Below are 72089 nucleotides of genomic sequence, written 5' to 3'. Positions count from 1 at the left end.
AATATAGAAAGCAAAAATTAGGAGAAATAAAAAGAGAAAGAATAAAAAGGGTAATCATAAAGGATATTTTAATATTTAATTTAAAGGGGAACTCAAGAGGATATTTTAATATACTTCTCTCAACAAATCGCCTATGATTTGGTCTAGCTGACCAAAAATGTCAGTAAAGATACAGACGATTTAAAAAATATGATTAACTGACTTGACCTAATCGGCATATAAAGAATATATAGAGAGCTAACAATTCTAAAATACATTCTTTTCAAGTATATAGAGAACATGTGTCAAAACTGACCATATGTTGACTTAAAATACACAAAAATTTCAAAGGATCAAAATAATAGAAAGGATATTCTCTGAGCAGAGAATTAAGCCAGAAATCAATAACACAAAGATAACTTGAAATTCTTTGCATATTTGAAAATTAAGCAATACATTCCTAAATAAGCTATAAATCAAAGAAGATATCAGAATGCTTTAAATCCTATAATGATGTGAAAGAAAACTAAGCTCTCAAATATTTTTATAACTAACAGTTTACCAAAATCCTGGGTATTCTTTCTTTAGAAGACTTTTATGCCATCCTTCTCTTTCTATTCCTATTCTACTACCAGCACATCTCACATTTATTAGTTATTGAGATATTGCTATGTGCTAAACACTGTGTTATTTCATTTTACCTTCACTACAGATCTATGAGGGAAGTAATATTATTCATCCCTGTTTTGAAAATGATGAAACAGGCTCAGAGAGATTAAATAACTTCCCCAAGGTGTTAAGTCCAAAAGCATCAAAGCTTGAATTTGAACCTACTGTCAGACCCAAAGCCTATAGCTGCATGCAGGTAGGATCTATGTCTGTATTGCTCACTACTGAATCTCCAGTACTTAGTTCAATGTCTTAAATGCAGCAAATACTTGCCTCAGAATGATTTTGACTGCAAGTAATAGGATACCTTACAATAAGTGTTTATGATCTCACATTACATTTCCAGAGGTAGGCGACTTCAAGATGGTTTTAGTGGTTTAACATTCTCACCAAGAACTAGAAAGAAACTACCTATCATTCTGCCTCAGTGTCCTCAGCACATATCTCTCATAAGGTTGCATGATCTGAAGCATCACATTCTCACACAACTTCATTTGAAGACTAGACAAATTTTGGGTGAAATCTTTCCCATTTGTTTTCCTTCTTCTTCTTTTTCTTTCTCTTTATATCATGGAAAAAATATTTTCCCCAATCTCCCCAGCAGTCTTCCCTTGTATTTCATTGACCAAATTCAACCTTATGGCCTCCCCTAAACCAAACACTGGCAAAAGGGAATGGAATTATAATTATTGGCTTTGTCTAAGCTACTTTCCCTGGGGGCTATTTTCACTCAACATCTGAACAAAACAGGGGTTCTCTTAGCAAGGAGGAAGAGGACACAGCTGTTGGATAGCCATCTAGAGTGTCTATCATGGTGCTCAATAAATTCTTACTGAACAGGCATAGAAGTCTTCACCACTGAGCTACACTGCATTCTGGAATAACAGAAAGGATATCTGGCCTGGTCTCCCTGACACACCAGGGCTTATACAGCAATAGGCCAGCCCAGGCCAGAAAGAATTCCAATAGAAAGTTCAGCTTAGCAGAACTGCACCTGGCAGATGTCTTAATTCAGTGGTCAAATCCAGACAAGGGTAGAAGGGTGCATGCTGTGCTCCATTCTCAGAAAACAGCTTATCATCTGTAGACTGCCTCATTCTCTTTCATGGCTTTGCCCAGAATGTCTGTATCCCTTCCGCTCATATTGTCCATTTGACAAATTCTTGTTTTTTTAAAAGATACAGTTCAAAAGTCACCTCCCCTAAGAAGCCTTTCTTGATAGTGGAAATCCTCTCTGTTCTCTGTGGTACTCTGTAGTTCAGCACTTATCACATTATAGTGTACATGCTCCTTTTGCCTTGAGTTCACAAGGCAAATAAAAAAACTATTGAGCCCTATAATCAGAGTAGGAAAGAGTATGAAAATATGAACCTATTATCTTTAACTAAATTTTTAAATTACAATAGAAATAGTGAGTTTACTGTAAATAAAATTAAGTAAGGGTAAGTAAAATAGGAATTTCATCCTCTCCAGTTTCATTCCCCAGCAGTAATTGCTGATAATAATTTGGAGTATATTCTACTGAAGACAAAGATATAAATAAGCACATCATTTTTTGGGAAAAAAAAAGATTGAACTCAGTAAAAATTCTACCCTAGGTTTTTATCCCAAATGGGGAAAAATACTCATTAAGAAATAAATACCTTGCAAACACACACACACACACACACACACACACACAAACACACATTCTTGTTCATGTTGGTGTTCCTCTTGGAATTAGTCCTACATATTTTTCTCCCCCTTGATATAAAGAGATTTAAAATTCCCTCGCATTTGGCTACCACGCATAGGAAAGCCTATGGTTAAGCTAGGAAGTATTGTTGGTAACTGACTTCCTACTTAGTCCTCTCCGGTGCTCCTTTTATATATTAGTTTTGTGTGGCTGCTGTAAAAAATTACCACAAACCTAGTGGCTTAAAACAACAGAAACTTATTGTCTCACAATTCTCAGGGCCCAGAAGATCAAAATTGGGTTGTTGGCAGGGCTGTGCTCCCTCCATAGGCTCTAGGGGAGATTCTGTTTTTGCCTCTTTCAGCTTTGGGAGTGGTTAGTATGACTTGGTGTTTCTTGGCCTGTGGCTTCCAGTCTCTGTCTCTCTGGTCACACTGCCTCCTCCTCTTCTGTCTGTTAGATCTCTGGGGTGTGTCTCTTACAAGGATACTTATCATTTAATTTAGCACCCTCACCCTACCACAATCCAGGATGATTTTATCTCAAGATTGTTAACTTAATTACATCTGCAAAGACCCTTTTTCCAAATAAGATAACAGTCACAGGTTCCAGGAATTAGGATGTGGACATGTCTTCTTGGGGAACACCGTTAAATACACTACATTTTAGTAATCAGGTAAGGAAAATGAAACAGAATTTTTAATAAACTGACAAAGAAATACGCATTGGTTAGGATGCTTTTAGTGACAAGCAAACTTAAAGTTGAAGCTTCCACTTAAGTACATAAGCAATAAAGCAATTTATCATCTCACATTAAAAGAATTCCAGAGGTGCGGCGGCGCTCAGGCTGGTTAATTTTGTGGCTCAACAATGTCATGAGAAGATCCAAGAATGTCACACCTTTTCTTCAGACTAGGTCCCTGTAAGTCATCTTAGAATATCACATCCTAACGACAATATCCAGAAGCAGAAAAAGGAACCCATTTCTTCCCATTGCCTCCTTTTTAACAGTGAGAAAACCTTTCCCAGAGCTCCGCCACTCATTCCAGTAGACTCCCTTCTCATATCATTGGCCTGACAAGATCCTATGACCTGCCTAACCAGTGACTAGCGAGGAGGATGGGGTCTTCATTATGAGTCAGACCAATTCCTATTGAGGGGATGAGGACCACCTCTCCTGAAGCAGATGGCTGCACAAGATCAGAGTTCTATCTGATAAAAGGAAGGAGGAAATGGCGGTTGGGCAGGCACTCAACAATGCCTGCTTCAGAATGAATAAGATTATGAAAGGAATATCGAATAGACATTTGCTATTATTACAAACAAGGCATCTGTGTAGATATGAATAGGTGCACCTTATACTTCTCTCTCTTCTTTAACACCATCCATGTAATTATAGGTTATATATAATGTTTGGCGAAGAACTTTTTGTTAGTGTCTGTTTTGTCTTACCATATCTCTATCTATAATTTTTAAAACAGTACATGATAAATTTTAAGATCACCTGGAAGCCTAGTATTTTGGGGGATAGAGGCGGGTGGATTGCTTGAGCCCCAGAGTTCGAGTCCAGCCTAGGCAACATGGTGAAACCTCAACTCTACAAAATATAAAAAATTTAGCCAGGCATGGTGGTGTACCTGTATTCTACTCAGGAGGCTGCAGTGGGAGAATTGCTTGAGCCTTGGAGGGAGGCTGCAGTGAGCCCAGATTGTGCCACTGTACTCCAGCATGCCTCAAAAAAAAAAGTCATATTTTGTTTATTTAAAGGAGTACAAATTTAGTGGTTTTATATTTATATTTATCATCTACTAGATGCAGGAGATTTAAATTTGCTCTAATTCATTTAATATATCAATGCTTGCAAAAGAAAAAGAATTTGTTTTCTGGTGAAGACAGTAATTTTTTAAAATCCAAAATATTAACAATAAGTAAGAAAATAGAAGCAACCAAGCTTCCTGAATAACCTTAGATAGAGCCACCTATCCACTCTGGACCACTTGAACATCTCTGGACTATATTGTAAGGAAGAAAGAAAAGTTTATCTTGTTTGAGCCACTGTATTTTAGAGCCTATTATAATGGCTTTTGGGGAAGGAGGTACAATTAGGGGGTCTGATTTTGTGATGAGACCCTGAAATTCAGAATTTTATATAAAATCTATAAGTCTTTAAAAGTATTCATTGTTAATTGAATATTATTTGAAGCTCTGTTTAGGTTAAAACAATATGTCAGTGGATTACCACCGTCCCTGTGGCATTGTCTCTTGTCTCTAACATTTCTTGGCTGTGTGATTAGATGATTCTATGTTTGTGCCTTCTGTTTCCCTCTACTACAGGTGCAGTACTATTTTCAGGGAGGGAGAGAAAGAATCCCTGGCTAATATTTGAAAGGAGGGATGGAAGGTAAGATGCAGACTCTATGTCACTTATTTAGTACCTTGTAGAAAAACTAATTTATCAGATGAAACCACTACAAAGCACCCAGCTCCTGAAGGCAAGGTTATGGTAGATCATGGCATCTAGAAATATATCCACCAGTTAAAAGTCCACTGAGTGAATTAAATGAGTTAATACATGTAAGATCTTCACATTGCCTGGCAAATAGCAAATACACATTTAAGGTAGGATATTAGTATTATGGTGCTTGTCCAACATCACAGCTAGTTAGTGGAGTGACAGAGAGGCTTCCTAAAACTGACCTTCTGTGCTTCAACTTCAACTTGTTCACCCATTTTTCTTTGTCTTTTTGTTCTATATTCTTTGAGATTTCATTGATTCTTCTATGTGACTAATTCTACCTTAGTCATATTCATCATTGGATTCAGCTTTTTAAAGACTTTTTTTGTTTTGGCAATCTTATTTTTAATTTTCAAGAATTTTTCTAGTGCTCTGATAGCTCATTTTTTATGGCAGTGTATTCTTACATTATGGATGCAATATTCTATCTTTTTATGAGGACATTAATTAAAATTTTTTTAAAGTTCTCTTCAGTTTCTTGTGTTATTTTTATGTTTTCCAGGGTCATCTGTTCTGTTTGCTCACTCTGGTCCTTTTCCTTTCCGCTATTAGTTTTCCTCAAATATTCTGCATTGGTCATTCATATTTATGGGTAAAAATCTAGTTTGATTAGTATAGGGAGTTAGCGTGATCTTCCTCTGCAGCTACATGGGTCTTTTTCCCCAGCAGGCTTTTCTTAAGGGTTTCCTAAGCTTTGTGTAAGCACACTGGTTGTGTTGACAAACTTGACTTTTGGGTTTATGGATAGAGAACAGATAGGCAGGCTGAAGACCTTCTCCAATTATTTTTTTCTCTCCTCATCCCTCCCCATGGGGAAGGGGGAAAAGAGAGGCCTTAGGGCACTCTGGCTCTCCTCTTTCTAGTTCCTCTTTAACAAACTTTCCCAGGCAGGTAACTCACATTCTTAATAAATAATTGTCAGGATTTATCCTACAGATAAACATGACTGTTTCACAGACATTTCTTTCATTAATATGCAATCATATGCATACTTATTGGCTCTGATCCTTTTCTTTTACTAGTTTATTCCACTGTTATTGTTCAGATCCTATCTCTTTTTTACTTCTAGTAAGTCCTTTTAATGATCCAATGATGGCAGATACTTAATGATAACTTTCTAAGGTATGTTCATCTATATTTTTTATCTCTCTGTATGACTTTTTATGTCATTTAAATGTACTTGGAAGTGTATGCTTAGCCTATTTTGATTAGTGTTTCCAATGAGTAATTTAAAAATATCTTTTCTCTATTGCCTTATTAAAACTTCTATTTAAGATTCAATTTCTCTTTTTAGTTTTATTTTAAGTGACACAGGATATTGTATACATTGTATAATGATACCCAGGGTCATCTGTTTTGTTTGCTTATCCTGATATTAAAAACATTTTTTAATTTGAAAAGCTGACAATGAAGAAGTATATGTTTGCTGATGTAGCTTCAGTAATTTGTAATACATATAGAAAGGAAACTGAAGAAGCGACATTAGTTTTGTCTAATTGTGCCAATAACACTTAATTATAGGTTTCAGAGGTCCTGGGAGAGCTTAGGCTCTATTTGAGGAGCAATTTAAAGGGTTATAAGTGGAGGGTTGATTCTTTCTTGATTTATTCACCACCACTTTCATACTAAATCTTTTGTACCCTCTCTCCCAAATTATTATGTTGAAATCCTAATCTCCAATGTGATAGTATTAGGAGGCAATCCTTTGGGGAGGCCATTTAGGCCGTAATAGGTGGAGCCCTCATAAATGGGGTTTGGCCAGCACAGGGGACTTCAAGAGGTTCTCTCACCTTCTCTGCCATGTAGGGAATATTAGAAGATAGCAGTGTGCCAGTCGAGGAGAGGTCTTCACCAGGAACCACAGTCATACTTTCGTGCCTTGGTTGCACTTCCCAGCCTCCATGGCTGAAATAAATTTCTGTTGTTTATAAGTCACCTTGTCTATTTTAATCTTCTATAGCAGCCTAAATTGGGTAAGACACAACCCAAACTGGACTACTAAAGCCATGAAAAGGACCCTTCCAGCTTCTCCAAGCTCAGTCTCTCTGGGTCTTCAATGAGCAATGAGGGAGGACTTTGATGGCCATGCTACTGATACAACTGTTCAAGGAGCTTTCTTACGGTCCTAGGATTTCCCACCTGCAGCTCATTAGATACTGTTGTTGTTTGAAGCCAAAGATCAACATCTAAGCCACAACACCTGATCTTCCACGCCAGTTGCAAATGCCAGGAAGAGAAAAGGAGTGTGTGTGTGTGTGCGCGCGCGTGTGTGTGTGTGTGTGCGCGCGCGTGCGCACTCATATACAGTATCTATGGGCTAGGATGCAAGTAGTTTTAGTTCAACAGTAAGAAGTTAGGGAATCTAAAGCGCTCATAGCCATGTTTTTCTTCAATGGCCCATCATGGAGCTGAATTTGGATTAAAAACTCTCTTCCACCCTTGAAAAGGCAACTTGTTAAACACTAAATCTTTTGTACCCTCTCTCCCAAATTATTATGTTGAAATCCTAATCTCCAATGTGATAGTATTAGGAGGCAATCCTTTGGGAGGTAATTAGGCCATGTGGGTGAAGTCCTCATAAATGGGGTTTGTGTCTTTAAAAAAGGGACTTCAGAGAGTTCTCTCACCTTCTCTGCCATGTGAGAATATTAGAAGATAGCAGTGTGCAGTCCGGAAGGTCTTCACCAGAACCTGATCATACTCCTGCCTTGATTTTGCACTTCCCAGCCTCCATAGCTGTAAGAAAGAAATTTCTGTTGTTTATAAGTCACCTTGTCTATTTTAATCTTCTATAGGAGCCTAAACTGGGTAGGACACAACCCAATTTTATTTTAGAAGTAGAACTGATAAAGTACTAATAAAATTAGAATAAGGATGTAGAAAAGAACAGCTATACAGTTGAGAAGGAAGAAGTAAAATGACTGTTTGCTTTTCTTTAAATGAGTGCATCATCCTCCCATAAGGTCCAGCCTTCTTCCTCTGTCATAGAGGTCTCTGAACTTGATGGTCATGCACCCCTGTCAACAACAAACGCTTGAGAATATACCCCAATGTGGGTTTGTTTGTTTGTATGTTTATAAATCATATTCATGTAGTAGTGCCACACTAATACATTATGAATGTTAACATTTCAAAAGATTTTTGTGTGTGCATTGTATATTGTAAAAACTAAAAGAAAAAAAGAGTATCTGTACACATTCTGATATATCTAGCACATTGTTCCTTGTACCCTTTCAATCAGATTCATTAAGAGTAATTATAGTGCTTTATCACAAAAATTGTAAAAATATGCAAAAGTAGACATGAAAGCATTATAAATCCTCATGCACTCATGATTCAGTTTTAATAACTGTTTATGGCCAATCTTTTTTTTTATTTTTTATTATTATTATACTTTAAGTTCTAGGGTACATGTGCATAACGTGCAGGTTTGTTACATATGTATACTTGTGCCATGTTGCTGTGCTGCACCCATCAACTCGTCAGCACCCATCAACTCGTCATTTACATCAGGTATAACTCTCAATGCAATTCCTCCCGCCTCCCGCCTTCCCATGATAGGCCCCGGTGTGTGATGTTCCCCTTCCCGAGTCCAAGTGATCTCATTGTTCGGTTCCCATCTGTGAGTGAGAACATGCGGTGTTTGGTTTTCTGTTCTTGTGATAGTTTGCTGAGAATGATGGTTTCCAGCTGCATCCATGTCCCTACAAAGGACACAAACTCATCCTTTTTTATGGCTGCATAGTATTCCATGGTGTATATGTGCCACATTTTCTTAATCCAGTCTGTCACTGATGGACATTTGGGTTGATTCCAAGTCTTTGCTATTGTGAATAGTGCCGCAATAAACATACATGTGCATGTGTCTTTATAGCAGCATGATTTATAATCCTTTGGGTATATACCCAGTAATGGGATGGCTGGGTCATATGGTACATCTAGTTCTAGGTCCTTGAGGAATCGCCATACTGTTTTCCATAATGGTTGAACTAGTTTACAATCCCACCAACAGTGTAAAAGTGTTCCTATTTCTCCACATCCTCTCCAGCACCTGTTGTTTCCTGACTTTTTAATGATCGCCATTCTAACTGGTGTGAGATGGTATCTCATTGTGGTTTTGATTTGCATTTCTCTGATGGCCAGTGATGATGAGCATTTTTTCATATGTCTGTTGGCTGTATGAATGTCTTCTTTTGATAACTGTCTGTTCATATCCTTTGCCCACTTTTTGATGGGGTTGTTTTTTTTTTTTTTCTTGTAAATTTGTTTGAGTTCTTTGTAGGTTCTGGATATTAGCCCTTTGTCAGATGAGTAGATTGCAAAAATTTTCTCCCATTCTGTAGGTTGCCTGTTCACTCTGATGGTAGTTTCTTTTGCTGTGCAGAAGCTCTTTAGTTTAATTAGATCCCATTTGTCAATTTTGGCTTTTGCTGCCGTTGCTTTTGGTGTTTTAGACATGAAGTCTTTGCCCATGCCTATGTCCTGAATGGTACTACCTAGGTTTTCCTCTAGGGTTTTTATGGTATTAGGTCTAACATTTAAGTCTCTAATCCATCTTGAATTAATTTTTGTATAAGGAGTAAGGAAAGGATCCAGGATACAAAATTAATGTGCAAAAATCACAAGCATTCTTAGACACCAGTAACAGACAAACAGAGAGCCAAATCATGAATGAACTTCCATTCACAATTGCTTCAAAGAGAATCAAATACCTAGGAATCCAACTTACAAGGGATGTAAAGGACCTCTTCAAGGAGAACTACAAACCACTGCTCAGTGAAATAAAAGAGGACACAAACAAATGGAAGAACATACCATGCTCATGGATAGGAAGAATCAGTATCGTGAAAATGGCCATACTGCCCAAGGTTATTTATAGATTCAATGCCATCCCCATCAAGCTACCAATGAGTTTCTTCACAGAATTGGAAAAAACTGCTTTAAAGTTCATATGGAACCAAAAAAGAGCCCGCATCTCCAAGACAATCCTAAGTCAAAAGAACAAAGCTGGAAGCATCACGCTACCTGACTTCAAACTATACTACAAGGCTACAGTAACCAAAACAGCATGGTACTGGTACTAAAACAGAGATATAGACCAATGGAACATAACTATTTATGGCCAATCTTATTTCATCTCTACCTCCCCAAATCTCACTCTCCTATGTTATTTTGAAGCAAATCTCAGATATAGAATAATTTTATTTTTAATACATCAAAATTACGTTATAGTCCACCTAATTAACATAAAAGAAAATGAGTGAAAGAAAAAAATGCAAAGAAAAGGGGAAAGAAGGAAAGAAGAAAAGAAAGAGGCAAATAACCAATAAACCAACTAAAAAGGAAAGAAGAAATCATGAGGGAGTGAGAAACATAGTTTGCTATAATTTTATTCCTGTATATGCCAATTTAAATGAAGTAGCAAAATTTTGATTTGGTGCAAGCTAATTTGCTTTATTTGGAAACTGATCCCAGTTAGTACATATTTACCTTCAAAGAGTTAAGTTGTGCTGCAAACTCGTTGATTCCAATGCCTATGGGCTTCAAACACTTCTAGATGGAATTCAGACTCTGGGATCATTTGGTCTTACCTGGAGCGTGGTCATTATAGAACCAAAACCACCTTATTTTGGGTTTCCTTGTCACTAAAACAAACAAATAAAATAAAATCTGGCATTTTTCTGACCTATGGTTTTATTTTGTTTTGTTTTTCACTGTAGCTAAAAGACTTCAATAATGATAGAAAAATGTAAAACTTCAGAAGATTAAATACCAGCACATAGCAGTGATCACATTTCACTTATAGGAGGATAATCAAATAACTTTCCTCCAACCTCAGATACAGACAATCATCTTCTAAGCTCACAAATACCGGACTCATTCTTGTGGGCGCTGGATGAAAAGACAGGTTTATCTTGTCCCAAGGCCAAGGCTATTTTAATATTAACTGACCTCGGACTCTACCAACCTCCAGAGGGAGCCCTGTGGCAGCCAAATCTAAGGCTCAGCAGCAAAAGGGCCCAAATTAGTTTGAAGTGCCAATGCAATGTTTATGTAGTGAGGCAATATTTACGATAAACACCACCCAAATGTTGGTGTTCAATGGGTTAAAGATCAATTGTAGCAATTTCAGGCTAGAGAGCACCTTTGATAAGTAAGCAGTTTGCTGCTATGACAGTGTAGTCTCTTGAATCCACGGACAGGAGCAAGTAATCAAGTGAAACGATCTCTACCATTATTTGTATTTCCTATGTTTTTACAGATGGCAATTATGGGAATCCAGCCAACTGTGCCACCTGGGAAACTCTATGAGCTAAACACTGTAGTACATTGGGGTAGTAACATGGCTCTGAATAGCCACAAAAGCCTACCTTTGTGGAGGCTTTACAATATACACCATACGTAAGCCACTGTGAGATCATGAAACTCAACATTCTCATCTACAATATCTCTGATTGTGTATTAAGGAAGAGTAATCTGGAAAAAAAAAAAACAACCACTGCTTGATATAAAGGAGGAAGGGATCTTTTTTTTTTAAAACCAACAGAAAATCTAAAATCTTAACACTAATTCATCAGCCTTCAACTATAATGATCATTTAAAAATTCCTGTAGTACTTTGGGGATCATAGTGAGGCTAATCCCAGGGGCTCACAGTTTTCATGTTTGCATTCTGTTAGGGGTCTTTAAACTTATTCTCTAAGAATGAGAGTGATAAATTCAGTAATATTGCTTTTTATTTATATAACATCTATCATTCCAAGCAGTCTAAAGGCGTTCAAAAAATGGATATACTTGCAGACTAGACATCATAAATGCTTTTGAAACATGGCAGGTTATTAACTAAACAAGTAACTCACTTGTGGACTAATTTTAAATGCATGTGTCCCTGCTTTTTGAATATGGTTCAATTGAGAAAAGAAAACCCTCCTGTAAACCTAATACCATTTAGCGTATTCAACCACACACTATGCTTTTTAAGGTACAAATTCTGACAATAAAATATCAATTTTTTTGAAGTATCCACCCCCAAAGTGCCAGCTGATATGATTGATTATCTGTGATGCACCATTTCACTCTACTCTTCCAGAAGTACAAAGACATAGGTTAAGCAGAGAAGATATGGCAGATGAGGAAAAACCCAGGAAAAGGAAACCAGTGCTGTCCTTTTGGGGGGATCACAGAGACTTGATAAGGGAAGAAGTTTGGCCTTTATAGGATTCAAATTCATTTTTAATCAGTTGTAAGTAAAAATGCCAAAGATGACGCACCTGTTTCTTGACTCAGCCGGACTTCTGCAATCTGATTTCTTGTTTTCATTTACAAGCAAAAAAAAAAAAAAAAAAAAAAAAGAGGTACAATATGCCCATTGTGAAATAATTTGGTGATGTTTCTGGAAAGTAAGTGGGGAAAGGGGGAAGCAAAGTAGTCCCCCATCCCACTTCAGCTGATACAACTGAGGTTTTCTTATGTACTCCTGTAACAGGCTGCTTTCCACCATGCTGGATGACTTCCAGTGGAAACTGGTAAATCAACCCAGAGACTCCTTCAAGAACAGCACTGGAACTTAACAAGCAGTGTAAGAACTCAGGATTCCCTTGATTCGGCTAATCCATCACAAGGCCACTACCCAGGACTGCCTTGTTGATGCACAAAAGAGGAACTAGTAGCAGTCCTTTGTATCCTCCCTGTCCCTTTACGTTGTGGCACTTGATGTGACTGTTTAAGGAGTGTTTGGTTTCTTTGGCCCTTAAGAAAGATACAATGAATGAAATAGTGGAACAAACCAGCTCTGTTTAAGCAGGTAATGCTTGTTTATTTAGACTAGAGGACTTATAAAAATATATAGATCCCAGATTCCACCTTAGACATCAGACTGTGCAGTTGGGGCTCAGGAATCTACATCTTTACAACATTGCCCAGGTAATTATGATTCTTAGCTAAGTTTGAAAACTGGGGGACTAGATTTTCAAATATACCCCTAAATCCTACCCAGATTTTAGTTTTAAATCTATTTCTTTCTCCTTAGGCTCTAATCAGAGACAAAGTAGGATACTCCTCCCTTTCCCAGGCCTTTATATCCACAGAATGAGTGTTGAATAATTTATCCCATTGCTTACCAAGCATTTGTTTCATATGCCAAATAAAGACACAAACCCAGAGATGTTAAGTGCCTGGGTTAAGGTTGCACCGTACGTGAATGAGAACACCATGGCAAGAAAGCTGGATATCTTAGCCTCCACGGCCAGATGACCACTCCTTTTCTTCTCCTTTTTTCCCAAGTAAGAAAAATGGGGGCATCTAGGGGGCTTCCTCGAAAAATGAGATATAAATTAGGGTAAGTGTAGATATTCATCTCCAGGCAACATCTCTCTGAGATGAAGATTTAAGAAACATATCAACCAAATAAAAACGTGTGGACCTTTGGGTCCCAATTTGCAAAAAATGTGAAGATAAAAAAGTTTATGAGACAATCAGGAAAATAAGAACACTGTGTGGATACTTAATGACATTAAACAATCATATTTAATTGTTATGTGCATGGCTATCTTATTATGGTTATCTATTTTTAAATCCTCACATTTTAGAAATATATACTGAAATATTTATTAATGCAATAATGTCTGGATGCTTCAGCTCCAGTGGTGTAATAAGGGGGAGAACAGCTGTGATGAAACACATAGTTTTGAGACATGATTGTCTGAGTTGATAATACTGAATCCAAGTGATGAGTATGCAGGGTTTATTGTGCTATTCTCTCCTATTCACGTATTTTTAAATTTTTTCATCATAAAACATTTTAAATGTATTTCGCAAAAGGGCTGGCTTACAGTTTTGTAGGTTATTTAACTCACATGTATAATAATATGCTTATTAGTGAGGTACATAACTTGATAAAATAACAATAACTTTACATATTCAGGAAAAATCACCTTGGCTTTCCACCATGGCTTTTGTGGAAGATGAGATGAATAGCAGACATTTAAAGTAGAAACTATGACTCTCCAATAATTTCAAGACTCTCTTTCAAGGAGCAAAACACTTCTGTCATCTGTTACACTATGATGAGCCTAAAACTGCAGTAGATAGTCTACTGAAACAATTAAAGCATTCAATAATTGTAAAAGATCAATCACCTATTTCATACAAATTTTCATAAACCAGACTATACTCGGGGAACTGTTTATTGCCTCAAAATAAAATGAGGGCAGCCACCCAGATCTGGTTAGGAGGTAAATTCATTACAGTGTTAAGTTTAACACCAATTTCCAAATGCACATAAGAAGCTGCAAAGTTCAGACTTTGAGGCTAAACAGCTCTGCCTTTCTCTTTAGTCCTGCCCACTACTTTCTTTCTGAATCTGTGAAGAGCTGTGACTCTTGAAGGGCAGGACCTACCAGCATTCTTTATGACTTCAGTCATGGCAAGCTCTCAAGTTAAATTAAAGGTGTTTGGGGTTTATGTTTTTAAACAGTAATGAAATAGCCAACAAGTAAAACTGGAAATAACTTTCTCCTATGACCTAGAAATAGCAATAGGAACTCTAAGTGGGAAACAGAAATAGGACTCTGGAAAGATAATGTTTTATGTGTTTATTTTTCTTCCAGAACTCCAAATAGTTGCCTTGGCAGGAAGGCTGCCCTCTAACTGCTCCCTTCCGAAGACTAGGAGGTGTTTACAGAAATTGAAAGTTCCAGCAGTACATTTCCATGAGCTCATTACCAGTTCCATTTATACCTTTTAGATTTCACATGTACAAATGAATGTCCTTGCAGTATAAACTCCTGCTTTCAGCTTGCATTTTAATTACAAACAAAGTAGCAGAAATCAGGTACTCAGTTACTGTAACATAATGGCAGGGCATCTTTAGAATCTGTGCTTTGGTCACTATTATTCAAAGCAGCTCCAATGCCCGTCTTGCCTGCCTCTTTATGCTAATCATCCTAGCCCACTTTGCTCCTCCTCCTTCCAGCCTCCCTTAAAGAACTGTGCACTTTCAGCTGTCACCGAGGGTAACTCAGATTAGGCTTAGAAATCAGTTAACTCAGCAGCACTTTTTTTTTCTTTGTGTATGTATTACTTTAGCAGTCTTCTTTAAATACCAGAGGCATTGGATTTCATGTCGGTAAAAGGAATTTAAAAATGCCAAAACTGTAATCTATTAGAAATAGTTAATTTGTAGAATTTTACTCTATAAGGGGGTTTAGTTTCAATTCATTTTGAAATGAAAGAATAATTAAGTTGTATTTTTAGCCAAATGAATTGGCATCTTTAGGAGAAGTAACATTGGTCATTATTTATTTCAAGAATCATGACTGGAAAAAGCTTGGAAGTTTAGTAGAGGAGTATATGTTGTACATGCAAAGACAAGATCTGCATGAATCTGTGTATTTCTGGGTGTCTGGTGAAGGCCATTTTAGGTGACTGGCCAAGAGAAGGAGTGCTCTAGTGATCCTTGAGTCACAGCCATACTGCTAGGACCATGACTACCATACCAAGAAAAGGCAGCAGACACCTGCTTGGCAGTTTGCACACCTGTCAACTGAAGCTGCAGGAGGACCGGCAACAGCAAGGTAAGTCAGTCCAGCTCATGAGTTGCATGTTCTGTGACCTTCTGTGCATTTGCATTCCCAGAAGAATGGTGGGCTGGTGAAGGACCCAGGGAAGCTCTGACATAATAGTGATGCATAAGGGTGGGTTAACTTGGATTCACTATTGATTTTTAAAGGACTATGGAAGACTGTCAAGAATGCATATTCCTTGGAGCTGTCATTCAGAAACTTATATTCTTAAACTTCTAGCTACTGTCAGTTTTTTAGAGTATGAGAGATTTTGTCTAATTCAAAACACCCATCTGGGCAAGGCTGAGTCAGCTACAAGGGGGATTCAGCTGAGAGTAGCTTTAAGTTAGCCTGGAGCTTTCTCTACCATCCTACCACTAGTGGAACACTTTTTTCACTTTGTTTAAGCCTAATTTTGTCTGAATCTCTGGCTCATTCATTGTGGGAAAAAGAAACATATTCTTGACTCTTTCCTTTTTATGGTCTAGGGACAGCTGGATACAGTCAGGGAAAAGTGTCACGTTTCACTCGCTGGGCACTCATTCAAACTAAATTATCTACCTCCCAGCCATTTTCACCATCAGTCTTTTTAAATTTTCAAATCCACTCCCCAGCCAGCTGAGTTAGTTCAAATGGTTGACATGAATAGACAAGATGATCCCTCCAATTCACTCTGACAGGGACAGCAAATGACACTTGTGGGAAAGGCTGGGTCTCTTATGGATGACATCATCACTCCACAGAGGTTAAGGATTCACCAGACACTTCTAACTTCTCTTCAATAACCTAAGATAGATCTTTTTATGTGTGGATCTAGGCAATGAGCTCTTTAATTATTTTTCTATAGACACAGTTTCAGATTTCAGTGGTGTGGAGAGTGCTGGCTAAAGGGCCAAAACTTCCCATTTCCAAGATGGAATCTGTGTGCCAACAGTCACATGAATGTGTCAGGCCACCTCTCTGTGTCGGTTCCTGGAGCTGTATAACGTGACTTCATGCTCTACAAGGCTTAGCATAGTGTGGGCAGAAAATACTTTGTGGTAAATGAAAACCATGTGAACTTTTTAGACCACGCTTTACTACTAGGGCTCAAATAAATTTTGAACCAAGTACCCTAGAATGTAAAGTCCTGGAATGTGTCAGGGATAAGGCATAGCACTGTAAAATGCTCTTGCTTCTCTGTTAGTAGACAATTCTAGTTTATCAGGGGTTTTGTTTTCTGTTGACTTTGTTTGAAATGTTCAAGTGACTTCCCCCCACTTCAACTGCTAATATAATATTTTTAATAGAAAATTTGGTGGGCGTGAGCCTAAAGAAGATGATAGGAAGTCTCCTGTAACCCCACCACCCAAAGATAATAGATATTAACATTTTAATGTGTAAACTTTTAGACTCTTCTTCTATGCACATGTATGAATTCTTCTTTTGCTTGATTTTTAAACAACATGGACTTGTTCTGGATACTTCTGTAAACGGTGTTTTGTAAACTGCTTTTTAATTTAACGACAGAGGATGAACAAATTTCCAGGTCATTAAATATTCTTCTACAACCTTATTTTTAACAGTTGCACACTGTTCCTTTATATGGATGTAGCAAAATTCCCTTAGACAATTCTCTACTGTTAGACATATTAGTTATTTCTAATATTTTAACTATTATAATTAACACTGGGCTGCACCTAAATTAACGAATAGAACTTTACACTGATATGGGATTATTTCCTTGGCATAAATTCATAGAGGTGAAATTGTGGAGTCAAAGGATTATACATTCTTAAAAATTGTTTTTGGCCAAATGACCCTCCTATCAACAGTGTTGGAGTATGTTCTCAGTAATACTACTATTTTTTAAATTTCTTCTCAATTTCATAAGTGAAAAATAATGCCCCACTGTTGTTTTAATTTAAGGCAGGCTATCCTGAAGATCTCTCCTTTACTGGCTGTATTAATCAAAGTTCTCTAGAGGGACATAACTAATAGGATATATATATGTATATATATGTGTGTATATATGTGTGTGTGTATATGTGTGTGTGTATATATATATGTGCGTGTGTGTGTATATATATAAAGGGGAGTTTATTAAGTATTAACTTACACAATCACAAGGTCCCACAATAGGCTGTCTGCAAACTGAGGAGCAAGGAGACCCAGTCCGACTCCCAAAACTGAAGAACTTGGAGTCTGATGTTCAAGGGCAAATAGCATGGGAGAAAGATGTAGGCTGGGAGGCTAGGCCAGTCACCTTTTCACGTTTTTTTGCCTGCTTTGTATTTGCTGGCAGCTGATTAGATTGTGCCCACTAGATTAAGGGTGGATCTGACTCATATGTTAATCTCTTTTGGCAACACCCTTACAGACACACCCAGGATCAATACTTTGTATCCTTCAATCCAATCAAGTTGACAGTCAGCATTAACCATCACACTGCAATATCCAGAGAAGCCTGGAAATAATCACTATGATGACATACTTCCCAAAATACCCACAAGACTGGTCTTCTTTCTCAGACTTAGCTTTTTGCCTAGAATGTTTTGAAAGCAACCATATTCTTCCACACCCGAGTCTCAAAATATCTGCCCACATAAGCCACAGTCCATAAAGTTGTGAAGCATGCTAATGCGGTCCAGACCGGCCATTGACTGCTACAAGAAATGTCATCTAGTGATTTGAGCTGACAAGTGACACTGGGTAGTATTTGCTGTGTTGCTAAATAGCATTCCAGTTACTGTCCTTGAGTTAGAGAGTGAGGTCTGGCTTTATTCATGGAATCATCCTGGGTTCATGGCTTTGGCCTTTCTCCAGCCAGCCTAAGGTTCTACCTCTATTATTGAGCATATAGACTATGATTAATTGACATTTGACACTTCTGTAGGCGTGACTAGCTTCAACACATACATGTTTTCTTTTCTTTTCTTTTTTTTTTTAAGATGGAGTCTTGCTCTGTCGCCCAGGCTGGAGTACAGTGGTGCATGATCTTGGCTCACTGCAACCTCCGCCTCCCGGGTTCAAGTGACTCTTCTGCCTCAGCCTCCTGAGTAGCTGGGACTACAGGCACACTCCACCATGCCCGGCTAATTTTTGTATTTTTAGTAGAGAGAGGGTTTCACCATATTGGCCAGGCTGGTCTCGAACTCCTGACCTTGTGATTCACCCACCTTGGCCTCCCAAAGTGTTGGGATTACAGGCATAAGCCACCACACCGGCCTCAACACATACATATTTTATTTTCTAACCCCCCATGCCATATGCTAAAATGCTTAGTGTTAACTCCCCAGTATTTAACTCCTTCCACCTAGTCACTCACAAAAGTGTAATTTTGAAGTGATTGCATAGATAAAAGTCACTTATTCTTCAGTAGTTATCTGGGCAACAACAATGTGCAAAGTGTTATGCTAGATGCTGAATATGCAAACTGAACTAAGTCAACTAAGCCATGGTTTCCTGTCCACATGGAGTTTACTATGACAACAAATGCTCTATCAGTCCAGAACACAAGTCCAGGAGGCTCATCTCCCAACTTGTTGCTATCTTCTAGCTTCTCCTGTGATATTTTGAATCCATTTATCTCTAATATTGACTCTATGACCACATTTGTAAATGTTAATTTACTTGTCTACACAGCCTCAGCAACGCTCATTACATATTACATGTACTAGGCAGACAACCATCCTTATGTGTTATGGTGCTTTAAAATTTACAAATGGTCTCATATACATTATCTCATTAATTTTTACAACAACCAGATGAAATAGTGTAGTCAAGCTTCTTCAGGGAAACAGAACCAATTGGATGTGTGTGTGCGTGTGTGTGTGTGTGTATGTGTATAGAGTTGACTCTTGAACACCACAAATTTGAACTGTTCAGATCCACTTTTATGTGGATTTTCTTCCTTTGCCACCCTTGAGACAGCAAGATCAGCCCCTCCTCTTCCTTCCCCTCCTCAGCCTACTCAACATGAAGACAATGATGAAGACCTTTATGACAATCCACTTCCACTTAATAAACAGTAAATATATTTTCTTTTCCTTATGGTTTTCTTAGTAACATTTTTCTCTAACTTATTTTATTGTAAGAATACAGTATATAACACATATACAAAATATGTATTAATTGACTGTCTTATGTTATTGATAAGGATTCTGGTCACCAGTAGGCTATTAATAATTAAGTTTGGGAAGCATCAAAACTTATATGCAAAATTTTAACGAGAGAGAATAGAGAGAGAGAAGAGAGACAGAGTGAGAGAGTGGGGGATTTATTTTAAGAAATTCACTCCCACAACTATGGAGGTTGGCAAGTTCAAACTGCAGTGTAGACTGACAGGCTGGAGACCCAAGTGAAGAGTTAATTCTGCAGTTGAGTCCATTCTTGGTTGCTCTGGGGAAGTCAGTCTTTTGTTCTATTCAGGCCTTTGACTGATTAGATGAGATTCACCCACTAATGAAGGACAATCTGCTTGAGTCAAAGTCTACTAGTTTAAGTGTAAACCTCATCCAAAAACATCCTCACAGAAACATCCAGAATGTTGACAAAATATCTGGGTATCATGGAACAGCCAAGCTGACACATAAAACTAATAATCACAGGCAAGTATTGTTATCCTCATTTATAAAGATGTGGAAACTGTGAATCTTCAAGGTCAAGATGACTTTTCCAAAGTTACACAGTTATTTAGAGCTGCTTTCAATGTACTTTCTGTCACATACAGCTGTCTCATAAAATCTATGATTTCTAGTATTACAATGTTTAATTTTTAAAATTGATCTATACTAGAGAAACCTCTCCATGGATAACCAAGACATTTTTGAATGCCTCATGATTTTGTGTCTTCTGACACCAATTCTCTGAGTGTCCTACAATTCAATTCTGACGCTACCCAGAATTAGTGAAGACCCACAAATGAAGGACTTAGTCTCACAAGACTGCCCCATTTCAGATTCCAACAATGATTTTCAGCTGTCCCCAAGCAACCTGTACTTCTGTCAGGACAATTACAAATTAAAGACTTCCCACAACCTCTCAGATTTGATAATTCACTAGAACAACTCACAGAATTGAGGAAAGCTCTGCACTTTCAATTTCCATTTTATTATAAGGGATACAAATGGTCAGCCAATTGAAGAGGTACATGTGAGGAGGACTGGAAGGGTCATGAGCACAGGAGCCTCTGCTTCCACAGAGTCAGGGTGTACCACCCTCTTAGTATCAGGAAGCTCCCCTCAGCATGGTGTCCAGGGTTTTTAATGAGGTTTCATTATGTAGGCATGATTGATTAAATAATTGGCCATATGATTGAACTTAATCTCCAGTTCTTCTCTCCTCCTAGGAGGTTAGGGGAATGGGGTGGGTTCGAAATTTCCAATCTCTAATCACATTTGGTCTTTTTGGTGTGACAGCTCCTTCCTTGGAACTATGTAAGGACTCCTTAGATAGTCCCATAATAAGCCTTCCTAATAGATTGCACTAGGAAATAATAAATAAATAAATTTAATGGTTGAAACTTCATTTTCCCACTTCACACCTAATAGGATGGCTACTATTCGTAAAACAAACAAACAAACAAAAAAAAACAAAACAGGAAATAACAAATGTTGGTGAGAATGTGGAGAAATTGAAACCTCGTGCACTGTTGGAGGAGACAAAATAGTGCAGTTGCTGTGAAAAGCACTATGGCAATGTATTAGTCTGTTCTCATGCTGCTATAAAGAATTGCCTGAAGCTGGGTAGTTTATAAAGGAAACAGGTTTAATTGACTCACAGCTCCACAGGGCTGGGAAGGCCTCAGGAAACTTACAATCATGGCAGAAGGAGGGAAGCAAACACATCCTTCTTCACATAGTGGCAGGAAGGAGAAGTGATGAGCAAAGAGGGAAAAGTCCCTTAAGCATCAGATCTCATGAGAACTCACTGACTATCATGAGAACAGCATGGAGGTAATGGCCCCCAATGATTCAGTTACCTCCCACTGGGTCCCTCCCTTGACATGTGGGGATTATGGGAACTACAATTCAAGATGAGATTTGGGTGGGGACTCAGCCAAACCATATCACGCAGTTCCTCAAAAAATTAACAAATAGAATTACCATATTATCCTGCAATTTTACTTCTGGATAAAATCCTAAGTGAAGTAAAAGCAGGGATTCAAACAGATACTTGTGCACCTATGCTCATGGTAGTATTATTCACAATAGCCAAAAGATGGAAACAAACAAATCTCCATTGACGAATGAATGGATCAACAAAATATGGTGTGTGTATATATACAGACACACACTATATACATGTATACACTATATATATACACACACACACTATACATGTATATATAATCAAATAATTTTCAGCCTTAAAAATGAAGGAAATTCTGACACACGCTACAACATGGATAAACCTGAGGACATCAAGTTAAATGAAATAAGCCAGTCACAAAAAGATAAATACTGTCTGATTCCACTTACATGAGGTATCTAAAGTAGTCAAATTTAGAGAGACAGAAAGTAGAATGGTGCTTTTAGGGTTTTGGGGTCGAAAAGATTGAGGATATGTTGTTTAAGGGTACAGAGTTTCAGTTTTGCAAGATGAAAAGAGTTCTGGAGATTGGTTATACAAACATGTGAATACAGTTCACACGACTGAACTGTACACTTACAAATGGTTAAAATGATAAATTTTGTGGTAAGTATATTTTACCACTGGAAAAAAAAGCCAGACCGGGCACAGTGGCTCATGCCTGTAATCCCAGCACTTTGGGAGGCCGAGGCAGGTGGATCATGAGGTCAGGAGATTGAGAACATCCTGGCCAACATGGTGAAACCCTGTCTCTACTAAAAATACAAAAAAAAGAAAAAAAAAAAAAAAAATAGCTGAGCATGGTGGCATGTGCCTGTAGCCTCAGCTACTCAGGAGGCTGAGGCAGGAGAATCACTTGAACCTGGGAGGCAGAGGTTTCAGTGAGCCGAGATTGTGCCCTGCACTCCAGCCTAGGCAACAGAGTGAGACTCTGTCTCAAAAAAGAAAGAAAAAATGCCATGGTTGTCCAAGGCCATCCCTAATTACACTTTTGAAGTTGGACTTAACAAAAACAAATTCCAAAAAAACCTTTATTTTTCCATTCCTAAAAACAAAGTCATGAGAAAGTAGTCTGCTCCTCCATGATTCCCCAAAGCTACTTCCCTTCAAAATATTAATAAAATTAATAAACCCCTACCTAGATTAATCAATAAAAAGAGACATGGCCGGGCGCGTTGGCTCACACCTGTAATCTCAGCATTTTGGGAGACTGAGGTGGGGGGACCACTTGAGGACAGGAGTTCAAGACCTGCCTGGCCAACATGGTGAAACCCCATCTCTACTAAAGATACAAAAATTAGCCAGGTGTGGTGGCATGCACCTGTGATCCCAGCTACTCAGGAGACTGAGGCACGAGAATTGCTTGAACCGGAGGTAAATGTAAGCGAGTCAAGATCGCGTCACTGCACTGCACATGTGCGATGGCGTGAGACTCTATGTAAAAAAAAAAAAAAGAGAGAGAGAAAGAGAGAGAAACCATCAGTATCAGGAATGATGTATAGGGTGTCACTACAGATATTAAAAGGATTATAATGGAGTGTTATGAATACCTTTGTGCCAGAAAGATGCAGAGGAACATAAAATTCAACACCAACTGATACAAAAGCTCAAGGGATTTGGAATAGAGCAACTTCCTCAACCTGATGAAAAACATTTACAAGAAACCCAGCAGCTAACACTACTCAATGTAGAAGATTGCGCATTTTCCTCCTAAGATTAGGAAAAATAAACAGAGATGTCCATTATCATTATTTCTATTCAACAGTGTACTGGAGATCCCAGCCAGAATATTACATTAAGAAAAAGAAATAAAAGGCTTACATATTGGAAACAAAGAGGTAAAACTGTCTTTTTTTTGCAGATGATTAATGGTGTTTGTGGAAAAATCCTGAGAAATCTATCAAAAAATGCTAGAACTAATAAACGCATTTACTAAGGTAATAGGCTACAAAGTCAACATACTAAAAATATTGCATTTCTATATATTAGTTGAGAACAAGTGGAAATTAAAAATATTAGAGTACTTATTTAATAGCATAAAAAGGAAATAGTTATGGATTAATTTAACAAAATATGTGCAGGACTTGTACACTTAAACATTGCAGTGTGAAGCTGAAGAAGATTGAATTATAAGAAGAGATACATCCCAAATTCCTGAATTGGAATGCTCAATATTAAGATGTCAATTTTCCTCAACTTGACCATCTCAATAAAAATTACAGCAGATTTTTTGTCTTGAAATTGCCAAACTGATTTTAAAAGTATAAGGGAATGTTAAGGACCTAGAATAACTAAGTCAATCTTGAAAAAGAGAACAAAGTTGACAACTACACTTTTGGATTTCAGGTTATAATAAATCAAGATGATATAATATCAGTGTAAGGATACAAAAATCTATTATTGGAACAGAATATAAAGTCCAGAAATTGATCTATTAGTACATTGTCAATTGGTTTTTGACAAAGGTATCAAGATAATTCAAAGGGAGAAGAGATAGTCTTCTCTGTAAGAATCCTGGAACAAATGGTGAAAAATATTTCTGAAAATGAACCACAATACCTACCTCACACAAAAATTAGTTTCAGATAGAATATGACTGAAATACAAAAGCTAAATGTATAAAGCTTCTAGAAGAAATGTAGGAAAATAACTTCACCGTCAAAAAGGCAGCTTTTTAGACAGACAAAAAAGCATTGACCATAAAAAATAGATAAGTTAGACTATCAATATTAAACATATCTGTTCTTCAAAAGATACCACTAAGAAAAGAAAAGACTGGGAGAAAAATGTCAAATATATATTTGAAAAAGAACTTTCAATCAGAATATGTTAAAAACTCTTACAACTCATGATAAACAATTTGGTTAAAAAATGGGCAAATGATCTGGCAAACACTTCAAAAAGAAAGTATATAAATGGCCAAAAGCACATCAAAAGATGTTCAATGCTATCAGTTATCAGGGAAATCCAAAATAAAACCACCATGAAATGTCACTTCACATCCACTAGAATGGCTAAAATTTTAAATGCTGATAACATGATGCTTGGAGAGGATGTGAAACAACCAGAACTCACTCATTGCTGGGAAGTGATAAAAACTACTTTGGAAAACGATTTGGCAGTTTCTTATATAATTAAACCCACAAGTACCCTGTGATCCAACAGTTCCATATTTAGGTGTTCCATAACAGTTCGGAGAAAAATAATAATATAACCACGAAAGCCTTGCACAAGAATGTTTGTAGTAGATTTTATTCATATGAACTCCAGAATGTGAATAACCCAAAACTGTATATAAGCAAGTAAATTGGTAAGCAAATTGTGGTATATTGACACACTGGAATACTACTCAGTAGTAAAAAGAAATGAATTACTGATACGTGTAACCATGTAGGTGAATCTCAGAAATGTTATAGTTAGTGAAAATAAGGCAGACACAAAAGAGTACTTACTTCTACAGGCAAAATTAGGCCATGGTGATAGAGAGCAGAACAGTTGTTGCCCAGAGAGGAGAACTGGAACAGGACACAAAGAACACACTAGGGCAATAAAAATGTTTTATATCTTGATAGGGTTTTGGTTACCTGAGCACATACATTTGTCAAAAATTCATCTGTGTATTTTATTCTATGTAATTTAGGCCTCATTTTCCAGAATGTGAGACTGCCTAGGAGGCCTCAGACTCCAAATTTTCCTCTAGGCCTCTACTAGTAATTCCATAGAATAGTGAAGAGACTGAATATCTCAATGAATTTGAATAATTTGCCGAAGAACATAACTGTGTCTTACTGGCAGAGTACCCACAGCTCAGGAAATATCACACCTTTGAGAGAAAATGTTAGTATAACCTTAGTCAGGTTTAATAATAGTGGTATTTTATTGTTGCTTTTATTCCTAAAGCTTAGAAATTCTCTGTTAATAACATAGCAAAAATTAGCTAATCAATGAAATTAGCAAAGGATAAATTGAGATATAATAAAAAGAACTATCTAATACCTAGGGCGAGACACTAACTCTTTTTGTCAAGCATCTGTCTTTCCATTATTGAACCTCCTTTAGAACCAATGATTTATCTTAATTTTCTTTAGAATTCAGTGTTGTTATTGTTTTAAAGCCATGACTGACTCATCAGTTATCATTTAATAAACACCTAAAATGGACTACTTCATGAATATTTTTTCACTCCATCTCTACTTCATCTTGTTTGCAGTTATATAGCACTTCATTTATTTTATTTAACAAATACTTAGTGGCTGCCATTTATCAGGCACTGTTCTAGACTCTAGTGAACAAAGCAAACAAAAAATCCTGCCCACAAGGAGCTTATTTTCTGAGAGGCAGAAAGGCAAACATTAAAGAAGATAAATGCGCAAAATACATAGTGCAAACAGGGGTCCATGGCCTGTTAGAAACCAGGTCACACAGCAGGAGGTAAGCAGGGCATGAGCGAGCAGTACCACCTGAGCTCCGCCTCCTGTCAGATCAATACACATTACAGTTTCACTGGAGCACGAACCCTATTGTGAACTGTGCATGTGAGCGATCTAGGTTGTGTGCTCTTTGTGAGAGTCTAATGTCTGATGATCTGAGGCGGGGCAGTTTCATCCCCAAAACATCCCTGCCCACCTTCCCACCATCTTTGGAAAAATTGTCTTCCAGTCCCTTGGGCCAAAAAGGTTGGGGATCAACAGTGTAAATGATAATAATGAAGATAGGAATTATGGAAAAAAATTAAGCAGGCAGAATAGAGTGTCATAATGGAGGTCTGATTTAAGCAGGGTGCTCAGGCAAGACCTCATCAAGAAGGTGAGTTTGAGTAAAGACCTGTAAGAGGTGAGGGAGTCAGTCGTGCCACATCTGGTGGAAGAACAGTCCAGGTAGAATAAAGAGTAAGTACAAAGACTCTGAGTTTTAGAAATTACACTTGGCCTACATTTGTTCTGTCATGGTTATTGACTCATTTCAGTTACAGCAAAAATAGTATCACAGTTATCTAGGTTAGTGATTCTCAAACTTTAGCATCACCTGCAGAATCACCTGGAGAGCTTATTAAAATGTAATTGCTGGGTCCCACTCTGATTTTCTGATTCAGAAGTTCTGAGGGGATTGGAGGGAAGGAGTCAAGAATTTTCATTTCTAACAAGTTCTCAGAGAAATGCCATCATTGCTGCAGTTGCAGCAATCACACTTTAAGGATGACTGTGTTGGAGGGACAAAAGGAGGCCACTATAATCAAGTTAGCTTAAGCAGTGAGTGTTAGGAAGTGATTGAGAGATAAGGGAGACACAAGAGGAAAGAGCAGTTAGATAGTCATGTCTGCCCTGGTAAGCTCTTTGGTTTTGACTGTGAGAGAAATGGGAAATATTACATGCCAACTTGAGTTAATTTGATCATTTACATCTTTCAGGTTCTTTTGGGGAGCGGGATGCAGTAAAAGTAAGCTATTCCTCCCAACCTCAATACCATGTTAAAATAAAGAAAATCTTAGGCTAAATTCTTTCAAATTGACAGATATTTACTAAACAAACATTAATTAGCAAACAAGCATAAAAGACTGCATATGATGTCCCAAACTTTTTGTTCCTTAGGTAATCTGATTATATCCTGCCTAAAAGGTTTGCTCAGACAAAACGACATTCTCCAGGCAGTATTCTGTGCAGTCAGCCAGTAACCAAGAATGATCCTGCTCATTAATGGACACTGGGACCTTTCAATATAAAGCTTTGGGCTCCGTTCTGAAAAGTACAGGCTACAGGTCTTGCCAGATTCTTCTGTCCAGGTTGTGTAAGACTAGCAAGCGTCCTTAAAATATTTCAGGTAATCCAAGGTCTTGAATGCCATTAATTTCACCAATGAAAATTCATTTCTGATGTTGATGATGCTAAATCTCAAAGGCTCGGATATTGATTGAGATGGAAAGATGACAACCTTGTAATGAGAAGCCTATGGATGTGGGTTTCCTGGTGCTAGCAACCACACGTGAGGTACAAATTCCCCACTAGGTCAATAGATATCACTTCAGGTGGTATAATTTAATCTAACATTCACATACAAATAATGCTATCTTTGCTGGTGTCTTCTAAAGTCAATTACAACTGTGACAACAAGAAGCAGCGCTTCTCTACACTTTTACACAATAAGGCATATGTTAAAAATGATACAGCACTTTGAGGTAAATTCAGGAGGCTGACCCTGTGGGATGAAGGGCCAAGATCCTGGCACACATGTAGCCTGTACACTAGTGTGCTCCACACATGAAGTAAGATCTGGCAAGAGCAAATATTTGAACCCTTATTGATACTCTTTGTTATGGAAGGCCATCTACTGAGGATGCTCTAAACACTTTAGATGATAAGTTCCATTAGAGGACCTACAAAATCACTTTCAAAACTGAGATACTCAGATTTGCCAAGAATTATTCTTCTGTGGTAAGGCTGCCTCGGCTGTGTTGTACAAGTTATTTGAGAGCAGAAAAATGGATTCATACCCTAGACCATACCACAGTGCTAACATGTCACTTACAAACAAATCACATTTATGAAGTGCTTGCTACATGCCAGAAACTGTTTTTCAGTACTTTTGATGTATTAGCTGACTTCTTTGTGAAAGTCCCAGGAAGTCTCACAGCTGGGGTCTTCAGCCAAGCTCCTAATCCAAGATCTGGACTCCAGAGACTGCTTTCACTCACGCTCACTGCCTCTTAAGCTGGTATAAAATAGATGTTCAGCTAAGTACCTGAGAAGGGCTTGGATGATGGCTGGCCCTTGAACTCAATTTGTGATTCAGTTGTTTAGAATAGGTTGCTATTAAATCACTGGTTAATTTAATATGAATTACCAACTACATCCAACTGTCTCCCAAAAGGGTATATTTGACTGAAAAAGAAACAGTTGTAAAAATGCTGATGTACCAGTGCACTCCTGGCAGCTCAGAGCAAGTGGCTTACTGATTAGGCTAGCAGTTTTTGCTTAACTTTAAATAGCTGCATAGCCCCTATGTCTCACACTGCATGAAGTGCGAAAGACAGCAATGTACCATTTTTGGAACCGGACTGACACAGCCTTGGAGAGCAGTTTGGGTTTTTGACAAAATAAAGAGGCAGTAGGCAAAACCTCAAATTAAAAAGGGGCTAAATAATAGTCATTATTATAATTCACTTTTTATTTAAACTGGGACTTTATTTCAAGTGTGGCTCAACTATTACATTAAATCATTAACTTGACTTAAAATTTTAATCAACATTTAGGGAAGGTAAGTTTCACACTGGAGTTGCTTTTTAATGAAGTCTGTTGGCAAATCTAGCAAAATATTCAAAAGACGGATTTAAAATGCAGTAAATACCTGTATTCATTAAAAAGCTGCATTCCTTCTACCCAGTGATCACATACCTCACACCCTGTGGATGGCAATAAACAAAAGGTCATAGGAATAAGGTCTAGACTTTTAGCAAGGGATGCTGGTGTGAAGGTATTTGATACTAACTAAAGCCACATCAAAAGAACATAAAATATATGTCTGTGAGTTGATTCGGAAGGAGAACAGGGCTTAAAATGGGAAGTGACCTACTTGGGAGGCTGAGGCAGGAGAATCACTTGAATCCGGAAGTAGAGGTTGTGGTGAGCTGAGATCGTGCCATCGCACCCCAGCCTGGGCAACAACAGTGAAACTCCATCTCAAAAAATAAAGGAAGTGAGGAGAGGGAACCCAACCTATATACTCAAACAGGAGAGATAAAGAAGAGATTTTTAAGCCTGACCTGTATCATGGCAGGACAGGCTTCAGGTCCTGAAAGAACTCAATGCTAATGAGATTCAAATTCCTTTCCCTCATCAGATTCAGAGAAATTCTCAGACTTGCAGTAACAAGTCTCAATAACATGGTCATTTCTCTGGAGTGGGGCTCCATCTAGATGTAAAAACCATATTTCAGACTTTTATAATGACCTGTTTAAGGAATTGTTCTAATAAAAGGAAGGATATTGCTATCAAAAGAATAAGAGTAAAGTGAGAAGAAAGTCTGTGAATGCTGAAAATGGATTATTTTGGTCTATGATTGACTGTATTAAACTTTACTTGTCTGCAGAGACATAAAGTGGCAGATAAAGATGTGTGTGTGTGTGTGTGTGTGTGTGTATTTTTATATACAGAGTATAGGCAAGACACATACCAGAACCACAGATTATGAGTTCTGTTTATTTAACAAGACAAACTTTTGTTATAAAAGCTTCATTTTCAAATACGGATTAAAGTTTTTTTTGTGTGTGTGTTTTTTTTTTAACGTTTTTCATTTTAAAAACTGAGTAAGGTTAAATTAATGTGCTGGGCGTGGTGGCTCATGCCTGTAATCCCAGCACTTTGGAAAGCCGAGGCGGGCGGATCACCTGAGGTCAAGAGTTCAAGACCAGCCTGGACAACATGGTAAAATCCCATCTCTACTAAAAATACAAAAATTAGCCAGGCCTGGTGGCACATGCCTGTAATCCCAGCTACTCAGGAGGCTGAGGCACGAGAATTACTTGAACTCAGGAGGCAGAGGTTGTAGTGAGCCAACTGAGCTAGCCAGGTATCCTCAGGAATACATAAATTAAAAGGATTGTTTTCAGTTTTTCTGGGAATTTTTCAAGTCATATAAATTTTAAAAGTAACAACTTTTCTCTGCTAATTTTTATTAGCCTGGTGAATAAAACGTTTCTGGTCAGTGTACAAATTACTACCTGGCCTTTACTTCCTCCAAACTAGTTCTGATATGGTGCAATAATATATATCCCTGCAGAACCATCTGCCACAGGCATCATGTTATTCCTGCTACCTTTCTATGCCTGAGGGCCAGGAGGGCAGTTCAGCCCTCAAACGCAACGAGAAGAGGAACGACGGGTCTCCTGGGGGTTCCCTAGAGGAGAATGGGGACCAGTCCCCTCCTGGGTTGGTCGGGCTTTGGATGGCAGCTCAGCTCCTTCTTCCTGACTAGACTGCCAAAGCCTTGTTTCCCATGGAATAACATCCACTTATTCCTGTGGAAATGGAGAAACAAGGAGCTTTTTCTTCTATGTGCTCAAAGGCTCAAGACAAAGAGGAATAAGTTTAAAGAAAAGAGTTTTAGAATTGGAAGAAGCTGGAATCAAGCTTCTCCATCCGGCTTGTGTCCTTGGAATCCATGAAGAAATTTAAAAATAGTATGTTTCTTCACCAAAGGGGAAGAGTTTAAATTTATCTGGACTCAATATATGAAGCTATATTTCAGCTGTATTAACTTATTAGCAGTCTTTTTGAAGAGTGATTTAGTTCTTACTGATATATTTTGTGTCAAAAGTACCTCTTTAATGTTAGCAGTAATGAAAAATCTACTAATTATTATTTAAAATTAACTTTAAGAAGATACCATTTTAGACTTGCGCATGTGCCTGCTCAATGTATATTTTCAACATCCCTTGAAACCTAGACTTTGTTCCCCATTCCCTCAGCAAAGCAGAGAGACCCATTTTTAACATATGGAAGCATTTTCACACTGCGAGTTATTCTGAGTGAAAAATATGTGATTTACAAACGCTGTCAAATTAAATATGTATTTCCAAATGGTATCAGGTTGACCAAGCACATCCTAGGACACATTCTGCAACTTTCTGAGCCCTTGGGCCTAAATAATGAAGTAGTGTAGAGAAAGAGCAAACAGTTCTTTCTGTCATTATCAATCCAGAAGTTCCACATTTGCTGCTAATAAGCATATTCAAGTAAAGATTACAAGTAACTTTGTCACAAAAGGACACAATAGTCTTATTTATAGACAAAGTAACACCTTCAAACTATGCAGAAATGGGTGTGCCCTGTCAAAAGTAACACATTCTTCTGAGTTATTGCTGCCAGTGGCCGAAAAGAAATACTTATATGGAGATTTTACATTGCTAGGATCACTATGCCATTTGCCTGCAGACATTCTTGATCAAATCTCTTTAGAGTCAGAATATGCACAAATAATGGCAAGAATAACAGAAGCATCTTGCAGTGTTTTATAGACGGCAAAATTGAAGTGCAGGAAGACTCACACAATATAGGATCATGTCCCAACCAGGTTTATACAGAACCATGGAAGGCAGGAAAGAGCCATCACAGCCCAGGCATGTCACCTTTCAGAAAAGAAGCTGTAAAATAGTCATTTAACTCACAATGGAAGCCAGGAAGGAAGCTAACTTAGCAAAGAAGATTTGGAGTCAGCTCTCATGTGTTATAGTCTCAGATATCTAAGAATTTTCTGTGTGACCTGAGACGACAGGTCCTGTAATTTTAGAGCCTTAGTTCTCTCATGAGCAAAAGGGTTCAATAACTAACTTCTTGAGGATCATATCATGTAATAACAGCACAGCTTACTGAGCATTTCTTACAAGGCAGGCACTGTGCTGAATGTTTTACATACATGACCTTGCTGAATCGTTACAACTCTGTAAGGGTAGGTCTCATGATCCCCATTTCACAGGTGAGAAAACCTGGGCTCTTGGGGTCAAATGACGTGCTCCAGCTCACACAGTAACTAGAAGAGACAAAATTTTAATCCAGTCTGTTTTTCTCCAAAGCTCAGGTTTTTAAAACCATACCTCTAGTTCCTAGTAGTCATTCTTTTATTTACCAAATATTAATATATTTAAATATGTCTTATAAAGTATGGCACAAATGTAAATTTTTATATTACACTAGTGCATAAAAGAAGCATCCTTGGTGATCAGCCAGATCTAACTTGTCATAGTACTTCTTAAAGTCATATTCAGTTAAACATTTCAAAAGGCAAAAGAGTAAAGACTAGTCATGACAGGTATATGCATTTCATATAGTAGCTATTATCTTTAAGAAGAGAGAAAAAATAATAATTCAAAGATTAATATTCTGACACTAAAACAATAGTAAAATATAATGGAGCATGCTGTGACAGCCATTGAAAAAGATCTATTAAAAAACAAAGAAAGTCATTATAAAACCATTCTACTCCCTGATCACCCCCAAATAAATAGCTCACTGCACGTGATGATCATATCTTTGGGGATCAATTACAAAACATTTTCAAAATATACATACAAATTCAGTTTCTTCAGTCATCACTGTATTTGATTGACAGGGTGATTTGCCTGATGTTCTATATGAAACGATTTAATGAAAATTCTGTTTTTAGGACTCTGTGAACTTCTTCATAAAGACATTAATGAAGTAAACAACTTTAAAAAACGAGAATTATTTTTTCAATTGAATTATTGCTGCTGCAGATCCCCAGTTTCTTAAAAGCAAATGAAATTAAGTCACTGGCTATGGCCCACTACCACATGTGGCTGGATTATAAATGAAGCAGCACAGTTTGGAGTTATGTTTGGGGTGAGAAGTACATTCAACACAAGAATTTTCAAGGGTTTGGTTCTACTTTCAGAAGGGTAGTAGGTCTGTGTTTGATACAACCTATGAGTCTTCTTGCCTCTTGTTCACATTATATATTTTCTTATCTCTATGTCTTGGTTTTTCAAAATTGTTCGGTGTCTAGATCTAGACCAATGTACAAATCAGTAGAGGAAACAGTTGAGAGTCTTTGGAACTTAAAATGAATGGTTTCCTTGAAGATTATCAGCATGAGAATCAGATGTATTCAGAAAATGAGATGGATTAGACAAAGCACTGGGTAATAATGGTTGTAATCGGTCATATTGTCAGAGAGTTTTCTCATCTTCTCCAATTTCTTCTTGTGAAATGATTTCCATTCTGAAAATAACTGCTTTCTTTACCAGCTTGGTATTGATGAGAAAAGAGGAATAACTTTCCTTATTTTTTTTACATGTTGATTCTTTTTTCTCTAGTGTGTGTTTGTCATAAATGAATATAAACTAAGAAATGTTAGATTTCCTAGAGTTGGCAGTTTATAACTTCATTTCTGATAAAAACTTTAAAGCAGTTAAGAACAAGTACAGTTAAAATTGCAGTTAGATCAAAAGGGGTAAGGGTTCCTACTCTTTTACTTCATATACGCTGGTATAAAGATCTGAACACAAAATTGGTTACATCTTCAACAGGTATGATCAGGGCTGCAATCATTTCAGCAGGATCCATTCATCTTGTGTCTCCAGTTGAGTTAGTGCTTTGTGAATTAGCCTGGAAACTTTCTGTATAAGTTGCCTCTCTTTTCCCCAGAGGCCTGGTTATTTTACCCTGAAATTGGTTCTCATGAAAAGAACCAGAGTGTCCCATTACAGTTAATAATGTCAGGCTGTGGCCCTACCACCTCCTTCTGTAAAGACAGACTTTTTAATCTTTTAGTAGATAGTTTATTGCTTATTTCATTAAAAAAATTTTTTTTACAGATTTCCCCCACATATGGCTAGAAATAAGTAGAAACAAGTACAGAATGTCTCATGCTTGTGGTTCCTTTGTGAATTGGCACAGGTTCCTTCTTCTGGGGCTACAATTTGCCCCTTCTGTAAACTATCTTGAAAGACTTCAATATAGGTTTGGTTTTTCGTTTGTTCTTTTTTAAAAAATCAAGATTGTGATTCAGACTTTCTGTATCTCCTCTTCCTTGGGTTCCATATAGAGATTGAGATCACCTGCTATGATTTGTCTATTTTTTTTCTACAGATAATGTCAGTTTTTACATTTGAAACTTCAGATGTTTCAAATTCTTCTTGAGGAATTTTAGAGCTATGGCAAATGTTTTTGATGTAGTTTATGCTTCCAGTTTAAATTTTTGCTTTGCAGCAATGAACATTTTAATCAATATTCAGTCATCTCAACCAGTGACATTTTCCAAAAAAAATTGTCCATGTAAAGAAGTTAGATCTTAGGCATATCATTAAAACAGAAAGCGAACTTTTGCATGTGAGAAGAAATCATTAATTGCTTCAAGCAGAATATCCGAATGGCTAATTTTAATATCAATATCAGTATTGATATTTCAATATCCTTTACCACAGAGACTTCTTTGCAAGTACTTAGGGTAGCCCTTGACTTCACCTTACATTGAATTGTAGTAATTATAGTATATGGTTTGGATAGTAATTATTTTCACATTAATTGTGAGCATACTCAGAAGATCCCACAGGTTTAGTCATTACTAGTTAGTAGTCACTACTCTACTACTCTAACTAGTGACTACTAGAGTAGTCCAGGAATCTTTACTGCCATTTTCCTAAATTTGATCTCAGTTGACAGAAATCTGAATGTGCTCTAGAGGACTGCTTATCAATATTAGCATGTCTACAAATCACCTGGGGATCTTATAAAATGTAGCTTCTGACTTAGTAGGGTAGGGTGGAGACTGAGATTCTGCATTTCTAATGAGCTCCCTGTCAATGCTGCTGGTTCGTCTGGACCACACTTGGAGGAGCAAGGATCTCTAAGACTATTTATGGGCCACATCTGAATTTGGAAACTTCCTGATATCAAAAAATAAAAAGAATAAAAAAGATAAGAGAGAAATGAGAAGCAAGCTAGGGGTAAGCATAAAGTAACGAGTGAAAAGAAAAAGAAAGACTTTTGGGGAAGAATGAGGCATTTCCCCCAGAGCTAACAGAGAGTATATGGTTTGGCTGTGTCCCCACCCAAATCTCCTCTTGAATTGTAGCTCCTATAAATCCCATGTGTTGTTCCCAGTGGGAAATTATTGAATCATGGGGACAGTTTCCTTCGTGAGTTGTTCTTGTGGTAGTGAATAAGTCTCATGAGATCTGGTGGTTTTATAAAGGGAAACCCCATTCGCTTGGCTCTCAATTCTCTCTTGTCTGCCTGCATGTAAGACGTGCTTCTCACCTTCCACCATGATTGTGAAGCCTCCCCAGCCACGTGGAACTGTGAGTCCATTTCTTTACAAATTATCCAGTCTTGGGTGTGTCTTTATCTACAGCATGAGAACAGACTAATATAGTGAGTCCATATCACATAAGACAGCAGAGAAGGAGGGAAGTGAATCTAACTTTTATTCAGTGTCTCCTATGCAGCCTGTATCCTGACATATTGCTACATGTTTATATATGAGTGGATAGATAGATGTCTACATCTGAATATATGGAGAGATGTATGCATACATGAAGGATGGATGAATAGACAGATACAGATAGATATTCTGCTTTGTTTCAAAAGCTTAGAGAAGTTGTAGGTGTTCTTGCATGCATATACTGCTTAAATCCTCATAATAGCTCATATATATACACACACACACACACACACACATATATATATATATATACAGAGAGAGAGAGAGAGACGAAAAAGCTGAGGCTCAAGTCCTTTATTTAAAAACACAGCTCTAGGACCATCTAACTTCCAAGCTCTAAAATCCATGCTTTGACAAGCCAGAGAACCAGACGCGGTGAAGAATGATGAGAAGACAGGGACATAAGGAAAGTACTGGAGACTGGGGTGAGACAGTGCACAAGGAGCAGAAACTAGAGAAGAGGATGTGGAAGAGACATGTGGAAAGGTCCAGGAAGAAAGGGAGAAGAAAATGCAGGGACTGCCAGGGCTACAGTTCAAGTGGATAATTCCAGTCCTGGTAGCAATTAGAGCTGACCTATTTGGCAGTGCCTGCCCCTCTGCAGGGGTTTGTTGCCACTTTCTTTCCTGCCAAGATTGTTTACACAACCTTTTTTAGCCCTGGCTAGAGTAGCCTGGTTCTATCCAGCATGGAGAATTTGGTTTCTATTGCAGGAAGTCAGGGACCCCGAACGGAGGGACTGGCTGAAGCCATGGCAGAAGAACATAAATTGTGAAGATTTCATGGACACTTATCACTTCATCAATCCATACTCTTGTGATTTCCTATGCCTGTCTTTACTTTAATCTCTTAATCCTGTCATCTTCGTAAGCTGAGGATGAATGTCGCCTCAGGACCCTGTGATGATTGTGTTAACTGCACAAATTGTTGTAGAGCATGTGCATTTGAACAATATGAAATCTGGGCACCTTAAGAACAGGATAACAGCGATTTTCAGGGAACAAGGGAGATAACTTTAAAGTTTGACAGTCTGTGGGCTGGGCAGAACAGAGCCATATTTCTCTTATTACCAAAAACGGGTAAGATAAATATCACTTGGGGAGAAGAATGCATTCCCAGAAGAGGCCTCTGAATGGCTGCTCTGGGGGTGTCTGTCTTATGCAGATGTAAATAGGGCTGAAACACGCCTTAGTCTCCTTCAGTGCCCCCAGGCTTGCTAGGATTAGGAAATTCCAACCTGGCAAATTCTAGTCAGACTGGTTCTCTGCTCTTGAACCTTGTTTATCAACGACAATGCATGCACAGCTGGACATGGAAGTTTATTAGTGATTCTAGTTTCGCCCTGACCTTGTGATCTCGCCCTGACCTCCCGCTTTGTGATCTTTCATCACCCTTGAAGCATGTGATCTCTGTGACCCACGCCCTATTCAGACATTCCCTCCCTTTTGACAATTGCTAATAAAAACTTGCTGGTTTTACAGCTCAGGGAGCATCACAGAACCTGCCGATATGTGATGTCTCCCTCAGACACCCAGCTTTAAAATTTCTCTCTTTTGTACTCTTTCCCTTTATTTCTCAGACCAGCCAACACTTAGGGAAATAGAAAACAAACTACATGAAATATCAGGGGCTGAATTTCCCCCATAGGTTTCCACCTCTACTACACTACCAACTGGAAAGAAGAGGTGTACTGAAATCTAGGTCGGGGAAGCTGTGTAGCAGAAACTTGGGGACGTCTAGAAACTGCCTGTCCCCCATGCCCACTGGAGTACAATGGAACCAAAGGTACTCCATTCTCAGCAGCTTACTCTATCTTGACATTTTCTTTTGACTCAGTAGATCCTTTCAAATTCCCACCTCTGAGAGGATCCAGCAACAAAATCCTCCAGTTACTTTCCCAGTTGAAATAGGTTTATTTGTCAGAGACCAGGTGTCATTTAAAGATACGGAAATAAAAGGTAGGGACACCTTATAACCCACCCAAAATTGGGGGGGGGGGTATATAGTACATATCAAAATAGAAAAATAAAGTTTATTGTAAACATTGACTGTGATAGTATAATACTTTAAAATCCTGGAGGACAAAGCTATTAAATATATGCATAGTATTCAGTTGAATCCTTTTTTCCCCTATACATACCTATGATACAATTTAATTTTCAAATTAAGCACAGCAAGAGATTAAGAATGATAGTCTAGGACAATTTTAACAATATACTGTAATGTTATGTGAATGTTCTCTCAAAATGTCTGAACTGCAGTTGACCATGTGTAGCTAAAGCCACAGATAACAGCGACAACTGTACTGGATTTTCTTCCTAGTGAATTCCTGTCTACAGACTCAGATGAGTGTTTTGAGTAAAGGTGAAGGCCAAGGACTAAAGCAAATGTCTTTCAAAGGTTTAGATGGCATCATAAAAAGCAGATCTTCAGTTATTCTGTGGAAGTTTTGACTGCTTTCTGAACTCAGTGACTCCATCTTACTCACACCTTTATTTCCACATATTTTAATGTGAAGAACAGTTAAGTTCAAGAAGCAAGGTACTGTATGCTTGCTGGGCAGTATACTTCAATAAGAAGTCTATTTTTGGCAAGCAGCATGGGGCTTGTCTTCTACTTCTGGGAGTCTGACACTATGGTAGAAAAGGGATTATTTTTTAATTTAGTTTTTATATTTTCAAAGTTACACATATTCATGTGATTTAAGGAATCAAATGGTTTTATGAGGCTTTTCTGGAAAAACAGGAGACTCATCCTTGTCCCCTCCTTTGCTCTCCCTTTTCTTGATCCCCAGAGACAACCGTATCCAACTCTCACTACTGTTTCTTTCAGCATTAACCTCCGTATCTCCATATATCACACTATTTCTTTATTTTTATGTTTAGGCTCCATTAGGCTGCAAAGTCAGTTACCACTTATCCTTCTGCCTCCCAGCTTCCAAAATTCTGTTGCTATTATTTCTCTTCATTTTTCCTTGTATTTGTGGTGGATTCCTCTTCCTCCCCGACACAAAAAAAGCCTTATTATTTTGTGATTTCTGATTTAAGCAGGGAGTTGAAGTTCACGTGTATGGTCAATCAACTTTGACAAAGCTGAAAGTCCTGTTGTTTCATACTGATTTTTCTTAGCATAGTGCTGGATTATGTCACATATCATACATTTGGGACTAATTTGTGCCAGTAGAGCCATATAGGATAATATATCAGTACGATGCATTGAAGTTAAATCAATGGTTTTGGAGGTAGGAGGCCTAGATTTAATTAAAGGTGTTGCCACTTACTAATGGTATGCATTTAGCGAGGCACTAAACCAAGCCTTAGTTTCCTCATCTGTAAGTGGCAGAAACCATATTTAATCCACAGAATGATTAAAATAATTAATTTAGACCAGATGATGGATAAAAGCACTTGGCCCACAATGTACCCTCCTTGTGGAGCAGAATTACAAGTAAACTGAGATTGAATTAATAGATAGTACTTCGTGTTCTTTCTTATAACAGGTACTCAATACAATATTTGTGAGGTGAATGAATGTCTTCTCTTAATGAAGTATTTCAGAAAAAAACAACATTGAATATTGAGATTCATTAAATGCTACATGAATCTCAAAACAAGCAAAATAGCAAAATTAACCTTTACGTTTTAAAGTCTTTCTAATCCCCTCATTTTCTTTCATTGCCACAGAAGACTGTATTTTAAACTTTTAATTATTCGATTTCTCTTAAAAAAAAAAGTCATGGATGAACGATTTTAAAGAAAGAAAAGAGCAGCCTCATCAGCTCTTTTCTAGAACTTAGACTAGCCTCTTAGTTAGATTCCTCATTTCCTCTCCCTTAGTCCCTTCCCCCCAATACCCTTTCATCACCGCGGAAGGGGTGATCTTTAAAAGAAAAAATTCCTATCAGAGCAAATCACTCCCCCGCTTAAAATCCCTCTTTGACATCCCATTTTTCTTGGAATAAAAACAGAACTCCCTGGCAGAACCTACAAAGCCTTGCAAAGCTCCAGCCTCATCTCCAGTCCTGTTTTGTAACCCTTGCCCACTGTTTTCTTAGGGTATCAGCTACACTGGTTCCTTTCATTATTGAAATGTGGCAAGCTCCAGCCTTCCTCAGAGACTTTCCTCTTGCTTTTCCCTCTGCTTGGAATGTCCTTCTTCAGTGTTTGCCTGGCTAACTTCTACTCATCCTACAAGTCTGCCTGAATATCACCTCTCCTGGAAACCTTACCCTGACCCCAAAAACTAAGATTCTCTTGTTGGTTACTTGTTGAGAGCCTGGTACTTCCCTTTTATAATGCTTACCCCAGTTGAACTTCAATAATTGTGTAATTAATTACTTAGTTCTGTTTCTCCTCCTCAGTGTAAGCTCTATAAAAGGCAGGGACTACATCTGTTTTCTTTACTGCTTTATCCATGTTAAAGGAAAAAGTTTAGACAAATTAAATTTATTAGAGTTTAATTGAGCAAAGAACAATTTGCGAATCAGGCAGCCCCCAAACCATAATGAGTTGAGAGAGACTCCAGTGCTGCCATGTGGTCAGAAAAAGGAAACAGAAAAAGGAAAGTGACCTGCAGAAAATGGAAGTGAGATACAGAAACAGCTGGATTGGTTACAGCTGGTTTTTGCTTTGCTTTATTTGAAGAGTTGGCCTCTTGTGATTGGCTGAAACTCAGCGATTGGTAGAGGAGTAAGTTCCAGTCTGTTTACACATCCAGTTCACTACGAACAAAGAAATCTTTAGGCAGAATTTATAAGGCGGTAGCTTTAGGCTAAACTTAATTTAACATCCACAATACCATGCAAAATGTCTTGTACATAGTCATTTCTCAATACATATTTGTTGAATAAAAGGATTAATGACTATAGTAGAAAGGAAAAAAGGCTACATTTTAAATATATAATTTTAAGGACCCTGTTTTTATTTTCAGATTCTCCTGCTGGGTTAGGTAAACAAATCTGCTGTAGACCCAATGGCTTGACAAATGCTTACTTTTGACTCAGTCTTTGAAGCTAAGAGAATTGTTTGGGAGAAGGGGAGAGAACCTAGGGGGAAGAAGTATGAAGGTTATCTCTTTGCTAACCAAGTTCTGGGCAGTGTCAAGAAGGGAAGGTGATTGTGCTGCCACTAATGCACCTTCAGTTAGACCATGTATCCCTAGCTTCCAGCACAGTGCTTGCATAAAAAAGATGCTCAATAAATATGTGTTGAATTAATGGATAAAGGTGGCCTTTTTACTTCGCCATATGCCCACCAAGCTGCAAGTACGCTTTGTGACTTCCTCTTTAATGCTGCCATTGAAGATCACTTTTGCACGTTTTTAGCTGTATGTTTTGACAGAGGGAAAGTCAATATATTATTTGTGTAGGCTCAGATCAAGTCATGCTATTTAGGGATGATTGTCCTAAGCCCAGTTTGGAAGAGCCCCATTTATTATTCTAATTAGTAAATACTCCACTACACATTCACAAAAAGTATTTCTTTTCAAAATCTCTGCAAATCTCACTGCTTAAATCTAATGTAATTTCTGGAAAAGGAGCTCATTTTGAAAAACAACAAAGAATTGAGTTATAGCTTCATATGAATGGCAATGCCAAAATATTAGTGAAGATTTTCTGCTGGGGATCACTTGGCTCCAAGTGAAGACAGCATGGTAAGTGCTTGCATAAAAAAACTAAACAAGGCCGGGCGCGGTGGCTCACGCCTGTAATCCCAGCACTTTGGGAGGCTGAGGCGGGTGGATCACCTGAGGTCAGGAGGTCGAGACCAGTGTGGCCAACATGGTGAAACCTCATCTCTACTAAAAATACAAAAAATTAGCTAGGTATAGTGACACATGCCTGTAATCCCAGCTACTCAGGAGGCTGAGGCAGGAGAATGGCTTCAATCTAGGAAGTGGAGGTTGTAGTGAGCCAAGATTGTGCCATTAGCCATTACACTACAGCCTGGGCAACAAGAGCAAGACTCCATCTCACACACACACACCAAAAAAAAAAAAAACAACAAAAAAAAAAAAACAAAAAAAACAAAAAACACCCACTAAACAGTTTTATTTCACTGGACTGGGAAGAGGTATGCAAGTTCACATGGCTCTAGGAGATTCACAAAGCGTGTTTACAGACTTTATGACACTCTTAAAAGATTGTGATGAAATGGGGAATCCCTTTCTGGCATTTAAACGCTGTATATGTCTAGTAGTTTCTTGAAATTTGTCAGCTAGAGCTTTATTTATTCAGCTCAGGGATAGCAAATTACCTCAGTGCATGCCAAGACAATACACTGCTAATGGCTGCTATAATGAGAAAAGTTCTGAGGTCTTACTTGGTCTCATCCAGAATGTGTTGTCATCACTTAGCAATGATAGCTATGAGTTTTAGAATGGGGATTGGTGGAATGCCAGATATCCTTTCTTTAAGGCTTTTTTTGTTTGGTTTTGTTAAAATTTAAATCTAAAAGTCTCATTTAATCTTCACATAAACTGTATGAGGTAAGTACTGCTATAATCTCGATTTTTTTTTTTCAGATGAGAAACTAAGGTAAAGATACATTGTTTCCCAAAGTATTTAGTCAATTAGTGATGGAACTTATATTTGAACACATGCTTATCCAAACTAACTCCAGAGCCCAGGCTCTTAACTGCCACATAATATTTCTTAAGAATTCTGAAGCATTCATATTTAAAGCTGTTAACACTTATGCATACCCTAGAATGAATTTCTCTCTATTGTCTTATCTAAAATAAGAAAATACAAAATATTAATAAGGCTGGCAAGGTTGAAGACAAACTTTACCTACTTTATAACACTGTGTAATACTAATTTTTTATCTAAATATCAAAAATAAAGTTTGGTGTATGACTACTCTAGTGAAGGAAATATGAATTATTTCTGGATATTTTAAGGTTGTAATGCAATGCATGTATATCATTTATACCTCCACATCTAACCTAAGTGGAAGTACTACTCCTAGATTAGATTTTTCACTCATTGAAACTTTTTATTCTTAAAGTAATGGTGTTAATCACCATGCCCTGATGAGATTCTAAAGCTACATAATTATATTTTGCTTTCCTTAAACACTTAAAGCATGTTCTTTTAATGGGATTACCTATTTATGGAAAGATACTGCTATCATTTCCCCCAAGTGTTTATTTCTGTAATTAACTGTTAAATTATTTATAAATGTGCAATTTATAGTATCCACATAAAGTAGCTTGGCTTTTACCCAAATGCAGAGAAAACAAAAAACAAAAAAAAGTCTTCAAATATTTTTAGATGGTGTAAGAAATGTCAGAGCATGCTTTGATTTATTGCCTGTTTTCTTTTTTTTTTTTCATAGAAAAATCTGTCATTGCTCAACCAATATTTGTTTTTGAAAAGGGAGAACATACTTTTAAGGTAAGATTGTCTATTTCTTTGTTTAATTTTACTTTGACAAAGATAATTATATTTCAGGAAGCTAGTTATCCTGAAAGATATCACTGCTGCTTAGGTTTATGCTGTTCTTTACCAGCAGAGTAGTGCCTCCAGATTATTGATATAGTCAGGATTTACAAACATCAGTTTGGCTGGAATGCGAAGCCAGAGACCTTGTCTTGGAGCTATGGATAACATACTGTTTCATTATAGTAATATCTTTATTTGGAGTAACTTGAAAACGGGAGGAGTTGAAAGAGATTAGGAGGGCTATAGCTCCTCATATGAGTCCTCACCACTGACCTAGCCTAAAATCAGGTAAAAAAATAAATTCTAAACTACGATATTTGATTTTAAAGGGACCTTTTGAACTCTGCCTGTTTTTTTGGCATCATACTAAAATCATCCGTTTTGAAAGACCAACAGTAAGATTAGTTGCTGGGCGTGATGGCTTGCGCCTGTTATCCCTGCACACTGCTAGGTCACAGTGGGAGGACTGTTTGAAGCCTGTGGTTTGAGGTCAGCCTGATCAATAAAGCAATACCTCATCTCTACAAAAAAAAATAAAAAGAAATTAGTCAGGCATGGTGACATGTGCCTGTAGTAAGTCCTAGCTACTTGGGAGCCTGAGACTAGAGGATAGCTTGAGCCTAGGAGTTAGAGGTTGCAGTGAGCTATGATTGCACTGCTGGCACTGAAGCCTGGGTGACAGAACAAGACCTCATCTCTAAACAAACAAAAAGCCCCACTAGATTCTCACTTTACCTTATTTCTTGGTATTCATTCTTATCCATGCAGGTAATTTAACCTACTACCCACAAAAACACTAAACGTAAGAAACACTCAACCTCCAAGCCCTTGTTTAAAAAACATTCCTGGGCCCCACCCAAGAACAACCACTTCAGAATCTTGAGAATAGGTGCCTCAAAATCTACATTTTTAAACGAACTTTCACAAGTGAATCTGCAGTCATTGAACTATAAAACTACTGGACTAGACTTTTGGTTTTTCTTGACTATGTGCCTAACAAATGAAGGTGAACTGCTTTGTCCTGGCCAGGCTAATTAGCCCTGGCTTCTGAGAATTCTGTAAAGTGGCAGGGTGGAAATCTGATGTAGTAGGTTGGTGCAAAACTAATTGCGATTTTTGCCATTACTTTTAATTGCCAAAACTGCAGTAACTTTTGCACCAACATAATACAAAGGCAAATACTCAGCTCTCCTCAGTGGTTTTGTTTCCTTTCAGAGACCTGCAGAAGACACCCTGTATGAAGTAGCAGAACCAGGTAATGATTTTCATCCTGTATTCCAAAATCAATCTTCATACAAACAAAATTAGCAGACACAAGTATTTTGGCATGTGGCACAGACTGTGTGAAAGTTAATGTTTTTTCTTTTTTTTTTTTTTTTGAGACGGAGTCTCGCTCTGTCACCCGGGCTGGAGTGCAGTGGCCAGATCTCAGCTCACTGCAAATCCCGGGTTTACGCCATTCTCCTGCCTCAGTCTCCTGAGTAGCTGGGACTACAGGCGCCCGCCACCTTGCCCGGCTAGTTTTTTGTATTTTTTAGTAGAGACGGGGTTTCACGGTGCTAGCCAGGACGGTCTCGATCTCCTGACCTCGTGATCCGCCCGTCTCGGCCTCCCAAAGTGCTGGGATTACAGGCTTGAGCCACCGCGCCCGGCCTGCTTTTTCTTTTTTTTAAATATGCCAGTAGATTCACTTTTGTTTTGAAATATGATATATAGGTCCCTGAGAACACTGATGTTAGTGACTAAAATTCACTGTGCTCCACTCCCTGCCCCTCAGCCTATCAAAAACATTCTCTGTAGACCTCAAAATGCATATACAAATTATTGCTGACACCAGTCATTTCTAATTGTTTCATACAAGCATGATATGCCTATAGGTTTATAATCAATCAGCAACCTATTAACCCCAATATTTAAAATAGTGATTTAAGGGTTAATGTGTTATCAAATGATGATCTGTGTAGACAAAAGAAAATTCTGTTTATCCTACCCTATCATGAGTTGAGGATACTTTGTTATTGCAAGTAATTTTAGCCTTCCCATTGCTTTTCTTGCAGAATGTAATGGTTTTTCAAGAAAGCGTGTACGGTCTTCATCTTTTACTTTTCATATTACAGATTCTCAGTCCCAGGGAGGTATGTATAGCCTTGACTGTTGACTATTCACTGTTATGTTTATTCTGAATGCAAAATTACTGAGAAACTTTTCAAAAGAGTAATGTTAAAAGCTTATCAACTGAATAGTGTTTATAATATATTGTTATGTGAAAACAACAAGCTATATAATGGTACAGTGAGTCAGTATTTAAACATTCCATTTATCAGCATTGGAAAAAATACCAAAAGGACATAAGCCACAATGATAGCAGTGGTTATCTTAAGTAGAGGACTTGCAGGTGATTTGGTCTCCTCCCCATCTCCCATGCCTTTGTATTTTGCTATGTTTCCAAAGTTTCTGCATTGAGCATGTATTAGCTTTGTAAGTAGGGGAAAAGGCCATTTTTAAAGTAACCATTGGCTGGGTGCGGTGGCTCACATGTGCAATCCCAGCACTTTTGAAGGCCGAGATGGGCAGATCACGAGGTCTGGAGTTTGAGACCAGCCTGGCCAACACAGTGAAACCCTGTCTCTACTAAAAATACAAAAAAAAAATTAGCTGGGCGTGGTGGCAGGTGCCTGTAGTCCCAGCTACTTGGGAAGTTGAGGCAGGACAATCTCTTGAACCTGGGAGGTGGAGGTTGCAGTGAGCCGAGATTGCACCACAGCACTCCAGGTGGGTTGACAGCATGAGACTCCCTCTAAAAAAAAAAAAAGAAAAAAGAAAGCAACCACCTATTTAAATAAATGGATGCCTACCCTTTGAAAATAATTTTATCATACACTGTGTTCCGAGTAAATCAGTAACTTAGTTTGCTTCTCTTCTATGCTGAAAGCACTCCAGTGATTCCTTTTATAATGAGCTCCATGTCTTCCGCCTTGTAATACAGCATCTATGTGTATATTTCTCCCCCACTGTGAGTTCCTTGAGGTCATCTTCATGGTTGATAGTGTCTTAAATATGGTGACCATAAAATAAATATTTACTGTTGAATGGAATTGAATGGAAATTAATTTATCATCCTCATCAGATGTACTCCTTATTTACATTAATAAAAATACTTTTCTAAATTAGTGATACAGAAATTTTTCCAAAACAGCAAAACTCCAAATGAAAACAAAACAAAAAACCCACTTTCTAAGTGACTTTAGTTTGCAATCTGCTTTTAGTGTCAACCTTGTCTCAGAAACAAATGAGATCTTCATCCGTCACTAACCTCCCAACCTTCCCCCATACTGGGTCAGGTAATAAAGAGTTTCTAGAACTTCAAGCCTGACACTCTGACTTTTCAAAATCATTCTTATTAATGATGACTTTTCTTTCTTAGCTACTATCATAAAATGCTGACACCTTAGAAATAGATCACAAAGTATGCATCGAAGAATACCTTATGAATTCTAACTTCACAAATTCTGAGTACATGTTTTTACCTTGGGTAGAAAGTTTGAACTTAATTTTTTTTACGATTTCACATTTATAACAGCATTATTTTATTTAAGGCAGCCCTATAAAAGTAAAAACAATTTGCATTATTTTACTTATTGTCCATCTACATAGTTTATAATGTGTAGTATTTAAAACATGCAATTATGCTTTAAATTCATATTTTAAGTTTAGCATATAAATCCACTAAAATTTCCACTAATTAAAACATTACTCCTCTTTACTTGAAATTTATAATGTTTTGCTTAGTAAAACTATTTTATCATAATAAAATATTTGAAATGGCATTTTCTCCACATTAAAATGATCTCTATTCTCATGTTTTCATTTCTATTAAACAATCAATTGCCAAGTTAAGTTTGCCACTAAGAAAGAAAAAGTACAAACTACTCACTTCACTTGAATTGATCCCCCTCTACCCAGGAACTACAGAGTTTTTTCTTTTTTCCTTTTTCTTTTTTTTTTGAGACAGAGTCTGGCTCTGTCACCCAGGATGGAGTGCAATGGCATGGTCTCGGCTCACTGCAACCTCCGCCTCCCGGGTTCAAGCAATTCTCCTACTTCAGCCTCCTGAGTAGCTGGGACTACAGGTGCACGTTACCATGCCCAGCTAATTTTTGTATTTTTAGTAGAGATGGGGTTTCACCATTTTGGCCAGGATGGTTTCGATTTCTTGACCTCGTGATCCACCTACCTCGGCTCCCAAAGTGCTGGGATTACAGGCCTGAGTCACCCACGCCCGGCCTGAACTACAGAGTTTTTCAATGAATAAATCTATATTCTTAGTAATAACTGCAGGCATGACTGAGCAACAGTCATGTACCTTTCAGATGCAGAAGAGACACTTTTTAGTGTCTCTAACCCTTCTAACCTGACTGACAAGCTCAGACATTAAGATAAATAGAGATCCTGGCCGGGTGTGGTGGCTCATGCCTATAATATCAGCACTTTGACAGGCCAAGGCAGGCAGATCGCTGCAGGCCAGGAGTTCGAAACCAGCCTGGCAAACATGGCGAAACCTGGTCTCTACTAAAAATACAAAAATTAGCTGGGCATGGTGTTGCATGCCTGTAGTTCCAGCTACTTGGGGGGTTGAGGCAAGAGAATTGCTTGAACCCAGGAGGCAGAGGTTGCAGTGAGCCAAGGTCACACCACTGCACTCCAGCCTGGATGACAGACAGAGACTCTATCTCAAAGAAAAAAAAAAAAAAAGAGAGAGAGAAATAGAGATCCTAATCCCAGAGGCAAAGGTATTCTGTTTTATTGTATTTACACATAAAACAAAGGAATGGCTTTAAGTTATCTACGCACCTGCTTTAATTCATTTTTTACTGGACACACACAAAGGAAAGCATCACTCTGTTTTATCTTGTGCAGAAAGTTAGTGGTGTTCAGCAGGAGAAAAATATGGCTCATTTTTTGTTGATGTTCAGTAATAAAAGATAATAAAAAACATTAAATTGAACTCTGAAGTAAAGAAGGGATTCTACCCCAACATTTGTTATAACACCTTAAAGAATACTTTGAAGAAGCAATTATTCTTTTCTCATCTTCATTAATTAAATGCCAAAGGTTGCTGTTTCTGCAATTTGCAATCGAGGAGATCCCTTTAAAATGTATAGAAATTCTATACTTGGAGCCATCACCACAGTCTTACCCCACCAACATGCTTGTAGAAAAATAACCTAGCACATTTGTCATCTTTACTTCTTTTTTCAGGTATACTCATTAAAAAGTAAGGGAGTGTGGGCAAACTTTGGTAACAGTTTTATAATATTCTATAATAGCTATATATTAATGCTGAAGGGCTCATTACCAATTCAGATTTTATAGTCTGTAGAATTTCTGACAGTACACTATTTAAAGATCTAAAAAAGGCTGCCTTTTCTCTAGTCACTTAATTTTCACTTAGATTTCTGAAAGTAAACAGAACTATGTAGCGGGACGCATCTGGCAATCCACCCCCCACCATTTTTTTCCTTTGAGATGGAGTCTCGCTCCCATCACACAGGCTGGAGTACGATTTCCGCTCACTGCAACCTCCACCTTCTGGTTTCCAGTGATTCTCTTTCCTCAGCCTCATGAGTAGCTGGGATTACAGGCACTTGCCACCATGCCTGGCTAATTTTTTTTGTATTTTTAGTAGAGACTGGGTTTTGCCATGTTGGCCAGGCTGGTCTCAAACTCCTGACCTCAGGTGATCCACCCGCCTTGGCCTCCCAAAGTGCTAGGATTACAGGTGTGAGCCACCGCGTCTGGCCGGCAATCCCATTTTTAGCAGAGCCAGTGCTCCAGAGAGCACTACCTAGTACTCTGTTAGTGCCAATTGCGACATCTGCTGGTGAGTTCAGAACGGGGTTGTTAAGCCCCAAATAGTGTAGAATCTGACACTCTTCTGTATTAAAAAATTTTTAAATATTTTTTCTTACAGTGAGGAAAAACAATATTTTTATGATATCGACTCTTGTGCAAAGTAATGTTGATATAAAGAGTGCTGAACAAGGTAAGTAGCTTCTATTTCAAGAACCTCAGAAATTGTATATTTTACCACCTATATTTTCATCTCTCTATATGTGCGTGTGTTGGGGGCATGGAGTTAGGTCAGAGTGACAAAACATGAAGAAATAATGCAAGTAAGCCAGGTTTCATGATCAAAATGAACAGTTATTGGGCAAAAGCTAGGCAAGGTGTGAGTGCTGGGGAACTCAATGCTTATTTTGACTTTGATTAATTAACACTAGTCCCTCATTTAAACATGACTTTAGAAAATAAGAATTATATCAGTTAAAAATAGGGAGTAAAGGAATATTGCACTAAAAATATATTTATCTTTTAATTCTATTCTTTTAAGGTCCTGTGAAACATTCTAAGCATGTTATTAGACCTGCTATTTTGCAGCTACCTCAAGCTCAAAGTTGTGCAAAAGTAAGAAAAACATTTGGACACAAGGCACTGGAATCCTGCAAGATTAAAGAAAAAACAAATAATAAGGTGAGAAAGCCCAGGATAACAGGACTGATCTCAACCCTTCATCCTTCCTTTTGTAGGTTGTTTGGGGCCTCCATATCCAGAAATAGGAGTTGCCTGAGCTTTGTTTTGTTGCTGGGCTAGATAGCATAAAGCCCTTGGTAACCTTTTTAAAGTTGTACTCTTACTTTACATTGGAGAGTTGTAGTCTCACAAATCTATGGTCTCTCTAAAGTTATAAAGCTGAGTACTGGGCAGTAGAAATCTGGGGGTCTTGTGCCATAGCAATGACCCTATGTGAGAATGGGGACAGCAATGAGGTAGCCAGGGGCCATAGTCAGTAGTCAAAAAAGAGACATGGATTTTCTCTACATCGTCAACTGGTCAACATCACAGTGTATCTTTGCCAGTTTAGGTCATACCAGGGGTTCACTTCAGAGCCATATTCCAGTATAACAGGAGCAGAGAACTCCCTATACAGTGTAATTGGAAGGGTCTGGGAAGCCTCCAGAGACAGATAACAATTCTAACTTCCTACTATGTAGTGTCTGAATCACTCTTTGTAGGCCTTTCTAAAGAGACAGTAACTTACACAAGCCATGCAGATACGGGTTTGGGGATATATTCAATTGCTGTAATGCTACCCCTGTCTTCCAGCAGAAGCAGACACAGGAGGAACAGGACTCAAGATAGGCAGGTTGGAATTTGACAGTTATTCCATCTTAGCTATTTGTTTCCAGCTGAACTACTGAGGATTGGTCACATAGTTTCGCTTTGTTTTGTTTTCCCTTAGTGAACATAAGGACAGAAACATTCAAGTGTAAAAAAATACCAGCTTGGTACTAATCTTGCCTCTGCCATTATCTTTGTTTAGCTAAACAAAGCACCCATTCAACATCTTTTTTTATCAGCAAAGTAAGGGACTTGAACTTGGTCAGCATTTACCAATATTTTTATATTTCTAAACCCTTTACTTTGTAAGATATGATTTGGAGAGATCCATTATGAACTTAAAAAATCATTTCATCATTTATGCATGCTATATAATAATTTTTAAGTAAAATATGTCTTCAATTTTAGATAAGTATATTACTGTTTTCATTTAAATATAATGTAATAATTATCACCAAGTTACATAATTCCTTACTTTTATTTAAGAAGTCATATGGCCGGGCATGGTGGCTCATGCTTTTAATCCTAGCACTTCGGGAGGCCGAGATGAATGGATCTCTTGAGCTAAAACGTTCCAGACAAGGCTGGGCAACATAGTAAAGCACTGTCTTTACAAGAAATATAAAAATTAGCTGGGCATGGTGGCATGCGCTTGTAGTCCTAGCTTGAGCCCGGGAGGCAGAGGTTGCAGTGAACCGAGATGGTACCAGTTTGGGTGACAGAGCCAGACTGTCTCAAAAAAGAAAAGAAAAAAAAGAGTGATGCATGGTGTTTAACTTGTTTTAAATTATGTAATAGGAAGTATAATGTGTTGACTAATTTCTAAAAAGTTATATTGCATTTTAAAATGGCATGCACTATAAATACACAGCAAGATTTTAATTACACGCTATGACATCAAAAGTACATCAATATTTCTTTCTTGGTAGGATTTTTGTAAACACTGCATTGCATATTTTTAAAATAAAATTTATTAATATATTTCTTCCATTTTTTTTTCCTAAATGATCCAAGCATAAGAGAAAATTTCAAGCTATTGTTTATATTTATTTTTGAGAAAATTATAAGGTCTAGTGAATAAACCTTATTTCCAGTTATTGAAAATCCTTACTGTATATGCCCATCATTAAACAGAAAATTTAATGCCCATCATTAAATAGAAAATTTAATGCCCATCATTAAATTTTCCATTTAGTGATCTTTGAAGATCCAGAGACACACTGTATATAAGATCCTATGTAAGAATTTTGACCAAATGAATGTAATTTAAGATTTGGTGAAAACTCTCTAGGTGGATTTTGTAGAACCATTATCTTTATATTTCTTATTAACTTGTATATCAAAATCAGATAAATTATTTTCATCCTATCATTAATCAATGGTTACTTAATATGTATAGATTAAACAATATATGCCTAAATAACTATTTTAACCAACATAGGAGTGAAAGCTACCATTTCGACTGAGGGCTACATCATCTGAGTGACTAGGTCATGAGCATGTACTTTGATCTTTGCTAACCATGGCACATGCTCTCTTGATACATATTTGTCAGTTCTCAAATTCTTGTTAAAAAAGAAAAAGTATTCAAAATTATTTTTATTGATTGAAATAAAAATTTAAGTGGAAACATATCCCATCTGGCTTTAAAAGATATGAACGACCTGAAACATCTTTGCAAATCCCTGGTCGAGGAAGGAAGGTGTCCACAATACATTGTAAATACTAGACCAGATAATTTATAGGGTTCCTTCCAATTCTAAATTTCCTCACTCTTACATTTATATATTAATTCAGGTATTGTGCATACACATATGTACATAAGGCAAAGTAACTGGGTAAGTTACCAGTTGAAAATTTCAAGATAAAGAGATGAGTGGGGTTTTCTCTTACACTGGGTGACTAGGATGGTGACATTTTTGGGTGTTACCAAGGATTACATAGTCCTGAAAGTGAGCTTTACTAATCCAGAAATGAGAATTAACCCAATTTGACTAAAATGGCAAAAATAACAAAACATAGTGGGATTTCTGAATATTATGATATTCCGGTATTAGACAGATCTCCATTGTATGTAAGTGACCTGGACAAGTTATTTAAGTTCTTTGTGTCAGTTTACTCACCTGTAAAATGTGGATAATAGAAGTACAAAGTGTACAGAGTTGTAAGGAGTAAATGAGATAGTACATAAAATGCTTAGGGCAGTACTTAAACATAGTAAGTTTTCAATATGTTTAACTATAACTATTGTTTCCTTGTCTGATGGTCCTATAGTAAGGTAGTCTTTATAAACTTTTTGATGTATTTCTTTACTTTCAGATTTCTGAGGGAAATTCCTATTTGTCAAGTGAAAATTTATCAAGTGCCAGAATTTCAGTCCAGCTGTCTACTAACCAGCACTTTTTAGGTGCAACATCAGTAGGGTAAGTTAATAATGAGAAAACAGAAGGGTCGTCCTTTCATTCTTGCATTCTTTTATTATTATAACCAATCATGGAAAATAATTTTCTGACCTTGTATGGATAAACTGCCAAGATTCCCATTTGAAAGGAGATTTTATAGGAACACAAGTTTAAAATGTTTTTTAAAAATTTCTGATACTTAAATATTATCATATTAATACTGGATTGTCTTCATTGTTTCATTGACTTGGGTGAGAACTTTTTGAAAATGTATGGCTAAACTTTTATTTGGTTGGGCATAAATTATCTGGTTAGTAGATTAGGCTCTCTTCCTCTCTCTCTGGCGTTTTTTTCTTTTATTTTGGCATTATTCATTTTTTATTGGCATGGGTTATATAAACAACAAGGAAAGCAGTATAAATCTGCCATATTTATTAGTATGTATTAGTATTACTAGTGATGAATAAATGTTTGATCTGAGAGATTAAAACTAGCTGTGGATATAAACTGACTCACATGACTGGGCTCTGTCCAGGTGCGGTAGCAGGTGCCTTCTGTGCACATTGGGGATGCAATGACGAACCCTGAGCACATCTGTCTACAAAGAGAGGGCTTCCTGTCTTCAAGTTTCTCATCAGGAAAAACAACATTTAAAAAAACGTTTCTGGGAGGCAAAAAAATTTAAGCCAATGCACACTCAATTATAACAGATAGGGTTTTGCTTTTGCCCTGGAGATCTCTGGTTGCTAAAGGCATTAGCCACTTGGGGAAGGGAAGAGTGCAAATTAGGTATTAGACAGGGTGTGTTGGAAAAGCAAAAAGGGTTGGGCAGCCCTCCTGGCTGACCACACAGCCAGTGCAGTGATGGCCATGAGGCAGTCAGGACTGGTCTCTGTCAGTGCTGTAATAGCTGGAAACTATCTTGACAATCACCTCTGGATGCCACTATTTGAATTTTTCTTTCATTTCTCATTAAATTCAAACTAACAAAAATGAGCAGTAAATTTGATTTACATAAATCTATTAAATTATCTGATTATTTCAAGGTTTAAAATGGCTTTATCCATGTATTTAAAATAGTAAATGCTTATTTCTTTTTCTTAGATGTCAACCAAATGAAGATAAATGTTCTTTTAAAAACTGCAGTTTCAATTTTGTTTTTGGAGAAAACATGGTAGAAAGAGTTTTGGTAAGATTTTGGTATATGTTTCTATTACTATATACAGAGCTGTCACTTTAAATTTCTAAAGGTAAATTAATTAAAAGTAATATTAAATTGAATAATACTTTTTAACTCCTGAGTTCAACGGCACATTTTCTTTCTTTAACTGGAAAGATTCTCCTGGGAAGCATGTCCTAGTTGTTAAAATAATAGAAACCCACAGAGGAAGGGAACTGTATAATTATAACATTATTACTGATGTGAAATATTAAATAGTTCTTTGACTTGTGTTAAGCCAAAAGTACCCAAGGAAATCCCAGAATTATCTGCAATCGTTAGATAAGCTCAATTGGTAATGATATTTTAATAGTTTGCATCATTTTACAACAAGATGCATTTAAAATTATTTGCCAATTTTTTTTTTTTTTTTTTTTTTTTTGAGACAGGGTCTCACTGTGTCACCCAGGCTGACGTGCAGTGGTACGATCTCTGCTAACTGCAACCTCCGCCTCCTGGGTTCAAGCGATTCTCCTGCCTCAGCCTTCCGAGTAATTGGGAATACAGATGTGTGCCACCACACCCGGCTTATATATATATTATATATATTTTTTTGTATTTTTAGTAGAGATGGGGTTTCACCATCTTAGCCAGGATGGTCTCGATCTCCTGACCTCGTGATCTGCCCGCCTCAGCCTCCCAAAGTGCTGGGATTATAGGCGTGAGCCACCGCGCCCGGCGACCAGTTTGTTCTTATTAGTTAACCACAACCCTACTTTCAAGCTCTTACATCAAAAAGCATTATTATAACTTTTCTTTCCCTAGCTTTCAGAGAAAATTCATAGTGCTTTACTTGCCTAGGAGAATCTACTTGCCTAGTGAAAACCCCTCACTGTTATTACCATCATCCTTATTTAATGCTCAGCATCCTCTTGCAATGAGGTAACTGCTTCTCTGGTCCCCACAGAACTGTGATCTCTAAGACAGTGTAATCTACAGTAGAAAATTGTACAGAAAAGTGAAAGCTGTGGGAAACCATGCCTATGGTTTTATCTGGTCAATCACATCTTCATACCTTTTCCAGCTTTCACTCAAGTCAGGAAAGTGGCTGAGATAGCTTGAACATGCCTAGCTTGTCTCAGGAATACCAGTTACATGAAGAATCCCAAAGAAGCTGCAGAGATTTTAAAACTCATGTACGGATTTAGATTAATAAAAGAACCAACTCGTTAAGCCAGTTCATTCCAATTCTTTTTTTTTTTTTTTTTTTAGATGGGGTCTTGCTCTGTCACCCAGGCTTACATGCAGATCATGCAGGGGCATGATCTTGGCTCACTGCAACCTCTGTCTCCCTGGCTCAAGGGATCCCCCCACCTTAGCCTACCGAGTAGCTGGGACCACAGGCACGCACCACCACACCTGGCTAACTTTTTGTATTTTTGGTAGAGATGAGGTTTCACCATGTTGCCCAGGCTGGCCTTGAATTCCTGAGCTCAAGCGATCCACCCACCTCAGCCTCCCAAAGTGCTGGAATTATAGGCGTGAGCCACCACGCCCAAACTCATTCCAAAATTTTTAGGGCTTTCATATATTAGTTATTTTAAAGGCTTAGTTTATTTTAGGGACCCTTCTGTCATTCCCAAAATGAAGGTCAACTCACCAATCCTAGACCTGTGACCTATGCCTTTGGATGTGAACCAAAACGGACTAGCCTCCACGGTGAATTTACAGGCAGTATATTTAGGCACATTTATTCCATATCATTTATTTCTAAGTTTGACACCAGATTAGCCACAGCATCTGTAAAATGTCAGACAACGCTTTTCAAACCTCACAGGATCAACTTTACATTCCACTCAATTTACCAAACATGTACTGAGTTCTTATGGTATATAAAGCATTGATCTCAAATTTGGCTGCCTGTTAGAATCATCCTTTTAAGGATTTCTTACCCTTGGTCTCATCAGACCAATTAGCTCAGAATGCCTGTGGGTGAGGCCAGCTGTCAAGCGATTCTAATGTACAGGCAGGTTTGAAAACCACCTGAGTAAGTGGTTATGCAAGCTAAAGGAGACACTGTGCCCTAAAGGTGCTTATCATCTAATAAGAGCAGACAGAGAGATACCTATACAAATAAACTATAGTCAGGACTACAGGTTTGGTTTGAGAAGGCACTTGTGCACATTTCCTATGGGCATTTTAAATTTGGTTTATAAAGGAACCTGAACTCTCTATCTCTTTAAGTTGGTAATATCTTAAGGATAACAGGAATTACAGAGATAATTTGTGTTTGTCCTCTAATCCTGTAAATTTTTGGCCTTGCGATTTGGGGGCCAGGATGCACTCTTGGCTTATTGGCTAACTATGTGTTTTTAGAGTGAGTCATTTAAACTTTCTGTGCCTCAGTTTCTATTTTCTTAAAATGGAAATAATTATACCCATCTCTACCAATTTTAAGGGAATATCTTGATGTCTAGTTAAGTAATGTGAAATAATTTTCAGTTCATAAGGGAAAAAATATAAGCATAAATTCTTAAGTATCATTGTTCTAATTCTCTGTGTTTTGCAGAGGGCTACACATTATCGCAAATGTCATGTCAATTAGTCTTTTTTGTGCAGGCCTTGATTACAACAGACATACAGAGCCCCAAGTAGCCTTAAAAGCGACTGTTGGCAAAAATTGTCTGGGAGGAAAAGTTAGGATTCTTTCTACAAAGATATTCTCTGAGACATCTTGTGGGGATCTCTGGATAACTTTTTTGTTTTCTTCCATAAAGTGGATAGCAAGAGTAAATTTCTGGGGACACTGAAATACTTTGGTATATGTTTCTGTTACTATATACAGAGCTGTCACTTTAAATTTCTAAAGGTAAATTAATTAAAAGTAATATTAAATTGAATTATACTTTTAACTCCTGTGTTCAAAGGCACATTTTCTTTCTTTCTTTTGTACCTCCTGGGCATCAGTTTAGTCTAGTCAGAGTGTGGAACATCTGTTACCTTCTTTTGTACCTTTAGACCTTTCCCATTGCCTCTGGGACTAGATCCCACCTGAAGTACGCTGGTGGTAACTAGATTATATTTTCTGAGGATTAGAACTCAGGCTTTCTAACAATGGAGATGAATTCTCTGTTCAGCACACAGAAAGTCCAAAATAAAAACATACCAGCTGGGCTTATTTGCTGTGTTGAAACAGAAAAATGAAAGTGTCTTACTGCAAACATATAGGGATAAAATTAAAACTTTTATTAAATAAAATTAATAATGCATCTTTTTCCCCACTCAGAGTACTCAAAAACTCACCCAGCCTCAACTTGAAAATGATTCATACACCAAGGAAAAACCATTCAAATCCACTCCGAAATTTCCTGTCAACTTTTTAAGTTCAAGTAAGAATTCTTTCATTTGTAAAACATTAGATTCACCTAGTTTGTCTTGTTTTTTATGTTATTTATTAACATTAATATTTAATATAAGTAAAATTAATATTTAATATAAGATTTTAAAAAACAGTAATTCAGTGTTTCAAATATTTTGGTAAAGATTAAAGCATATAAATATGATTATCTGATATACAAGCTTTAATAATTTTTTGAGTTAATGCTATGCGGGAATTGATAAGGAGATTTTACACGAACTCAAGCAGTTTGAATTTTTGGAATCTCACTTACTATTGGAAAAAGCCAAGTAGATATATGTGGTCATAGGGGCAATAAAGAACTTTCACAGTAGAGAAAATGGGGACTTTTCAGTGTTTATCCCGCATTTTCTCTTAGGAACAGACTCTATTAAAAATACTTCCCTAACTGAATCAGCTGCTGCATTCTCTTCCCAACCATCACGAAAATGCTTGCTGGAGAAAATTGATGTTATAACAGGGGAGGAATCAGAACATAATGTGTTAAAGGTCTGTATATCATGTTTTACTCTTTTTGGCAGCATTTACATACTTGGAATAAAGTTAAAATGAGAAGAGACATCTTTAAAAATACAGACAGAAGTATAGTTTTCATGGAGACTAAGTTACTTAAATAAAAATGTTGGACGCTCTCAAAAATTACACCAGTAACTTATTTTCTTCTTATGTTTGTATGTGTACTTTGCAGGAAAATGGGTTGTTAGTTTTACAACTATTCACATTAGTCCCTTAGAAATACGATAGCCAAGTATCCTGCCTTAATATTTGCTTTTATAATTAGTGCTATTATTGTGATTAAATAATTCTACTTACACAGGTTTAACAATGTTGATACCTTGATTTCAGTCCAATAAGAATTTTGTTTTCCTCCTAAAAAAGTTTAGAATTTCATAAATTTAGCTTCCTTTAAAAAAGTTTAGAATTTCATGTAATTCAAGAATTTCACAGATATACACTACAGTATCACAGGATTTTAATGCTGAGTAGTATCACCATCAGTACAAGCACATGAAATGTAATTACTACAACTTTACCTTTTTCCAACAAGGCAGAAATTTCCCTTTGCCTTTCTCTATCTGCTTTTCTCTAAACTCTCTCCATTCCTCTCCACTTCCTGTATGATCTACAGACACTTTTATTTTAACTGTGTCTCAAAGCATAACCCTTGGATTAGATTAATTCCAGTCTTATTGAAGTAATTGTTAGGAGTGAGGCTCTGACATGCTGTATTTTTAACAGGCTGTTTAGGTGATTCTTGTACACAGTAGTAATGATTGTAGTGGGGTAACCTGTGGCATTACATCATACTTCTCCACATTATCATGCCGTCTTTGAAAATTTCGAAGCATGCAAATGGTTCAATGATTCCTTTACCTTCAAATAACATTATATAGCTCAAATAATTAATATAAAAGTTGATGTATATATAGTTTTAAAAAATCAGAAAGTAGGTATGGCATTCTACCACTGACAGAAAAAAAGAGGGGGAACATTTATATGTATTGGCATGTATATATGTACAAATATCTCTGGAAGGATAAACAAAATATTTACACCAGTGGTTACTTGTTGCAGGGGTGTAAATTGGTAGATGGGAAATAAAAGCTGGGGCCCCTTTTCACTTTGTATGTCTTTTTACTTTTTGATGTTTGAACTATACAAAAGTTATATGTTTCTAAACATTAAATATATGTTAAAAGCTGGTTTATAAATCACTAACGAAGATTATTTTGGTAAAAGATCAGACACATATAAATGTGTCATAACATAGGAAGTAACTTACTTTGAAAAAATTTTCTATATATTTGACATTTAAAAAATTGTTATTTAGATCAACTGCAAGCTTTTCATATTCAACAAAACAACACAATCCTGGATTGAAAGGGGCAGAGGAACGTTGAGACTGAATGATACAGCAAGCAGTGACTGTGGAACATTACAGTCAAGACTAAGTAAGGAATCCTTTTGTAAAGCAAGCGACGATTTCTCAGGATTTCTCGTGTGTACCTATAATAATATAGGCACATATCATTTTCTGGAGATGTGCTATAAAATACACCAAAAAAATCAGACTGTTGAAAATATTTCTATAGGAGCTTCCCATTTCAAGTAGGCTCTCCTGTTAGACTGCATGGGCTCCAGTTCTGGCTCCAGCAGTGACTAACTAGTGACCTTGACAAGTTTTTTAATCTCTTTCTCTACTGTACTTATATCAGTTTAAAATGGGAATAACTGTAGTTCATGACTTACTGAGAGAATTCAATGAGATAAAGCATGTAAAGCACCTATATCAGAGCCCAGCACACACCTAAATAGTAATGTTATTATTATTTGAAATAATATGATGCAAATTATTTTGTAAAGTGAAAAGCTTTTCTAAAAGAAAATACTTGCCCCATAATTTGTCCTGGGCATCCCAGACATGGGATGGGGGTCAGGATGAAGGATTAGTCTCTAAGGAAAGAGATTAGTTTCCAAGGTGTGCAGTTATTGAATCCTGCAGGCACAGTGATGTTCAGAAGTTGGAGCCAGTCAAACCTAAAAATACAAGAGAGCTATCATTCAAAATGACACAATGGGCATTGTTCAGAGGTCCAAACTGAAAGACAGCACAGGGAGAGATCTGGGCAGGATGAATGGATTTATTGGTCAATTTTGAGAGGTCAAGACTTTGGAGGAGACCACAGGTAGACATTGGATCCAAGAATAAGGTTATTCGTTGAGTTTTGGATATCAAGCTCAAGAAATGGGTAAGAGATATAATTCAGACTAAAAGGATAGAAACTGTGTCTTCAGTTCTGTAACAGGCACGCAGATTTCTAAATCACCCAACCAAGTAATAGTACCAAGGCAGTTGCAAATTATTTACTACTCTGGTTTGATTCTACTGCCTGCCAAAGGAAAAAAAAAATCCCCAAACAAAAATAAAAAACAAAAAACAAACCCCAAAAGCAGCTTTCTTTTTATTATGCAGGTAATATCCATTCATTGTAAAAACTGGAAAGCATGGATTGAAAAAATTTTTTAAAAAATCACTTAAAGGCCTATCTTCCTAAGATAACATCTGTTAACAGAATATATTTTTCTGACCCTTGTTTTCTGTATATATAAACGTATACATAGATTGTAAAAGTTCTGATTCATGGCGTTTATTTTGCTTTGTAGCCTATTTTTTTCTTTTACATATTACACCATGATTTTTCCACATCAATAAATATATTTTTGCAGTATTCTTAATGGGTTCATAATATTCTCTTGAATGACTACACCATAATTTATTTAACTAATTCCATTTTTTTGGACACTTAAGGTTTTTGTTTTGGTTTTCTTCATTGTAAACAATTCACAGACGAATATTCTTCAGACTATCAGTTCTTAAAAAGAGTTCTAAAATTTTAACCATTTTAAAAATTACAGTAGAAAAGTGTAATTTCAGCACTTAAGATAAAAAAGTTCTCCCAACATAAGAAAGTACAATTTGAAAACCAAGTTATAATCTAGTCAAATCACAAGTTAGTATTGAATCTACAGTCTGAAAAACAACTACAAGATTTATTTTGCTTTTGAAAATGGTAAATTCCTCTGTGTCAACTGTTCCGTGGCCTGATGTAGTCAACTTCCTATTTTAGTTATGCGCAATCAAGGCAGTTTAAGGCTGATCCTCAATAGCAAACTCTGGGCCCAAATGAAGATTCAAAGAGCAAACCACAAAAATGTACGAATAACAGCTACTGATTTAGAAGACTATAGCATCAAAGTATTTTTAATTCAGGTAAGTGAGAAATTTCAGTGATAGAGGATTATCCTACTACATTAATAGATGTCTGCAATTACTAATTTGTTTTTTCATTTGTTATAATAATATGTACCATTGGCAAAAACAGCCATTCATTATGTCTGTTTGTAGTATAAGACATAAATTTTATGTGAAATTCAGAAATTAACACCAAAGTCTATGTAATCAATTGGTACTCATTCCAAGACATTTGTGTGATACATGCCATCAAATCTCTACCCTTTACTTTACTACTGAAATTTTGTGAACAATCTTACTGTGTTACCAAAGTGACTATTGTCAGGAATGGTTCCCAGGAAGAGGTTAGCAGACTTTGAAGCCTAATGCTTATCCTGCAAGCTGAGATTGAAAAAAGGCTTTAGGTCACTGGAAAAGAACCAGTGGGAAATGGAAAAATACAGAGCTAGCAAGTTAAAACAACCAGTCCAACAGCAAATTCCAATTCTGGACATGAGTAAATCTCCAAGGTAACAGGATGGGAGCACAGCTTTAGCTGTTTCTGGCAGAGGAATACTTGACCTCAAATACAAGATCCAGACCCAAGAGAGCTGGCAAGAATAAAGCCTTAAAAAAACAAAACAAAACCACAACTTCCCCCCCAAAAAAACTAGATTTCCCCATGGACCAACTGAAGACTGATTACCCAAGTTCAGGCAGAAGGTGACAATACAAATAAATTGGTTTCCATGTAGTAATATGGAAAAAAAGTTTGCAGGTGCCCGTGATGAAAATCCAAATTTATTAGTTACCAGTAAGTGTACTGTTAGGTGTAAGTGATATTGAGTATTAAAACGTTCAGGTAAGATGATGTACAAACCGCATTTACCATTTAAGGTATTAATACTCTTGCCAGTCTTCTGGGCCAGATTCCCCCTTGGTTTTAGGTGGGTAAAGTAGCATGCCAGAGACTGAGCCTGTTAATCATGACTAGATTCCATCCTCAGAGATGGTCACTATTAACATTTTGGTCTTATATTTTAGTATATACATGGAACTGGGTGTAAGTATACACACACATACATATATGTAGCATAGTGTACATACTGTATAATCTTTGGGAAAGCTACTTAGCCTTCTTTAAACTGATTTTATTCATCTGCAAAATGATGGTAACAATAGTACACTTTAGAAAAGCTGCTGAGATTAAAAAGCTAATATGATTGTGAAATACACATTTTACTTATCGATGTGAGTGAGTGTCTTCATGACATTAGTTTATTCTTCAAAAATTATTTTAGTAGGTGAAAGAATTCTATTCTATTATGGACCATAATTTATTCCATTAATCCCACTAATGTGAATGATAAAACCTGGGTTTCAACTTTCAGCCAATTTGCTGACTAGCAACTCAGACAAGTCATTTTACCCTTCTGAGCCATAATTTCCTCATTCATAAAGGGAAGAGGGAAACAAGCTATATTTAGTACCTGTGCTGCCTATATTTTGCTAATATAAACGAAATTAATAATGAACCCACAGTTTTACTGAAGGAATTGAAAAAAAGGATATTTTAACAGTAAAAGTTATACCAACTTTATTGTTACCATTTTTATATTTTCATATGAATAACAACCATTAAAATAGTGTAGAAAAATATTGAAAAGCAAGAACTTCTGATGTATTTATGGTACAATACCATAGACTGCTCTAATGAGTTCAGCATATCCACAAAGCTATGTAGTTTGGAGGAATGTCCAAGCAAAGTGATGGACAGGAAATGGAAGTCTCTTTTCTCTGCAAGCCTACAATTTTCTACAGTGAAAATAGTGAAGGAGGGATGGTCTTAACTAATTTAAATTCAAATAGAAATTTTATATAACAAAATTTCACTCTCTCAATTTAAAATGTATACATTGGGATTGCTTATAAAAGTATACATTTTAGGATGCAATTTAGTTCAAGATTGTCTTTTTACTGCTTAATTTTTAGGGTTGTTAGCACCTATGTACCAATTTGTAGATTTATGCCATGTAATTCCTTCCTTATTAGTAGTGAAAGATTAAAAATCTGTAAAATGTAGCTAACATTAATGATTTTCTTAACAATGTAATGTTCCTCACGCAGGCCAGTGCCAAAGATACAGCATATTTGTATGCAGCAATACATCATCGTCTTGTTGCACTTCAAAGCTTCAGTAAGCAGAAAGATGTCAATCAAGCTGAAAGCCTGTCAGAAACAGTCCAACAGTCGAACTGCGAAAGCTGTGATGAGAATGAGGATGATTTCATTCAAGTCACTAAAAATGGATCAGGTAAATAGCTTTTGTTTTGTTAGGTCGGAGGTTTAAAAACGAATTCTTAAGCATGATCCTCATATATTAGGTAGATTTTTTAACAAGTGGAACTGCTCTGTTTAAAGTCGGTGGTGGCTAGAGCCTTAGTTGTTTGGATCTGAGGAGTGGGTTTGAAAATCACTGTCTTCTATAAGTGGTCTTCATTTTATCAAGTCAGCCTCATGGTGATGCCTATGTCATTTGCTTATAAACTGCATAAAAAACTACTACATTGCCACCCTGAAATTAACCCTTCATTTTTATTTACCTTCACTTACTCTCATTTTATTATTGGCTATAATAGGAAGAAATAGAAATACATATAGTGAGTCCACCTGGTACACTTGGCTTGATACCCTGAAAATTCTGTTTATTCTCTTTTTAGAATTTGACTGCTTATAAGAATAACTAGATTGTACAAATACTATTTTCAAGGACCTATTTTGTCTAGGGGAAAAAGTACTATTTCTTTTATTGTATCAAGATTCACAAATAAAGTAAAGTTGAAGTGGAACCAGTGATAAACAGATTGTTAGGTTTTAGTGCTTATCTTGATATATGGATTTAAAACTAATATTCATACTTTGGAGAAAAACAATGTCAAACATAGTAAGCTCAACTTTGTTATATAGATGTAATTATTCCAATAAAGTCATCCAAGTGTTTTCACTAACAGTTTCACTTAGTCCTGAATTCTTGTTTTACAGAGGACTGAGTAATACAATTACAATGATAGTGTGGTAACAAGCATTTTTTTCAACTCTTAATCATTTTGAAATATTAAAGCTGCTTTAATCATACATAACTTAAGAATCTATCAAAGAACGTGCATAACTGGATGAAATATCTTCCTTTGCTTAATATTAAAGCTATAATCAAAACGAAAAATACACAGAACATGCAGATCAGTATTATAACCTGCTTGACCTAGTGATTCAGAGAACTAAGTTAATATAATTTTTCTTGCTACTTTAAGCAAATCTATTAAACAAATGGTTTATTAGTCTCTAAAGCATATGAAATAAATAAAAAGTCTTTTATTTTATTATAATGTTTACACTGCCAACAATAAAATGGGGTCTATCAGAAAACTAGTTGGTACACATTAACAATGTCAATTTGAAATAAGGATTAAATAGCAAATTGTCTCACGAACTAATGACACGTGCTTATGATGTCTATATTCTGTTATACTGAATTTTAGGAAAGGGGTGCTATGTAACTATCTTAATAAAAAAACAATGAAAATAATGCAAAGCAAATGTCAATCATATGAACCCCCTTTCCCTTGCCATTTTTTCCCCTTTTCACTTAGTATCTTCTCCAGGAGGCATTAAAAACAAATGCTAAAATGTTATGGAAGCAATAAAAGGTCTAATTTTTTGCACTTTGTTGCTTATAAATTATCTAAATGAGAAATGTTACTTGTAAAAATGTATATTCTGCAGCTTTTATTTCATCGAGTATATTCATTAATATTCGTATTTAGTTGCATTCAATATTAAAAATCTACCCGAAATATTGTATAATAAAACCTTTTAAATTTATATCACAGATCCTTCTAGGTGGACTCACAGACAGTCGGTTGCCTGTTCATGAATACTACCTGCTATAAACATGACATCTACAAAAAGAGGGTTCACCCTACTGAAAATACTAAACCACCCTAACTAATGAGAAGATTCTATTCATTCCTTGAAGAGTTTTTATAGAAAAGTTTAAGAAATGTAATTTGTTACAATTAACATTTTTATGTTTTACATTTAACATTTTGATTATTGTGCAGAAACTGACAGAATTTAAAAAAATAAATGGACTTCAGAAGTTCAAAATTTATCATTTTTGAAGTTTACTTAGAATAGGATTTTATAACTAATTTGGACGCTTCATCACATTGATGGATATAATACTCAGAATTATAAATTGCTAGATTTGATAAATACCTACCAAAATGTTTATTTTTTTCAGTCATACACTGACCATAAAACAAATATTTTACTAAATTTCCAGAGTCATTTCTTTGAAAAACAGTATAATTGCATCATAACATTTCACTAAATCCTATTTATCTTCTGGGAAATGTATATTTTAATTTTAGCTTTTGGATTTCCTAAATATGATAAGCTTATATATTCATGGTATGAATTTCTTTAAAAAGAGTATCTGCTCTTGGACTTGTATCTGTTGCATCTTGTCAATGCTTGACTCATGGTCAGCATCCAATAGTTGTTAAATGAATAAATAAATATAATACATTACCTATGTATCAAAAAGCATGTATAAGAATTCCAAATATGTTAACTTGTTCTACTTTGTTTTATTTATGTAATTACATTTTCATTAATACTTTAGTAGGTATGGCTGTATAGAGAGAAAAACAAATGTATCATATATAGCCAAATGAATCTTTTTCTTAAATGCTATTATTATAGTAGGCTACAGTAATTTCAACAATTTTGCAATAGAGTTTTGATCCTCTTCTTTGAGATTTGTTTCACAGACACCTCATGAATCATACAAGAAAATTAGTCTCAGCACTTATAGCCCTACTTCATTTTTCAATTCAGTTTTATCACATCATGGCTTCAAAGTGACTTTTGATTGTGACCCCTAAACAATTCTCTGACTAGGGGACAAGAATTCATAATTCCAAAATGTTTCTGAAAATGTTCTGAACAATGACAACATATTTGGAATGAGGGTATAATTTCACTAAGTGATACTTCAAAGAACAATATTCATTTGGATATGCGAACACACACTTTCAAGTTATATTACTGTATCGCCATGCCTGTTATAAAATAATAAAGATATAATATGTAAGTATTTATTAAGTCAAACCTCAGCTACTGCCTGAAAGTTTAGCATATGAAAGTTAAATTAACTCTTTTAGATTATGATTTAGTTAGTATAATTGTTCATTTTGTCCTTCCTTATAACTGAGAAAGCGTAACTTAATGTAAGGTAACTACTGAGAGAGGCCCATTCATTCTTCCAGTGATTCTAGAAGAAATATGGCACATAATATCCTTTACTTCTAAATAAAGGAGTCAATGACTCAGAAAATAAAGAGGAAAAATAAAGTTAATGTGAGAGAGATGAAGAAAAGATAGAAGGGAAAAAAGAGACATAGTACGAAAGAAAGGACAAAACAAATGGACAACAGAAACACTTTAAAAATCAAGAAGAGTGACTCTGATGTGGAACACACTCAGCAAAAAATTTTCATTAGAAACATAACACAGAGAGATATTTGGAGAAGATAATAAAGCACTGGTTCTCTTTTATTGTAAGATCTTAGTTGATGTGGGAACATTGTGATTGCACTATCAATTGCTAAAGTGAAAAAGAGAACAAATAACTTTATTTACGTATTTTGTTTGTTTGTTTTTTAGACAGAGTCTCGCTCTGTCACCCAGGTTGGAGTGCAGTGGCACCACCTCGGCTCACTTCAACCTTCGCCTCCCGGGTTCAAGGGATTCTCGTGCCTTACTCAGCCTCCCGAGTAGCTGGGGTTACAGGCGCCTGCCATCACACCCGGCTAATTTTTGTATTTTTAGTAGAGACGGGGTTTCACCATGTTGGCCAGGCTGGTCTTGAACTCCTGATCTCAAGTGATCCACGTTGCCTCAGCCTCCCAAAGTGTTGGGATTACAGGCATGAGCCACTGCACCTGGTCATCGTTATCCTTTTGACATGTTCATCCTTGTCACCACACTAAGGTAGAGATAAAGCAGTATCTTCTCAATGCTTGAAACATTTTAAGTTAAATTCATTCTATGATTTTCTTTAGATTTCTCCGCATATATCAATGGAAAAAATTAACTACCTTAATTTCTGATCTATATAGAAATTCCAGTGCAACAAAACCAAATATAGGGTTAGAATATCAGGAAAGCAAAGAAAGAAGTGAAAATTCCCAGATTATGAAATGGAAAAGAAGAACAGAAACATGATATTTAGCTCACAACTCTTTCAACCCGCTTTCTATACACTCCATTATTCTTAGAATTCTTACACAAATATTTAGTACAATTTTGGAGGAATAGTAGAAACATTTTATGACTTTTCCTTGTCCTGTATCTTCACCTAGCCTTCTTCTTTTCAGCTTTCCTATGTCCTTTCTTCCCCTTTTATAAGGAGAAGTTGTACAATAACATCAGTTGTACAATAACATCCATTTTCATAAGTTATTTAGGTAGATCATTTCGAAGTATACATTTTGGATTTCCAAAACAGCTGTTTTTAATTAAAATTTAATTAACTATTTATGTCTTATATATCTTTTGTTAAGACAACCTTAACTTTCTTCTCTTTTAATAAGATTTTACCCAACTGTTTACCCTAATTATAGACAATTAAAATGTTCTCTTAAAAATATATTATTTTCCATCCATTACTGCCAAAGCAAAGAACCCTTTTTCGCCAGAATACATCCTATACAGCAGTGGTAACCAACCTTTTTGGCACCAGGGACTGGTTTTGTGGATGACAGTTTTTCCACAGGTTAGGGGGTAGGTAGGGTGGGGTGGTTTTGGGATGAAGCTGTTCCATCTCAGATCATCAGGTATTAGAGTCTCATATGGAGCGTGCAACCTAGGTGCCTTACGCAGTTCACAGTAGGGTTTGCATCCTATGAAAATCAAATGCTGCCTCTGATCTGACAGCAGGCAGAGCTCAGACAGTAACGCAAATTATGGGAAACAGCTGTAAATACAGATGAAGCTTCACTCCCTTGCCTGCCTATCCCCTCCGGCTGTGTGGCTTGGTTCCTAACAGGCCAGAGACTGGTACTGGTCCATAGCTCGGGGGTTGGGGACCCCTGCTATATAGGTCTTAGAGTATTTGAATGTCATAAAAAGAGGTATATATGTCTTCCATAGAGTCAGAATGTAGGCGAAGTGGGGGTGGGAAGGATTCTAGGGGTTGGGAATGATATATTTTAAAACCTGTGTAAATCTTCAAGTTGTGAATATCACAGTGATATATAATTTTTCCCATAAAATGTTGAGAACAGTTAAGCTTGCTTGAGATATGGCTATCACATGGTTGGTTAGACTCATTTACTAGAAAAGCACACCAGCCTCACCATAGATGGAGTTTGAGTTTAAAACCCAGTAACATTAAATCCATGAATGCCAGCAGTTTGGTTTGGGAGGGTGAGGTCGGTAGATTGCCTGAGCCCAGGAGTTCAGGACCAGCCCGGGCAACACTGCACAACACCCCATTTCTACAAAAATTTCAAAAAATTAGCAGGGTGGCTGGGCGCGGTGGCTCATGCCTGTAATCCCAGAATTTTGGGAGGCCGAGGCAGGCGGATCATGAGGTCAGGAGTTCTTAGGACCAGCCTGGACAAGATGGTGAAACCCCGTCGCTACCAAAAATACAAAAATTAGCCGGGCGTGATGGCACGGCCTGTAATCCCAGCCACCGGGAGGCTGAGGCAGAGAATTGCTTAAACCGGGAGGCGGAGGTTGCAATGAGTCAAGATCATGCCACTCACTGCACTCCAGCCGGGATGACAGAGGGAGACTCCATCTCAAAAAAAAAAAAAAAAAAAAAATTAGCAGGGCATGGTGACATGCATCTGTAGTCCCAACTACCTAGAAGGCTGAGGTAGGAGGATCGCCTGAGCCTGGGAGTTTGCGGCTGTGTTAGCCATGCAGTGCAGTGCCACTGCACTCCAGTCTAGGTGACAGAGTAAGACCCCGTCTCAAAAAAAAAAAAAAATTTGTAAACTATTTTTTTACACTGGAAGGAAGAATTATTGAAATGATTAGCCAATGTTTAGGCTAATCAAGACTTGATATGGATAAATTTTCTAACAGAGTATTACCAAGATTTCTTAATTTGTACCAATCTAGTGGATATAAAATATTATTTCACAATGATATTATTAGTATTTCTCTAATTTCTAATAATGTTATCTTTTCAAGTATTTATTCACTGTTTGTGTTTCTTCTAAAAAATGCCTGCTCACGCCTGGGGTGCGGTGGCTCACGCCTGTAATCCCAGCATTTTGGGAGGCTGAGGTGAGTGGATCATGAGGTCAGGAGATCGAGACCATTCTGGCTAAGACAGTGAAACCCTGTTTCTACTAAAAATACAAAAAATTAGCCTGGCATGGTGGCACACATCTGTAGTCCCAGCTACTCGGGAGGCTGACGCAGGAGAATCGCTTGAACCCGGGAGGTGGAGGTTGCAGTGAGCCGAGATTGCGCCACTGCACCCCAGTCTGGATGACAGAGCGAGACACTATCTCAAAAAAAAAAAAAAAAAATCACAATTTTTGCAAAGCTAATTGTGTCATTTTCTCCTTTGGTTCCTCCTAATATATGCAGGATAAAAGACAAGTTCCTAAGCATGGATTTAACACTTTTCATTGTCTTTACCCTTGTCTACCTCTCTAGCCTCACTTCCCAGTGTTGTCTGCCTCTCTCTAAATTCTCTAAAAATTCAAAATTGCTAGTTCATTGCTTCTATGCATTTGTTCATGGTGTTTCTTCTGTGGAATTTCCTTCTCATTCTTGCTGATAATGGCTAATATTGTATTCATCATTTAAGGCTTAGCTCTTCACATTTCCAGAAAGCCTTGTCTAACTCTTCTTAGGCTGACTTAAGACCTGCTCCTCCAAATTTCTATAGCATTCTATGTATAACTCCATCACTGCATAGACTTTAGGCTCCTCAAAGGCATGGACGCTTTTTATCATTTCATCTGTAGCACCTAGCAGGATACCTGGCCTACAGTGACACTCAAATGTAATTTAATCTCCACGAATGTGTGTTACATGTGTAAGATTTAAGAGACATTATCTAAAAGGAAACTAGATAAGGATTGGAAATTCAGGAGAAAGATCTGGGCTAAAGACGGCAGTAATAGCTGAGGTCATGAAAGGGGCTAATATTTGCCAGGTGTGTACTGTGTAGTGGGCACAGTGCTAGGCATCTGTCATATATTCACAATTTTACAAGGTAGCAATTATATTTTATAAATGCAGAAGTAGGCTCAGGAAGGTTAAACAACCAGTTCAAGTTTCACAAAGCTAATAAACAATAAAACTGGGATTTGAACCAAGATCCTTCCATTACACAACACTGAATGAACTCAGGAATGTGTGTGTGTGAGAGAGAGAGAGAGAGAGAAGGACAAAGAAGAGGCAGAAGAAGAGACAAGGAGACGAGGACAGAAGACATCTTGGAGATGGGTTTAGGAAGAAGTCAAAAAGGGACATAGAAATGGGAGAAACACTGTTAGGGACTGGTGTGTTGGGAGACAGTAAAAGATTTCAAGAAGAAATGATAACCATTCCAAATTCTTCAGAAAGATCAAGCAATTAAAGGACTGAAAAAAGTATTTTGAGTTCCAACAATATCTTTTGGCCACCTTGGAAACACTAGTAATTAGCAAAGTAGTGGGGAGAAGCTAGTGTACAACAGGTTGAGGAATGACTAGGAGGCAGGGATGTGACAATGATAAACAAGACTACTCTTTGGAGAATCAGCTGTAAAGGTAAGGCAGGCAATATGTAAAAACCAAGGCTTAGAGGTTGTTTTTTAAAGAAAAACTTTAAAGATGTCATAGACATGAGCATATTTAAATCCTGAAGAGGTAAACTCATTTGGGAGGGAAAATTCAAGATACCTGGGAGAGGATGCCTTCAGAAAGCACATTTTTTAGGAGGTGGAAGATGATATGCAAAATAACTATGGACAAAGGCCTATTCCAACTGAGATGTCAATGCATATGTTTGTAGCTGAAGTGAGAGAGCCAAAAATCTGGGTTTTTAATCTGTGAAGTGGGAAGAAATGAGGTCTGAGATTTCAAATATGAGCAACAAAACTCCGACTTTGATCCCAAACAGTTTCTCCCTACTCATTTTTTTTTTCTGTCGAATGGATCAATTAACATTCCCCTATTCACCCTGGCCTCAAACCTAAGTGTCATCTGTGATTTCTCCCTTTTATTCCCTTCCTAATATCTAATGAAGTTTAAAATAGTAAGACTACAAAGGAGTCTGAGCATAGTTATAGATGTTACCTCTAGAAGTTCAGGTTATTAAGGCTGTTACACTACACGTCACTATAAGCAGCTGCTGTGAGGCAAAGTTCTTGGTGAGAATGGGTCAGTGGCAGAACTTTACCAAGTAAACACCTATCGGGCTTCATTGTGCATGCTTCCAGTCCAATACACTACCTGGCACAAAGCAGGCACACAGCGGGAACCAACGAATGAATGCTGGTGCTGGTGGGCCCGTGAGGAGAGTCACAGATTCACTGAATCGATTTGGAGTTGGTAGAACCTTGGGGTCACCTAACCTCCTTTTTACAGATGAGGAATCTGAGGCCCAGAAAGATGAAGTAACCTGTCCAAAGTCCAGAAGCGACTTAGCGCCAGGACTACAAAGGAGCAAACACAGTGCCAGGGGAAGGGGATCTAGGGAGCTGCAGGAATTGAACAGCAGAATGTGCACTGCCATTTGGTTTCCCCCCTAAAATGGGACGTTTCCTTCTGTTCTCATCACACCCCAGCCCTGGTCCTGGTCCTGATCACTCCATGGGTCATTATCCCAACAGCATCCTGTCCTCCTCTTCTTGCCTCCCAAGCTACCCAACATTCCCAAGCCAGATCAACAGTCATCAAACATTGCTTTAACTCACTCCATTCCAATTAAAAGCTTTCAAATTAATTCCAACCTATAGGACAAAGTCCAAATGACTAACATTCTTAACCCCGCGCTCTAGTCCTGCCTACTTTCAACCGTCGCTCCTCGTGGAGAAATGCTCCATTCTGCCAGGCTCCCCTACCCATCATCCTCCAAGTTCCTTAGGCCTCTTCGGGGGGGCAGCGGGGCGGGCACTGGGTCCCACGCCGAGAGGATTTCGTGCCAGGTCACGCACACGGTGCAGCAGGAGCCGGGTTCCCCTCCTCAGCCCCCAGCCCGGCCCTGGACACACCAGCTATCACACGCCCTGGTCAAATGAACTAACGGGC

The 72089-nt window shown here is 37.2% G+C and overlaps 1 protein-coding gene across 3 annotated transcripts; it reads left to right on the top strand.

The window, feature by feature from the left end:
- Positions 1-14727: 14727 nt before the first annotated feature.
- RANBP3L (RAN binding protein 3 like) lies at positions 14728-65920 on the top strand. 3 transcript variants are annotated; one of them, XM_003899584.5, is made up of 15 exons: positions 14728-15411; positions 42762-42820; positions 44084-44123; positions 44926-45003; positions 46135-46209; positions 48840-48911; positions 49260-49399; positions 52367-52470; positions 53554-53638; positions 56895-56997; positions 57385-57515; positions 58858-58978; positions 60656-60798; positions 62887-63073; positions 64650-65920. In XM_003899584.5, exons 1-15 carry the CDS (start codon positions 15321-15323, stop codon positions 64691-64693), a joined length of 1473 nt encoding a protein of 490 aa, XP_003899633.1. In that variant the 5' UTR covers positions 14728-15320; the 3' UTR covers positions 64694-65920. The 3 variants fall into 3 exon arrangements, with proteins under 3 accessions (XP_003899633.1, XP_009206538.1, XP_009206537.1); XM_009208273.4 differs by lacking the exon at positions 46135-46209 and having other exon boundaries at positions 14840-14907; positions 15249-15411; XM_009208274.4 differs by lacking the exon at positions 46135-46209 and having other exon boundaries at positions 14731-15411; positions 44986-45003.
- Positions 65921-72089: the final 6169 nt, after the last annotated feature.

This window comes from Papio anubis, chromosome 5 (assembly GCF_008728515.1).
Source record: "Papio anubis isolate 15944 chromosome 5, Panubis1.0, whole genome shotgun sequence".
NCBI classification, from domain to species: Eukaryota; Metazoa; Chordata; class Mammalia; order Primates; family Cercopithecidae; genus Papio; species Papio anubis.
The sequence above is the reverse complement of the archived record's forward strand: the minus strand, read 5'-3'. Positions and strand labels throughout refer to the sequence as shown.

Excerpts from the sequence above, each read along its gene's own strand:
- RANBP3L (XM_003899584.5), top strand. The coding sequence starts at position 15,321 with ATGACTACCATACCAAGAAAAGGCAGCAGACACCTGCTTGGCAGTTTG. Across the intron at positions 52,471-53,553 it reads TTAGGTGCAACATCAGTAGG|ATGTCAACCAAATGAAGATA; the intron begins GTAAGTTAATAA and ends TCTTTTTCTTAG. Across the intron at positions 60,799-62,886 it reads TCAAAGTATTTTTAATTCAG|GCCAGTGCCAAAGATACAGC; the intron begins GTAAGTGAGAAA and ends TTCCTCACGCAG.